The sequence below is a fragment of the Melospiza melodia genome, unplaced genomic scaffold (genome assembly GCF_035770615.1).
Source record: "Melospiza melodia melodia isolate bMelMel2 unplaced genomic scaffold, bMelMel2.pri scaffold_51, whole genome shotgun sequence".
Classification (NCBI taxonomy): domain Eukaryota; kingdom Metazoa; phylum Chordata; class Aves; order Passeriformes; family Passerellidae; genus Melospiza; species Melospiza melodia.
In genome coordinates this window covers 2,670,867-2,742,500 of record NW_026948797.1, presented here as the reverse complement: position 1 = coordinate 2,742,500, position 71,634 = coordinate 2,670,867, and the positions used below count along the sequence as shown (strand labels likewise).

General features: G+C 47.9%; 1 protein-coding gene across 1 annotated transcript; it reads left to right on the top strand.

Moving 5' to 3' along the window:
- Positions 1-64,276: 64,276 nt before the first annotated feature.
- On the top strand, positions 64,277-64,711 carry LOC134413764 (zinc finger protein 3-like). The gene has a single exon (XM_063147799.1). It carries the CDS (start codon positions 64,277-64,279, stop codon positions 64,709-64,711), a length of 435 nt encoding a protein of 144 aa, XP_063003869.1.
- Positions 64,712-71,634: the final 6,923 nt, after the last annotated feature.

Sequence of the window (71,634 nt, the reverse complement as noted above, 5' to 3'; positions counted from 1 at the left end):
AGAAAGGAATGAGGCACTCGCACCCGATAGCAGCCACAGGAAACCTAAATCTTTCAGAGAAAAAGAATTTATTGCTCTCTTATCAGAAGAAACGAACTTCTTCCTGCCTCGAAAGCACTGTTAGGATTAGAAGGAAGAAGTTGATGATGACCACACAGAATCCTGTATTTGAATGGAATTTATGCATCATGTATGAAGTGCATGAATATGCAACGGGCCATTCCTTTTAAGGGTTAATCCTTTGTTAATGTGTGTCCTTTTTCAGGCTCCTGCTGCCCAGAAAAAGGTACCCGGACATCCGTAACTCTTTGTCTCTATTGTCTCATATTGTCCTAATTCAGCTTGTCCAAATTATTCTAATTGCATTACTATTTTTATAACAATTTTATTACTAATGAACTTTTAAAAATTTTAAAAACAAGTAATGGGCATTTTTCACAATGTATACAGGTTAAGAAAAGTTTATAGATTTATAGTTGTGCTGTACCCCTCACATGGTTATCAAGGGACAGCTGGGGTTGGGACATCTGGGAGGGCTGGCGTGTCGCTATGGCCACACCTGACACCCAGTCAGGATTTGAGGAAGAGATCTCCACCAGTGGACAGCGAAGAAGGGGGTTGATGGACAGAACTTCAGGAGGGGTTAAAGGGTTAAAAAGGGAAAACCTCCATTGTGAGGGGCCTGAGAACATGGTGGGGAAAATCTTTTGCTCCTGGTGCTGTAACCTTTTTTCTTCATTCAATCTTCTGTTGTATTTTTGATAAGGTTTAATAAACCTTCCTAAACTATGAAAAGTGAGTAGCTATTTCTCACACTGTGGTCTGCAACTCTCACTCTTTATTACAATAGAATGCTTCTTTTTATTAGGTTTACATCAGTTCCAGATGCTTTTATGAGCTTTTATGCCTTTTTATCTATATATGTTTTTTACCACTATCTGCTTATTGCAACATTCCAGGAATCGCTTTTGACTCTTCTCTCCATATTCCTGCAGAAGGTCGGGTCACTGTGGATTTTACACCAATAAAAATCCAGGTTGTTCAGATCCTAGGTGTGATGGGCAGGCACAATTTCCCTGCTGACACAGGGACTGAAGACAAACCCCTCTGTTGTCACTGAAAACAAAAGAAAGGAGGAAGTTTCTGCCCATTGGAAAGTCCCCGTTTGCCCTGAAGGACTCTGCCTCTTCTTTCTCAGCAGCAGCTCAGCAGCCGGATGCCAAGGACAAGAGAGGGAGGGGTGGATGATTTGTGTGACAATCTAACAGCCCTTGCAAACAAGAGCTGAGTCTGTCAGTAACATCTCTGCAGAGGCAAGTCCTTGCTGAGGATGCAGAGCTGAGTCACTTGTGTTTAGTTTGCATCGAGTTAATGGCACGGTGGGTTTTCATGCTGCAGGTGTGGCCCCTCTGACAGCAGCCTGTTCATCCTTCAGGGGGTTTGCACCCACAGGGGCAGTGCTGCTCCTGCCAGCACACCACAGTTTGTCCTCATGCCAAAAAGTCCAGGCAGAACTTCTTAAAGGAGCATTTTCCTTTTGCTCTCAAACCAAAGATTTAGATGTAATGGTATAATAGAAACAAATCTTTTCCCCTGTTGTCTGTTGGGACAGGAGGAAAATCCTGTCACATCCAGATAGCAAGGCACTGATTTCACTTCCACTCTGGAAATGATTTGCAGGAGCAAGTAAATAAAATTCTCTGCTAGAACAGTGAAGTCCTGCCACTCTAAATCAGTGTGGTACCTGAAGGGTTTTGTAGCAGGTTTGCACCTAAGTTGATGCTCAAGAAGTTTATAAGGTCCAACATAGACCTAAGGTTTGCACAGCAGACTTTAGGCTGACAGCTAAGGGAGCATAAATTAAATGGTCTTTCCAACCCAGAAGGCTGATGAGAATTGTTGGTATTTGTGCTCTCCTTCCTTGTTTAAAGGATAGCAACATATTTGACGAGATTTTGGCATTGCAGCTAAAAATCATGGCCAGATAAAGTCACCTAAGTGGTTGTTGTGCATTTCTACTTGTGGAGGTCATTATCAATGTAGCTGCTTCTGGAAATACAAAAAGCTCTTTCAAGACACTTCTTAAGAGAAAGGTCCTTTTCCTTTTCACTCTTAACTGCAAAGCCCCTCCAGGATGTAGAGCAAACAGGTTATCTAAATTGTCCTTTCACAATAACAGAAAACTTCCCCTTTAATCAGCCTGAATTGCACAATTCTCATCTGTATGAAGGGATTTTATTTAGTCTCTGCTGTAAAGAAGTGATTTCTATGCAAGAAGGTTGATAAAGGGCAGACCCAAATTAACAAGAGGGGTATTTGTAGGAGCTGCCATTACTCATCACACACTTTAAACAACCCACAGCACCCAGCCCAAAGCTAATATGGCTCTGTGTTAAACATTTCTGATGGATTACACATCCTTGTGTGAAGATGGAATTAGGATTTAAAGCCAGTATTTCTGCATATACAAGCATTGTGCAAGAACATTGCATCTTCAAAATGGAAACCAAATATCACCAGGGTACAGGGTAAACGCTGCAATAACATGAATACACTTCTCCCATCAGGTTCACAGGCAGCTTAACCAATTCTGTGCTTGCAGATAATCTGTTCTGGCATCTTTTGGGGCCCTGAACCAGGAAAGTCACACTGAAATACTGTGGGACCATGAAAATTTCTCCAGATCCAAACCAGTCTCCAGGTGACACAAGTGACTGCAGCAACCTCCAATAATGCAGTGGAGGCCAGATTTGCTGTGTTCTCTTTGTCATTGTGGGTTTGTAATTCAGACTCACAGAGGAGCTTGAGTTGGAAGGGGCCTTAAAGACCATCTAGATCCAACCCCCTGCCATGGGCAGGGACACCTTCCGCTAGACCAGGTGGCTCAGAGCCCCTGCGAGGTTTGGCAAATACCCAAAGACACCTTTTCCTCTGTTTTGCAAGGTCAGATTTCCATGCTCACTTTCACAGATGGCTCCAGTCTCACACAGAGCATTGCTGACTGGTCACTCTTATCTCCACAGCCCGGCAGAGATCCTGTTTTGGATGGCTCTCACTGCTCCCAAGGCCCCAGGGACCAGCCACTGCCTCTCCTCCTTCTGCTTTCCCTTCCAGGATCAGAGATTTCCTGCTCCTTCCTCCACGTCTGAGACAACTGGAGGAGATGAGGGGCTGAGGATGTGGCTTCTGACAGAGAGTTGATAACACTCAGCTGAGTATTTTTTTCTCCTGCCACTAAGCTGTCAGGCTGCTGCTGAAATTCCTCCTGCTTGGAAAGGGCTGGTGTGAGCAGCAGGAATTGTTGCTGGCTGGAACTTTTCCAAGAGCTGGACAAAAGAAGCATTTTGTGGAAGGCCACCAGCTGCCCTTGGTCAGCAGCACAAGGTGTGAGGTCCCCTTTGAAGGCCATCCCTGCACAAAGACAGCCTGGCCTTCTCCAGTGCCCAGAGCACCTTCCAGGCTTTTGGGCTGGCCTCGTCCCTCACCCTGGAGAAGCAGGTTGCTGTTGGAACTCTCATATCCACAGTTTATGGCTGGATTGCCGTGTCTTACCACAGACAGCCCTGGAGACACCAGCACAGACTCCATCTGCAATAAAAGGGGACTTTGTTCCAGCTTTTCCCTTGGATCAGCGTGCAGCAAGCCCACCTGGGCCTCATTCAGGTCTGTGTGGGCTGGTAGTCAGCTTCTGCTGGGAATTTAAAGATTTCACCCTACTCTCCTACTCTCCCCAGCAAATAGTGGAGCAAACCCAGCCGCACCAACCCCCGGATTTCACTCTAAAAACCACAATTTTCATTTTCCTCTATTCAAGCCTTGAAGAAAACAAACTTTTCTTGAGTGAGCTGGAGGCACAGTGTTCTCCAAGATCATTCTTGAATAGGACAATATTGCAGGGGAAGACTGGCAAACCCAGAGTTTACTGGTGCTTAGGAAGCTTTGCAAAACCTTCCCACGTGCAGTGCTCTTGCACCCTCCTGAGCTCCTGGAGCCCTCACTCAGCTCAGGCACAGTTTGGACAGAAGGGGATGGTTCCGTCTGTCACATGTGGGGACAGGAGGAGGGAAGACTTTGCAAACACTGCCATGAGGGCAGGGCTGTTTTCATTGATGGTGCCAAGGTAGTACATCATCTTTGATTAAATGTGAGGTGCTGAAGGGCAAAAATTCTCAGTGATAAGGAGAGAGTGTCTCCACTCACACAGCAAGGTAAGTGAAGGGGAAAGAGCAATCTGTATTTAATGGGAGGTGTTCAGTTTTTAATAAAACCTTTTTGCAGAACACGTGCCTAGGCAGGGGTGATTCAGAGCATTTTATCAGCCTCACAGAGTATCCCCACATCTGCTTTGCCACATTTTCTCTCTTTTTTTCATTGTGAATGATTTCTCCTGTCAGGGTGGCTCCTGCTTGGAGTTCTACTCTCAGTGGAGCCCCGGAGTTTTCTCAGCTGCCTCTGCAGCGAGTTCTGAGCCAACGTGGGGCTCTGCTGCCAGCCCAAATCTGCCCTTCCCCTTCCCAGCCCGAGTGCAGGTGGGGCATGTGCTGGGCATGGCAGGAGATTGGCATGGCCAGAATCCTCCAGCATTTACACCTGCTCATGGCTTTGGGTAGCACAAATCAGAGAACACCCATCACAGCTGACAAACGGCATTTCTTGCAGATTGCTACAGCCACGCTGCTGATCCACAAATACATGAGAATCAATTTCAGTTGAAAAATGTCATTTATTACAAAGTGCTACACCCACGCTGACAATACAGAACTATACAAATCTCAATTTAGGTTATAAACAGGAATTTATTAGATTATTACAACCTGTGTATGTAATAATATACAAATACCAACTTCAGTTAATTTCTTGCCAACCTCTACAAAAACTCACTATACACAAAGATCAATTAGGTGTTTAACAACTTAATTTATTACATATTACTACAAGGATTAAGCACATCTAGGAATACAAAAATACGTCCATAGATATGTAAATACAATTACATCCATAAACAGATAAATATACCTATACAAATAGACTTATATACCTATACAAATACCAATATTCTTATTTTAAAAGCCATATAACAAAAATCATATCAAAAGAGATACCTACACCACTGTACCCATAAGAAACAGAAATTACACAGATATAACAATATCCATGTATACATAGATAAATTGATACACATATATGTAATTTCAAACATATATGTATATATACAAATAGCATACATTCATAACAAAAAAATATGCATAAATACAAGAATATACACATGGAAATAAATCCATACAAATAGCAACCCACATACAGAAATACAGATGTAATAATCCCTGTCTATGTTCAAGTCCATGTATCTGTAAAGAACACTCAAAGCAGAGGGATCCCAGCTGCCCCATCTTCAAAGCCTCTCGCTCGGTCTCCTCCTCCCGTGCAGAGCAGCTCTCCTGGACAGGGACAGGGACAGCAGACGGGACATCTGGCAAGCAAAGGGAACACTGAGTGAGTATGGGGACATTTCCCTTGGCAGCAGCTGCACTTCCCTCAGGGCAGAGGAAATGTCAGAGCCTCCCCAGGGGGTCAGAAGGAGAAAGCAGCCGGGCGGGCCGGGCTGTGGTGAGCGCAGCCGCGGCGGGACTGTCCCGCAGCCCCGGCAGAGCCGGCACAGCTCCCGGGCCCTGCGGCACAGCTGCCTTGCCCAAGGACAGCCCCTGTGCCAGCCGGGGCAGCTGCGCTGAGCAGCCCCAGCACGGGCAGGGCCCGCTCCTGCCCCGCCGGGCAGTGCCCACGGCCACAGCCCACGGCAGCCTCAGCCCCACCTGCCTCCCCGGGCCTGTGGCCTCAGTCGGGCTCTCTCCAGGCTGGCAGCAGCAGGTCCCCGTTCACTGCTCTCGCTGCTGGCCTTCAGCTCCTCCCTGCTGGCTTCCCGTCAGTCTCCAGCTGTCCTCACGGTCTTCATGGCAGCTGTGGCAAAAGTGGAGGCTCTGGAATTGCTTCCAAGGCCTGGCAGAGCTGCAGTCCTGGAGCCCTCTGTGCTCCCTGCTGGCCCCCTCCATCCCCTCAGCCCCGCCATGCTCTCGGTGAAGCCCCAGCCGCCTTCAGTTTCTTCAGCCCCTCACAGTCCTCTCACCCCCCTCAGTCCCTTCTGAGCCATCCCGTCCCCTGAGACCCACCACCCTGCCAGCCTGTGCCACTTCTCTGTCACCTCAGTGCCACCAAGGCCCTCGGCTGCCCCACAGCCCTCAGGCCCAGCAGCAGCTCAGGGTCACCGTCCCTTCAGCGCCACGGCCCCCTCAGCCCCCTCTGTCTCACCGTCCTTCAGCAGCTCCTCAGGGACAGTGCCTGTGGCCAGCGGCAGCTCCCACCGCTCCAGGGACAGCCGGGGCTGGAAGTGCTGCTCCGCCCGGCCCGGCCGCCAGCTCGGACCCAGCACAGGGACAGGGGACACAGGGGGCACCGGGGGAAAAGCAAGAGGTGAAAAAGGCAGCTGATGGGGGAAAGAGCTACAAATGCAGCCTAGGCCTACACAAACAGCAATCCTTCCATTAATCTCTCCATCTAAACATTCCTCTTACTATATAACTATACACATTCATAAATGTAACTTCATATATATATATAAATATTTTACTCTACACATAGAAAAATCTAACTCTGAAAATCTACAAATGTAAATATATTATAAAATATAATTATATCATATCTATACCGACATACATATCCACAATTAACTATACAGATCTATCAATATATGTCTATATAAATAGAACACTATCATCTATAAATGGAACTATAACCACTAATAAATAACCATAGGAATCTATAAACATATCTACAAGCAGAGGAGTTCTACCTGCATGATGGTCACAGGCTCTCCCCTGTCTCTTCCAGCCCTCCTGGAGATGTTGGTCAGATGGCATCTGGGAAGCAAAGGGAACGCTCAGTCAATATTGGCCCTTCTGCACCTTTCCCTTGGGCAGCAATTATCCTTCTACCAGGGGCTCTCAAATGTCGACGGAAGGGAACCAGGACATCAGTTTGATCATCACAGGCTCAATTTTATTGACCAGTACGGCGGGATAAATACAGTTAATAATGAGCTTCATACATATTGCAAAAGTTGAGCTCAGGATTGGTCAGCTTGCATATCAGCACCTACGCCTACTTCTACATTCCTATGGTTCTACTTTTGATACTTTCTACATATTCTTAGGATGTATTCAGGACTAATCTCAACTCCCTATCCTCATGTTGCAGCAAGGTCACTGCTGACTCTTCCTTTTAGCTTGCTGACTGCTGACTTTTCTCCTTCAGTTTAACCAGTGGCATTATATCAGTGTGGCCTTTCTCAGCTAACCAATTATTAATAATGCTCTCCACATTTCCCCCGTTTTCTTCTTGTGCAAGGAGATTAGTTTGCCATGTTTTTGCTATTGTACGGCTGACCATGTTTTGGATACAGTTAAAGATACAAGGCAAAATAAGCAAAATCAGTTAAATTACACCCAGCAGTCCTATAGCATAGATCACAAGGTTCCTCAGCCACGGTCCAAGTCCTAAGCCTTTAAGCCATTCGTCAATTCCTAAACCGTCTTCTTCCTTAAGTTTGTGAAGACCCTGTTGCAATTCTTTTATCTTAGTGTGAATGGACACCGAATGATCAGACAGATTCATGCAACACATTCCCTCAAACTCTTCACATCCATGCCCTTGTGCTAAGAGCAAAAAATCTACAGCAGCTCTATTTTGCAAAACAGCATGGTTAACACTTTGCACATCTGCAGTTAACATGTCTAGAATTTGTGATGTCTTGTTCAGCTCATCCCTTGCCCAGCATCCTAATTGTTTTGCTAAATTCATGGCTTTATTGGCAGATCCTCCTGGTAAGATAGTTGAAACCACCACCTGTTTGAATGTGCCCCAAAACCGTGGATCTCCTATCTTGCTGCAGTCTAAGTCATGTATGCTACGTTTTCTCCTGTTTGAATTTTGACTCAGCTGCATTAGCAAGGACACATTAGGATGAAACAATGACAATTTTCCCAAAAAACAGGGTCCACCCTGTGGTTTAGCTGGTATACCATTCCATGCCCTGTCTCCACAAATCAAAAATATTCCTGTGGGTAATTTCATTGGTGCTGTGATATTTGTGCCGTTACATTGACTGTAATGCTGTGGAGAGAATTCACTCACATTCAGGGATGAATCTAGGGTGGCCCATGTTTCTTTAGGTTGGTTTAAATTCTGAGCACCCAAAAGTTTGAAGCTAAACCATCCACCAGCTGTAGTGTTAGATATGCTGTCATTTGTACTTCCAAAAAGATCCAATTCTTCAGGAGGAGAATGCAAAGAGGTGTTAAGTGATTGGATTAGTAAGCATTGACGATAGCCATCACTCTGACCTGCAGTATACCCTTGTTGCACCGGCAATATGATGTTTGACATGTTAGACATACATAAGGTTTGATTGTTTATCAAACTGCAAAATTCTCCCGGAGACCACACCGGAAGTCCCACCAGGCATGTTCGAAATGGGTTAGTGACTCCTCCAAGACTAAGACAAAGTGATGATTGGTTAGTTTGATTAGCAAGCGTTACCCATAAATTTTCCCTTGGTTGACTAAAGTGTGTTACTCCTACTGCTTCACTTGCTACAGCATTGAGCAGTATTACAAAAACAAACCTCATTTTTCTTTCTGCTTACTTTGCTTCTCCTTTTCTTCCTTCTGCTTACGTTGTTTTTTCTTTCTTCGCTGTCTTTTCCCTGGTTTGCTAGATTGTCTATTGTAAGGCTGAGTCAATTCTTGAATATACTGATCTAATTCTAAATCAGCATCCTTGCTCACAAGTATAGCACGAGGTAAGTTTGAAGGCAAATCAGCTTTGCAGCGAGCTGCTATGATGCGTGAGGCTTTAGTAATTTCAAATATTCTAAGGTTTTCCTGTAACTTCCACCTAAGATATGCTATAACCACTTGTTCTGCACTCTCAAAGAGCTGTAATCCTGTCCGTCCTGGCAGGCCAGTACTTTGTTCAAGAGCTCTAACGCAGATATGATTTCGAATCCACTTTCCAAAACAAGATGTACACCATAAATATCCTAATGACTTCTGTGAATACCAATAAACCTGATTACAATCTGCACAATGCAAAGCTACCCATGCATAGCATTTATCTTTATCCTTTTTGCAAACATAACAAGGAAGCGAATGTAAGTAAGGACCAGTATAAAATTGTGTATCTTCAACCCAAAGCAACCAATTCAATGGTGGTGATCGCAAAGCCTCTTCAGCCTTTTTACTATATGAGGCTAACAGCTCAAGGTCTTTCTTTAACACAAGGTGTATCTTATTTCGTAATCGTAGTTCTTGTTCGTTATCCTCCTCAACAACTATATCCTCCCGAGGGTCCCACAACAGTAAAATTGTTCTAATCATAGAAAATTAATTAGCAATCACTGATACCCCTATTCAAATGAGACCGTTCCCTTTTTTGCCTTCTTTTTCTTATCTGTCTTCAATCTTGCTGCTCCTAATTTCACTGGTCCTGCCACTTTCAAACTTAATTTTTGCAACTTATCAATGCAGCAATCTAATGCTCTATCAGGATCCCCTTGGAAGGGTCCTACAACTGAATGCTGTGTTAAAGGCACTAATTTCCTACACCTTATAGAAACTATACGTGATTTACTTTGAACCTTAATTCTATTTACAATACATTGTATTTCCCATCGATAATAAGCAAGAACCTTCTGTTCAGGAGACTCATAAAGATTTAAAGCTACATATGCGTTTTGCCCCGTTTGTCTCCGTAATTCATCTTGCCAGCTTTTTCCCCACGTATGCTCGTGTTCACAAGTATGACACCACAAATCCCGTAATAATGATTGTTCTATCCAAAAAGTTCTTTTACAACCCCCACAACGTAGAGCTATCCAGGCAGCACAATGTGAATTGTGACAGTCAAGGCAATGTAGTTTCGCTGGATCTGTTAAATGAAAAGTTGATAATGAGTCAATGAAACCAATCAACTCCTGGGCCGTCCGGTAGTGACGTGTCAGTGCTCTGTCCACCGCTTCCGAGTACCCCTTCAATTGTAACAGTAGTGGTTGTAGGACTAGAAGCAGTTTCTTCCCCAGCCGCTCCTTGTCCTCCTCTGTAAGGCGATCCACCAGAGGCTGCATCAAAAACAGGTTTAGTCCACTTAGCAGGCACCCACAAATGCCCTGTAGGTGAGGAAACACAAAGATACCCCCGACCCCAATATAATACTTTTGCAGGTTTTTCCCATAATCCTGTACTCGGGTTCTTATACTTAACCCAGACCTCTGTTTCCTTAGTATTTTCCTGACCTGACCTTGGATGATGTTTCATTGCAGGGGGGGTATCATCTTCCCCAAAAATACATAAATGATTAATCACATACAAAACCTTAGCCAAACATGCTTGTGGATCTGTCAAATCTTGATGTTTTTCAATATACTGCTTAAGGGTACCGTTTGCTCTTTCCACTATTGCCTGTCCAGTAGAAGAGTGTGGAATACCTGTCACGTGCTTAACAGACCACTGATTCAAAAATTTCCGGACCCTAGCACTTACATAACCTCGACCATTATCTGTTTTGATACTTTTTGGAACTCCCATAACAGCGAAACAACTTAACAGATGTCTGATAACCTGTATAGCTTTCTGTCCTGCCTGAGCCGTAGCCCATATGTAATGACTATATGTGTCTATGGTGACGTGCACATGCTTGACTTTACCGAATCTAGCTACGTGTGTAACATCCATTTGCCATATCTCATTTATTTTTAAACCTCGAGGATTAACCCCGATGCCTAGACCTATCCCACCATTATGATAACTACATGTTGGACATGCTCTGACAATGGCCTTGGCTTCTGACAAACTCAGCTCAAAGTGTTTTGCTAAACCTCTTGCATTTTGATGATATCTACTATGTGCTTCTCTGGCCAATGTGTGCTTGTCAATAGGACAAGAATTATCAATGGGTAGGGTAACCAATTTATCTGCACGTTCATTCCCTTCTCCTAAACCTTCAGACCACTTATGGCTCCTAATATGAATCACAGAATATGCTGCCTTTCTTTCTCGTAAAGCCTTCCTTAACTGTATCAGTAACTCATACAATCGTTTATTATTCACTTCCTTAATTGCTGCTTCCTCTATTCGTTTGACTACTCCTGCAACATACATAGAGTCTGTGACCACATTTAAAGGCTCTTGTAAGTTGGACACCGCCCATACTACTGCTAACAATTCCAAAGTTTGTAAGCTATCTGCAGGGTCTGCTGTGAGGAGTTGATGCTTCCATTGTCCTTTTTCTTGCCAGGTAACAGCAGCACGCTTTGATTTCTTTCCTGCATCTGTAAAAACTGTAATAGCTCCTTCTATGGGGTTTTCTTCTCTCAAAGGTCGAGTAATCCAGTTCCATTCTGTCATCCATTGCAAAACTCTAGGCACTAATTTACTAGTCTCTACTTTAGCAGGTGACATCAATAATGCTTCTTGTAAATTCTTTGAATTTATCAAGTACCAGTCCAAGGTTTCTTTTTCCATAGGTAATCTAATAGTAGCAGGTTCTCTACCATCCACTTCAAGAATTCTGAGACGCCCCTTTTTGATTAATGCAGCCAATTGTTCAATTTTTGACGATATTGTTTTCTTATGCTGTAGTGGCGGTGATAACCATTCCAACACCCGTATCTCCCCCGTTTTCTTTTGCAACTGAGAGAGAGCACCAAGCAAGTGGCAAGGGCTATTCCAAATAGTAAGGTCAATGGGGTGGTCGAGTTGTCGACGAGACACATACCCTTGCTGTACACAGTTACTAATTTGCTGCAAGGCAAGATGATGCTCCTTTGTCGGGTGTACAGGAGTAGTAGGGTCCACACCTTTTAACAAAGGTCGTAGGGCTTCTAATAAGTGATTTGGTATTCCCACAATAGGCTTCAGCCACTGTAAGTCTCCCAGCAACTTCTGTGCATCATGTAGAGTTTTAATGTCCAATTGTAATTCCAATTTTTGTGGTATCACTATTTGATCCGTCAAAGTCCATCCCAAATATTTCCAGGGCTTTGTAGTCTGAATTTTCTCTGCAGCAATAACAAGTGAATATGCAGCAAGAGTATTTTTAATGGTGTTAATCTGTAAAGAGGAGAATGGCTGTTGCTGTGCAAACAAAATATCGTCCATGTAATGATATATTATAGTTGCTGGCCATTTACGACGTAGTGGCTGTAATGCTGCATCAACATAAAGCTGACATAAAGTGGGGGAGTTGCGCATGCCCTGCGGAAGAGATGTCCATTCAAATCTTTTATCTGGTTCCCCACGATTTATTGCTGGTAAAGTAAAAGCAAATCTCTTCATGTCATCAGGATGCAGGCCAATAGTGAAAAAACAATCCTTTAGGTCAATAATTAAAAGTGGCCAGTGTTCTGGAATCATAGCTGGATTTGGAAGACCAGGCTGCAAGGCCCCCATTGGTTCCATTTGGTCATTTACAGCCCTCAAATCATGTATCAAACGATATTTCCCTGATTTCTTTTTGATTACAAAAATAGGTGTATTCCAAGGGCTTGTGGACAGTCGCAGGTGTCCCTTTGTATATTGTTCCTGTACCAATTCATGGGCATGCATAAGACTCTCCCCTTTTAATGGCCATTGCTTAACCATCACCGGTGTATCCGTTTTCCAGGTGAGTGGAATGGGGAAAGTCCAAGCAATGGCAATTACCCCAAAGGGTGCTGATTAGTTAACACCACTCCCAATTGTGTTAAAATGTCCCTTCCAATTAAGCAGGAAACTGTAGGAGGCAGTTGAACAATTGAAAACACAGCAGATATTTGTTGATTCTCAATGCACACAGACAAAGACGGCGACCTGCTTGCCAATGTAAATCCTCCTACTCCTGTGAGCATGTTTGATGAAGGAAATAGAGGCCAATGTTGTGGCCAGGCTTCTGGAGAAATGATGCTAGTATCTGCTCCTGTATCCAATAATCCATAAAGGGTTATGCTTTGATGCCCATAGGTAATTTCAACCTTTTGTTTTGGTCTATTTTGTAAATCCACAGTTAAAAGTGTAACACCGGTAGAGCCAAAACCTTTTTCATCCCGTGCTTGCCCAGTAAATGATTGTATTCCCGATGTCATTTGTGACAGTGGTACCAATTGTGCAATGCGTTGTCCTTTTGTAATTTTAATCGGAGGATAAAGGGTGTAAGCCATAATTTGTATTTCCCCGGTAAAGTCCGCATCGATAACACCAGGCAAAACAAATAATCCCAACATAGTTATAGAGGAACGTCCCAGCAATAATGCTCCACATGTTTGTCCATTTAGTATAAGAGGACCCTTTATTCCAGTGGGTATCCTCTCAGGCCGGTTCGTCATTAGTGTGACGTCTACTGCTGCTGCTAAGTCCAAGCCGAGGCTCCCGGTTGTTGCGGGTTGCAGACAGGAGGTGGCAGCGATGTCACGGCAGCTGCTGGTGTCTCCAATGTCATGGCGGCAACTTGTGTCTGGGCGCGGCCCCCATGATTCGCACTCTGCAAATGGTTTCCCGACCGGCGCCTACAAGCCGTAGTGTTGTGGGAGCTGGATCGGCAGTGTTGACACCATACGCCAGTTGCTCGGCACGTTCGGCGTGTATGTCCTTCGTTGCCGCATCGGTAACACTTGAGGAATGGCTTTGAGCCCCCTTGAGTGAATGCCAGAGAGCCATTTCGGAGAGGAGCAAGAGCAGCTAGCACCTGATTTTGGGTGGACTCTGCTTGCTTTTGCAACCCCAATCCTAATTCCTTTAAGGCTTCTGCTATAAATTCCTGTGAAGCTGTTGGCATTAATGCCATTCGCTCTAATGCTTCCTCAATAGTCCAATTTGCCCCTAAAGTAGCTAACACTCTCTGGGTTGCTGGATTGCTATTTTGCAAGGCACACTGCTTCAATAGCGCCCCCTTCATGTAATCTGCCACACCAGCCCGATCTATAGCAGTAGCTGCTCTATCTATAAAATTTCCAAATGATTCTTCCCTTCCTTGCTTAATACCCATATAAGCCGGTAACCCTCCTGGCTCTTTAACCATATCTATTGCAGCACGCACCAACCTCATAGACTCTCTAAGTTTATCAGCTCCCGATATCATCTGTGCCTCTGTACGCAAATATGCCCCTAAGCCCATCAGCTCCTCTACTGTCACCCCATGTAATGGGTCTCCCTGGGCTCGTTGTACAGCAACCGATTCATTTACCAACGCGTGCCAATGGGCATTAAACAATAACTGCTGATGCTGAGTGAATATCAACCGAACTATTCCTCTTAAATCATTAGGACATAAAACCTGAGTATTAAAAAGATAATCTAGCATTTGCCTAACAGGTTCACTTTTTACTCCAAACTGACTAACCGTAGAACGTAGCTGAGTTAACAGCTTCCAATCTAAGGGAGTATATTCTGCTATATTATGCGTAAGGTTCCCCTGTGAATCATACTGTGGTGTGTATGTAACTGGACATGCAAGACTAGAAGCTATTTCCACCGCCTCACCATCCCCCATTTGCATTACTTCTTTCGCCAAAGCAGCCCAAGCTTCCCTCCTCTGTTTAGCCATCTCCCCCCATGGATCACGGTGTGCCCCTGGGATGGGATCTGGCCCTTTAAGGGTGCTATGCTGCTGGCGCTTCGGTGCAGACACCGAGGTTTCGCGCGGGGGGGGCAGTGAAGCAGGGGCTGGCTCGCGTGGGGGAAGCGGGGGGCCCCCCCTCCCCCGCTGGAGCTGACAGTGAAACCGGAGCCGACTCAAGTGGAGCCAGCCTGCGAGGGGGAGCCAGCCCCCCCGCTGGAGCCGGCTCGGGCGGGGCAGGTGACCCCCCCACCGAAGCTGTAACCGGAGCCGGCTCACTGAGGGGTAGCGGCGGAGGCAAGGCTGGCGGCGGAGGCGAAGCTGGCTTGCTCCCACCCCCACCATCCGACCCGCCTGAAGCTGGTGGCGGAGGCAAAGCTGGCTTGCTCCTACCCCCACCATCCGACTCGCCCTCCCCCTCTGACAGGAAAGGTGCAGACGGTTCCACTGCGCCTATAGAGAAATCCTCCACACCACTTTGCTGGGGACTCTTAGGCATAAGTACCTTAGTTACAGAGGGTGCCAGGGGATCATCTTCACGACCATACCCTATATTCCTCTTATGAGCTTCTGTTGCCCTTTCTGCTGCCTTTCTCTCAGAGACCTGCTGAAGTAACGTGTTATACACCACCCGCCATAACTTCCCGAATTTCTTTGCTGACTTATCATCGTCTAGTACTGTATCCCACAATATTTCCCCAAACTTTCTCCACTCTGATAACTCATGAACTGTATGAAGATTAGAAAAGATACCCTTAGCATGGCCATAAGCTAATAACCCTGGTAACTCTTTTTTTAAATCTATCCCTTTTATCCCACGCCGCTCTAAATAGGCGGTAAATAAATCATATGCCGCTTGGCTATCCATACCTATTAATCAGCGCGCGCTGTTGCAGCTCTCCAGGCTCCGGCGGACACGTATTGGCTTAAGTCACAGTTGTGAACCTTAAGGGTGCTTCAAATTCCGGCACCGTCCCGGCTGCTGGGACCCAAACCCAACTTCCGGACCGTGGCGTAATCCCTTTTTCTTTTAATCCGAGAAAAAGGGCAGAGATTCGGTTATGCCCGCATTCTCCACCATTTGTCGACGGAAGGGAACCAGGACATCATTTTGATCATCACAGGCTCAATTTTATTGACCAGTACGGCGGGTTAAATACAGTTAATAATGAGCTTCATACATATTGCAAAAGTTGAGCTCAGGATTGGTCAGCTTGCATATCAGCACCTACGCCTACTTCTACATTCCTATGGTTCTACTTTTGATACTTTCTACATATTCTTAGGATGTATTCAGGACTAATCTCAACTCCCTATCCTCATGTTGCAGCAAGGTCGCTGCTGACTCTTCCTTTTAGCTTGCTGACTGCTGACTTTTCTCCTTCAGTTTAACCAGTGGCATTATATCAGTGTGGCCTTTCTCAGCTAACCAATTATTAATAATGCTCTCCACACTCAAAGATGGCCTGAAAGGCAGACTCTCATTTGGCAATTTGGAGCAATCTGTTCTTAAAAGAACAGGGACCATTCCAAGTGTTCAAAAGTGTGCTTCAAAGCATTGAATTATCTTGATAAAGTCCCAGCCCCCGCAGTGCAAAGGGCACCCAGGAGAGCTTGAAACACAGACAGTCCCAGCTGCCACAAGGAAGCCCAGCCTTGTTCTTTCTCTGAGCTGACAGAGACACCTCAGTCCTCACTGAAATGGCTGAAGCTGAAGGTGCTGGGAGCTGAGTCCTGAACCAGCTCCATTACCTGCCATGTACAAACTGCCCTCTGCAGTGAGCAGCAGCTGCTCCAACTTGATCATCAGCTCTGGCAGGAAGGGCTGGGAGGGACAGAGCTCCCTACGAGGCCTGCAGGCTGCACCAGCTTGGCTAAGGGATGGATGCAAAGTGCTCCTTCTCACCTCTTAGGCCTGCCTAATCAGGGGTCATTCAAGCTTTTCCTTCTGATACTGGAGTTACCGTGATTTTTCAATTGGTTGGCCTCTGATGTTGTGCTCCTTGTTTTTCGTGTGGGTCAGGACCAATACCAGCAGACTGGTACTACATTTAGTCAGTGATTTGGACTTCTACCCTGAATTTTTGCTCTTTTTTTCCCCCTGCTCCTTCAAGTGTTGCTCAGCCTGGCCTCCCCCAGCGAGTTGCAGTAAATTTATCCACCAACTTCAGCACAAAACTGGGACACCCAGCTTGGCGACACAACTCCCACAAGGTCAGGTTTATTCCCTGCTCTCTGCCCCAGCAGAGGACTCTGTGTCAGAGCCTCTGGAGAAGCGTGGAGGGCAGGGCTCAGGGAGGTTGTGCCCATGCAGGATTTGAACTAAAGGCACCAGGAAGCACCAACCCTGCTCAGAGCAGCCATCTCACAGCTCTCTAAACCAGTGTGGGCTCTGTCCTTACCAGGCTCCTCAGGCTCCTGGGAACTGTTCCTGCAGCTCTCGGTGCCAGATGAAGCTTCCTCTGCTGCAGCTCTGTCCACAGGCTCCCCTCCTGAAGAATCAGGGGCAACACCAACATTGCCCTGAGCAGAAAAACAGAAAGAAAGGAACCCAAAGATCACTCACTATTTTGCTGGAATCATATCAGGGATACAATAACTGCCCTTCTCCACTCCCAAAGGACATGGAGCACAGAGGAGGGAACACTGCCCACATGGTTCACATGACAAGCCTTTTAAACTCAGGATTCAGGGGGCCAAGGTGAAACTGAAGCTCTCACAAAAAATGACCTTTGAGACAAAACAAGAACACAGAAAACCAGAAGACACCAAGTGAGGGGACATGCCCCCACGCTCTGACCCTGCCTTATCCCAGAGCTGTGAGAAATCAGCCAGCACAAAGCCAGGGGCTCTCCTTGCTGCCAGCACGGCTGCCAGCCCTGCCCAGGGCTGTGTGCTGCAAACCCACAGGCAAAGCACACATTTCTGCCTGGCAGTCTCAGCACCCCCAGCCAAGCGCTCACACAACCCATCACAAGGTGCTGCTTCTCCGAGCCCTCTGCTGCTGCCCCGCGTGTGTCATCCAGGCAAACATTGATGCACCCAGGCTATTTCCAGGATCACATTTGTGATCAGTGGCAAAAATCGGTAAATCATTAGGGTAGGGAAAAAAACCAACCCAAAAGACAGGAAAAGCCAGACAACCAAGTAGTGTTTCTATTCCACTGAAGAAGCAAATGTCCACAATTAAGCAAATTACCTCTGGACACAAAGATATTCTCCCTATGACCAGTTTCAGAATATTCATCTCTTCTGCCATAGCCCGTCCATCAGAACCCTAAAGATTCTAAAGATGGTTCCAAGCCTGCAATGTTTCCTTTTATTATGGAATAAAATGCTTCTCTAAACTGCTATGTGTGACTTTACAGAAGACAAAAGTCATGCCACTTGAGAATAAGGTATTGGTAAATCAAAAAAATCCCACTCCCCCCTTGAGTCATAATCACAAATGTACTGCAGGCAATGGGTCAGCACATCAACAAAAAGAGAGACGTTCTTTGGCCAACATGTGTAAGAATCTGCAAAGGACAGAGAGGTGCAGCTGCAGCCCAGCCCTTGCTTTGCCTTGGCCTTCCCACCCAAAAGAGGCACGTCCACATCTGCTGCAGCTGGGGCAGAGGCACCTCTGGCATTCTGGCATGCCCCTCCCTGCACGGGACACTTGGCCTTCAGTGCCACTTCTCCAAACACCCTTCTGCTCTTTCCCAGCAAGTAAAACCTCTTCTTCATTTCTTCTTCATCTCCTCTTTTAGAAATCTTTATTTACCAAGAATAATTCAATAACTAAATAATAATGAAATAAGTTCAATTCAAGAAGCCTTTGCTTCTCAACCGTGTAACAAGGTTCAAAAGCTCTCAGTCCAGCCCCTTTTATCCCAATCCAATGGAATTACCTGTGCAGAGGGAGATCTTTCAGACAGGGACCTCCTGATCTCCCGAATCATTTTCTCTACGGCAAGGCCCAGATCTGCTGGTGGCCATTCCTCCTCCCCAGGTGCGTTCTGTGCTGAGCTGGAGGCTGTCCATGCTGCACAAGCTGCACTGCCGGGTGGAGCGCTGGGCCCTGAAGTGCCCAGGGTGGCTGCAAGAATCCAAACACATTGGTCAGGCTCCACAACGTGACTGTGGGACACAGAGCTCTAGTGCTGCTGTGGATCAAACATCACAGGAAGCACATAGCAAAACCAGGCAGAGAATTGGCCTCCGAGTGCCCCTTCCTAGTAGGCTTATAACTTCTGGCCGAGAATGGCAGAGCCTTGTGGCAAAATACTTCAAACGGTCACTTTTCACGACCTTTTGGAAAAACAAGGCTACAACTCTTTACCTACCTCGTGCGTCGTCAGCTGGGGACTGCTGCTTCCTGTGGAGCTGCTGGAAGCTGCAGGGCTGGATGGCGAGCACGTCCCGCTCGGCCGGAGGCAGCTGCTCCCCGTAGAGCTCCTGCAGGCGGCTGCGGGGCCCCTCCCGCCCGAGCGGCAGCGGCTCCCGGTGGAGCCCGAGCAAGTGGCAGGGCGGGATGCCGAGCACCTCCCGCTCGGCGGGCGGCGGCCGCTCCCCGTAGAGCTCCTGGAAGCGGCTCGGCCCCTCCCGCCGGGCCGGCAGCGGCCGCTCCCTGTGCAGCAGGTGGAAGCCGCAGGGCGGGCGCCGGGCGAGCAGCGGCCACTCCCTGGGGTGCTGCTGGAGGCGGCCGGGCCGGGGTCTGCGCAGCTCCCGCCCGTCCGGCAGCGCCCGCTCCCTGTGCAGCAGGAGGAAGCCGCTGGGCGGGCGCCCGGCCGGCAGCGGCAGCCGCTCCCTGGGCAGCGGCGTGAAGCGACCGCGCCCGTGCCGCCCGTCCGGCAGCGGCCGCGCCCCGGGGAGCTGCTGGGAGCAGCGGGGCGAGCGCCTGCGGCCATCCCGGCCCGCCGCCGGCCGCTGCCTGTTGGCCGCGCTCCGGCGCTTGATGCGGAGCAGGAGGTCGGGGCGGTCGCGGCGAAAGCAGGGGTTGCTGTAGTGGAGCCAGGCCCCGGCATCGCCCGGCACCTTGCGGAAGCCGTAGCGGTAGAGCTGCCGCACGAAGCTGCGGAACTGCGTGGCCCTGAAGGTGAGCGGCACCGGGGCCGGCCCATGGCCACCGCCCCTGTGGGCGCGGCCCGAGCTGAGCAGCTCCCGCTCCAAGAGGGAGTGGTCGATGAGCAGCCCCTGGGCGCGGCTGTCCCAGCGCACGGAGCGGACGCGGGGGCTGTTCACCAGGCGCCAGAGCTTGGCGGGGAAGGTGCGGGCACTGAGCCCGGCGGGTAGCGGCAGCTCCGCCATGGCGTCCATCGCCGACTGTGGCCACAACGCCCGCAGCGCAACGGCCGCGGCTGCGCCGGCGGCGCGCGGCCTGAGGGGGGCGCTGCGCTCGGGCCCGCGGGGACGCGCGCGGCAGAGCCGGGGCTGCGGGCACAGCGCGGGCGGGGCGGCTCCGGGGCTGGCCGGGCTCGGCTCGGCTCAGCTCGGCTCGGCACAGCAGGTTATCCCTACGCTGCATGCCGTGCCTGGGTCACCATCGGTGACAGAGAGGAAGGACATTGCTCTGTTTTGGCTGGGGAAAGGATGAAAAGGCATGATTAGAAAACATTCATTTGGTCTCCTTTTCAGCAGAATAGCTGGTTTTATCTCACCGTGTCTGCCTGTCTTTGACAGAGTTGGCACATTTCTCGTGATTTGGGGTCAGCTAAAGCAGCAGTAAGGGGCAGCAATTTTGTCAGCATTGATATTAAAGCTAAAGTGCTGCCCCATGGATGGATGTTGCTTTCTTCAAGGGATTTTTGGCCTGGATTTGTAGCAAAGTCACACTGGCGTCTTCCCAAGCAGCGTTGCCTTTTTATTTCCACAGAAATCACCTCTTCTTTTTCTTCCCCCGATCTGAGGAGAGTTCCCATGCAAATGCCTCCTGCAGCCAACTCTTGTCACTTTAGACTGACAAAGGAGATCTTGCAGTGGAGAAAGACTCCCTCGAGCTGTTGTGGAGAGCTGAAGGGGGAAGCACAAGTGGTGTTTATCCAAGGCTTGCAGATTCATTCCTGTAAAGAAAGAAAGTATACAGGTGCCATATAGAGAAACAAGGTATACGGGAGAGAGAGGGGGGGGAAAGGAGAGGGGTAATAGAGAAAGGAGCCCTCCGCAGGCAGACATCAATCTTCATGGAGGTAATGATCGATGCTCAGTTTATTGCAAATCTCAGAGTACATTTATATGGTAATACAGCGTTCAGCACCGGGAGAATACATATAAGTCTTACCAAGTATGTATAGGACAAAGAGCTAACATATATTTGGTCACGTACATTGATTGGCAAAAGTGTCAGCAGAACATTCTGCCCCATATCTTCTCTTCACATCCTTGGAACATCTTGTTTCACATCTCTTTTCCTGGGGTACGTCTTGGCAAACTTCTTTATTTTGTTTGCCCAAGGGCAGCATGCTTCTGCTCTAAGGCACTTATGCAGGGTTGTGCAGCTTGCTTCTCTCCAGTGTCTGCTGAAAATGCTCTCTACATTCCTGAGCTTCCTGACACACCAAAGAGACTTTGGGGTTGTCGTATTGGCAAACAAATTTCAGTCTGGGAACTTTTTGAATTACTTCAATTACTCTTTTTTTTTTTTTTTTTGCTTTCCTCCAGAAATAATGTCCTATCTAATGCTTCCAGAGAATCTTTTCCTACTTTGTGGGGAATTCCTTTTGCTCCCCTCCCAGATCAGGCCAATTCCCAGGGCTCCTTCCCAAAGTGAGGTGCAGCCCATGGCCTACACTCTCCAGCTGGAACAGAAGGAAACACAAAGTTTGCTGTTGTGGGAGAGGAGCTTCTCTTTCCTGCCTGCTTTTTGCTCAGGGACAGGTTGGTGTGTGCTCATTTGGTAAAGGCAGGTTTAAACTCTGAAGCAGTTGTATTTCAAACTGCTCCCTTCTCCAGCTCTTCTGTGGGTATCCTTGGACAAAAGGCCTCTTGGTGGGAGCTCCCTGTGGAAGGTTAAGGAAGGAGATTGATATTTCAGGGTTGTGAATGCTGAAAGCAGCTGGTTTATGGAGGTGTCCAGAGATGGGAGTGGCTCCTTTTCTCACCTGCCTGCAGAAAAGGAAGTTGCAAAGTGGGAATTTCATTTGTGGAGATGGCCACCAGGGGTGTTTGCCAAGAGATGGGCTGGCAGAGAGGCAGGTCTCATGCTAAACTGGCTGTGTGTTTGTTTTGATGGTGGAGAAGGTCAGAGATGCAGACACAGACACCAGCTGAAGGAACAGTGTGATTTCCTGTAATGCAGAAGTGCAAAAAAGAGTCAGGAAAGGATAGGCTAAGCAATGCACCTCAGCATTATTACAAAAGGGTGCCTCTGGTGATTAAGGAAGATCCATCACCAGGTAGCCCAATGGTTTCCCCTTCATGCAGAGCTGCACATCAGCTGGGGGAAGCTGTCCCAGCCCAGCCCTGCAGAGCCACGGCCGGGAACTGGGAAATCCTGCGGTGCCTCCACCTTTGGCGGCCACGAGGCTCCCGAGTGCGCTGTGAGAGTAGCCCAGCTCCGACAGTGCTGGACGAGCAATGTGCCAGAGCTTCTGCTGGGGGCACAGCTGGTGTCATTTTCCTCTTGGTTTTCTCCCCGAGCCTGGCCAGGGCTCAAGGAGGAACCAAGGCCAGGTGTGGCCTTGTCCATTTGCCTCATGCAGAAAGGTGAAGACGTGTTTCACCAGTGAATGGATGCAACAATCCTTTTGATAATATCACTTGGTTAAGGAGCAGATACATCTATGTATTGGGTTGGAAAGGTGATCTAGAGGGCAGCTTTGGCTCAGGTCCTGTTGTTGAGGCTTCAGTCAGGGTCTGTTGTTCAGGCCTTAGTCCTTCAGTATTTTGTGGTGCAAATCACACCTGTGCAGAGCTGCAAACAAACAAGTCTGTCTTTAGCACATTTGAGACAGGAACAGCATTAGCCCTGCAAGGCCAGGCTGGGGCCAAGAGCAGAAGGCCAGCACCCTGCTTTGCCCACAGGCAGCCCTGCAGAGCAAGCAGCCCCTCCTGCCCAGGGCTGAGGTGCCCGAAGCTGCCTCCCCGCTGTGCAGCTCTGCAGAGCCCACGGGGCGCAGGGTCCTGGGCAGCCAGGGCACCCCGGCTGCCTTGGAGCACAAGGAGTGGCCCGGAGAGAAGCTGCTGCCCTTTGCTTTGGAACTGTTCCTCAGAGTCTTGTCAATAATCCACAGTGTCTGATGTGTTTTCCTTTCCTCTCCCAAATTTAACACAGCTTTTTGAAAAAACTGACTGATGTAGCTGGTGGTGGTGGTGGTGGTGCTTTTGTCTGCAGGTGAGGGCAGGTGATTTGGATCAAGGACAGAGTCCATTGTTTACACCCCAGCTTTGCCAAGTCAAGAAAACCATTCACAACTTGGCTACCACTGCTGAGCTGTTTTCCTAGGCTTTGGAAAGCTACCACCATAAGAAACCCAAGAGATATTCCTCCAGAAGGATACCAGCAGTAGCACGATGCCAATGTTTTCCACCCCTTTTCTGTGTCTTTTAAGAGTTCCTCAGTGCCCAGCAGGAATGAAATGACCTGTGATAATGTGATTTGAGATCTCTGTGTTGTTCATTTCCACATGAGTGTTCACGACAAGCTGGACACCCCACTCGTGGCTCTGTCGAGTTAAATTCATCCCAATTCTGTGCAAACAGCAGCCCTGAGATGCTGAGAAGAGCAAGCACGGTGGGTGGGTGTGCATGCACACACCTGTTGGCTGACTGCTGAGTGGGCAGAAGGTTTTGCACTGTGGTAAATCATCACACTCCGAAGCTGGAGGAAGAAAACAAATCTATATGAAATGAAAAGATATAAATCTATATGAAATGAAAAGATATCAAAATGAATGAAATAATACCTATTAATTTATCATAGATGGAATTTAACACCTATATACTCTTGCCAGCTGGGGGTCTGTCTACAAATCACGAATGGGACGGGGCTGCTGAGGAACGCGCCTCGAGCTGCTTGTTTTCCAGCATCAGTCTCATTACATGGCTATGACCACGGGAAGATGCCAGCAGCTCACATCGCTGGCAGCAGGCAGTGAACTTAATGGTACAACTTACTTTAAAAGTTTTTTGACCAATCACGCAAAGCAAAAACATATTGACAGTAGTTCTATCCAATCGCTATAAGCACACGTACCTTTTGTTAAAACACTTCTTGCTTATTTTGAATACAATACCTGCTTGTAAGCCTTAAAACACAATGGACAGAGCTCCATTATTAAGCTTAGAAGTTCCTAATATCTTGCTAGAGATACTTTTTTGAAGCTTAGGGAGTCATTCTAGCCAAGCATTAATACACAGACCATTGTTCTATTTGTCCTTATTTTTCTACTACTTATATAACTTTTCTGCTGACAAGTCTTATGGCTGCTGCTTAGCTCTAATTGCAGTTCTGCTGTCTCTGAGGCCTGCCTTTTGCAGCTTTCCCAAAACCGTCTGATTTGAAGGATTCCCACAATTCCCTCTCTCAGTACAACTAAAAAGAAACCTTTGTAACCGTGTTGTTTGTTAACTACCTTGCATTTCATACTTTTACTATAGCATACCTGCTTATTACTTGCTTAAACCATCCTTTTTGCTAGCATTAAGCCTTGCTATATTCCAAGACAGCAATTTTAATGCTGTGAAAGTCCAGTCAGTTCAACGGGCATAAGTCATGTCTGACAGCAATTACAAGTCATTGTCCAAAAAAGTTTAGCCTGTTCCAAGGTCTTAATTCAAAACCTTCCTCCATGTCTATACCTTCACCCACCATCTCTGTGAGATTTCAAGAACTCTCTGTGAGTTCTTGAATCCATTTCCTCCCTCTCTCTCTTGTATGATAAAAACTTTTTGATAGTTTTGTCCATCATTTATTACACACACCAAAGTATGCAAGGTATTACTACTACTATCACTACCAAAGCCCCCAATACATATAGAGACCTATTCTACAAAGTTGGCCAAGGTGCAAAGCTCCATCCTTGGAACAAATCATCTAACCATGACCCACCATCTTCTTTAACTGGAGCTGTCAAATCTTTCAGCTTTTGTATGCTTTTGTGGATGGATTCAGTGAGTGATCAGACAGGTTCATGCAACACAATCCTTCAAATTCCTCACAGCAATGCCCATGTGCCTGTAAAAGAAAATCAATTGCTGCTCTGTTCTGTAAGGTTGCATGTCTGACAGAACTAACATCAGTCATCATGTCACTAATTGCAATGGAAGTGGCACTGTCTTCTTTCTTCAGCCAACACCCCAATCGGTGTAATGGTTTCAATGCCTCGCCCGAGGCGAGTTGATGGAGAAATAAATTCGATGTACCTCATTTTGCAGGGCCCTAGGGTCTGAAATTGCTATTACAGTTTTCTTTATAATGATGGGCACATCTTTTTGCTCTGTTTTCTCTTGATGGCTTATTTAACGCTAGGTGCTATCACAGTGAATTGTCTGATGCTACATGGGCCACATTTAAATTTTGAGGGAATATCCTGCCAGGCTCTATCTCCACAAATGAGCCAATATTCTGTTGCTAATTGGCTTGAGGACTCATCTAGGTCATCTACTCGTCAGCAGTTTCACCCTTAGGGGGCACTGGGGTAGTACAATTGCACCACAAACTTGAGTATCTGTCCTCAGGATGATGGGGAGTAATATTTAACTGTTGATCTCCCTGGTACTGAAACTCAGCACAAAATTCCATCACCAATGAACCAAGAATTCCAATTCTTGAGGTTCAGAAGGTGCTTTAAGATGATCAGGGGCCCAGTGATGCCAGCTGTTCTGGGATTGGTCTCGTTGGCAGCCTCACACCAGTATTTGTCACGATTGGGTATTGGCTGCTCCTTGGCTGGCACAGGCACACCGACCAAATGGGTTGCAAAGGATTTATCTGGGCTCAAATTGGTCAAACGCATGGTGACTGAGCCTGCTGACTTGGCTAAAGCAAGGCAAGCATTCATTTTTGGTTGATCCACAGGCACGTATGCATGCAAAAGCAAGCAAGCAAAACCAACAAGTGCCAGTATATCCTTTGATCAAACAACGTGTTCCTGTTCAGCTGTTTTTTGGCAAAAGTTTCCTCATCTATTTCAGTTTTCAAGCAAATCGTTTAGCATTTGTTCAGGGACTGGCCAACTATAGGGCACTAAACTGTCCCTCTAACCTTCATTTTTTACAAATCTGGATATCTTAGAATTCTTTTGAACACAATGGGCACCATGCTTTTGCTGAAAGAGCTCTATGATACAAACCATGTTCACAGTCCAAAAATCAACACTCAATCTCAAGATTTGTAGCTTTCACAGGCTGAACAGGGAACGTCTGGCATGCACCGTAGCTTCTCCGTGCGGCTCAGGTCTGCGTGCTCATTTCCCTGCTGGTGGAATTGTCGGTGTGCTCTTGTGTATGAGACAGTTTCACATCCTTCACCGGGACCCACTTAGGTCCGGCACCTGTGCAAATGCAAGCATACCCTTTGCCCCAAGTGATTAGTGGAAATGGTCCTTCAATTTGTCCTAACTCAAGGTTTCTGATCAAAACTGCAGGATTTTCTTTCAATTTTTCCTGTGTGCTGTTTGAAAAGTGCCTAAAAATTGGAGGATTAGGTCCTGCAAATGCGCTATTCAAAACATAAAGACATATAAAGCTTTGCTCAGCCTCATCTGAGGTGTTGCTTGGGCCACTCCCCCTTTTGCTGATCTAAAATGGGATTTAGAGTGTGGTGCATCCTTTCAACAATTGCCTGCCCTGTGTGGGAATAGGGAATTCCAAAAATGTGGTGAACACCCCAGTCCATCAAAAATGTCGCCAATTTTTGAGCTGTGTATGTGGGGCCATTTGTTGGTTTTCATCTCGTGGGGGATCAGTTTGGCGAGCTGTGGACCCAGGTACACTGACAAGGACAAAAGCAAAAGACGAGAGGCGCTGTCTCTTCCCAGGACCAAAGTCCCACAGCTTTAATGGAGAACAGCTCCAGGAGAGAAAGGGAGTGTCCAGGAGAGGAAAGAAGATGTCCAGGGAAAGAAAGAGAGTGTCCTCCTCATGGCAGGAGACTTTAAATGCTCGGAGAGGGGGGCAGTAGAAAGGAACTACCATAGTTTAACATAAGAAATGACCACACTGTAGTTTTCTGCATAAATTGCTGCACTTGTTGAAAACAAAATCCCGAAATCTTCCCAAACACAACCGTGCAGTCCCAAATGACCACAACGTGGGAGAAAAACGAAAAACCACTCAACCCCCCTGTATTTCCAAGGACCAGGTGTCACAGGGAGTACCAATCCCTGCAACTAGAAAGTCCACACACACAGGCTCACCGGGAAGGGAATATCTCTTTATGAGGGGACAGAGAGCTCACTTTTCTCAAGACAACACACACCATCCACCACATCAGCATCCACCCACATCATCTTCCTCAAACATTCACACACTGAAAACACAAGCACAATTACAACGCACAGGAAAAATAGCAGCAATAAAACAGGATTTGCTCAATTCACCCCCAGAATTGCTAGCAGGCCCTTATTGACACAGCAAATCCTTTCTGCCAGCAGCCAGACCCACACCCAAACTGTACAGGCGTACATTGTGCACAGGACATCTCTGTGTGACTTGTGAACAGCCCTTCTCCTGCATACGCCTTATGGGTTACTTCATACAGAGTTAAACGTTCCTTTCTCCACAGTCCCAGCAGTCTTGTCTGTCCCCCACGAGGAGCAGCCGAGAGTGGAGGTTCCTCCAGGAAAGGAATGTCCTGGCAGCGCCCAGAGACATCCAGAGCCCGGTTGTTCTCGCTGGAGCAGGGAAGCGTTCCTGCCATGGTCACCAAATGAGGTGTGGAATAGAACTCACCACAGTTAAAGGTAGAAGGTGGTGTGTTTATTACAGCACCAGGCACATGAGGAGTTGTCTCCTGAAGACATGTGTGAAGAAGCACTGTCTCTCTACTGATCTAAAAAAATCTTACATATTCATACAATTCCCAAAACAACTAATACATATTCATTAGGTAACCCCACCTACCCCCTTTGTATTCAAATGTATTATAACTGAGTCCAAAGTTCCTTCACATTTGCGGATTCTTTCACATCACATGGGTGAGTGGGTTTTAAAGTGGGGAATGGTCTCCTTCTGATGAAGGCCAAGACGTCTTGCTCAGTTTGACCTCTTTCCTTATGATCTGTTGGCAGGCTTTCACACCCCTTGGCTATAGCTGAAGTTTTGGGGCCCAGGTGCAGGCTACGGTCCTCTTCTTTGTCCCAAAGAAATCCGCATCCCATCCTCCTTCTTTAAACATAGTAAAGACAGGCAAGTGATATATTACCCTAGCCTTAACTACCTTATCTCCTAAAAATTAACTATCCCCTATTATTTCTACTCTTCTTGCTATACTCTTTCCCCCTAACTAAATCTTGCTAAAATTTTAACTCTTCCAGTTCTTTTAAATCCTGGATTCATTGGCCTCATCTCACACGCCAGGCATGTGTTAGCCAATGCTGTAACTGGGAAATTCCACTCCTGAGCAGGAGATCCCAGGCCTGGTTCTGAGCTGGAAGGGTAAGAAGGATGAGATGCACAGCGTTTCGATCCAGGGGATGTCCTGAAAGTGCATTGCCTACCTGCCCCTGCTGCTGAGCACCACACTCCACCTCCTTCTCCTGCTCAGCAAATTTTTAGGAATCCAGGGCTTGGTATGTATTATTTGCTAGTGCAACAAATAGAATGAATTTGCTTTGCAAGCCCAGTTTTGTCCGGGGTTATTTTGTGCATGAGTCTGTCTCCTCCTGAACCTGTGTCAAAGACTGGCAGGGACCTACAGGACACTCCTATTCTCTGGTCAGTAAATTTGGAGAAGTGATTTAAGTGTCAATTAGTATCAATCAGTAAATCAAATAATTTGGGGGAATGTGATGATGGTCACAAGGGTTGCAGGGTGAAGAGAGAGGCGAGAATGTTGACCTCATGTTCAGGAGGCTTGATTTATTATTTTATGATATATATTACACTATAACTATACTAAAAGAAATAGAAGGAACAGTTGTCAGAAGGCTAGCTAAGCTAAGAATATAAAAGGAATGAATACCAAAGGTCTGTCTCCTGGCAGAGAGCGAGACCCAGCTCTGCCATGAGTGGTCAGTAAATCCAAACATCCACAGGAGACCAATCATGCATCCACCTGTTACATTCCACAGCAGTAGATAACCATTGTTTACACTTTGTTGCTGAAACTTCTCAGCTTCAGCAGGAAAAATCCTAACGAAAGGATTTTAATGAAAAGATGTCTGTGATAGGGGAATATTTAGCCTGTGAGTTTCAGCAAAGTATTGAATATGTCTTAGATAGATGGACACAAACTAGTAAGTGAGATTGCTGGGTGTGCACGTGTTAGGGAAGTGATTCCCCACACACCCAGTGCTGAGATCAAGGATTGCCTCTCTTCTAACCCTGAGCTGGCAGCAGGGATCAGGCCCTGCTTGGTAACGTTCATTTTGAAGACTTCTGTTGAGCAGGTAAGAATGGTCAAAATGAAATATTTTCCAGCTGTTTCCCTTTGGTTTACCTGTCTGAGGGTTAAAATTGTGTGCTGCAGGTGTCCTGGGTGTGTGCAGAGCAGTGCAGCCCCAGAAACCCCTTGGCTTGCCCACAGGTTGTCATGCCTTGTTGCCAGGTGTGCCCAGCTGTGGCAGGAGAAGGAGCCCGCAGCGCAGTGGGCACCGTGCCCTGCCCAGCCGGGGCTCTCTGGCACGGAGCAGCAGCAGCACCAGCACCGTTCAACCCGCTCCTGCCTTGGCTTCCCCTGGCACACAGAAGCCTCTGGAAATCAGCATGGCCAGTGGCATTCCCAGCTTGGAGCAGCTGCTGCTGGCGGGCAGATGCTGCCAGTTCAACTGCTGCCAAAGGGGAAGAGAGGCAGAGATGTACACACACCGGAGCCCTGGGCATGTCCAATAAAGGTGCAAATATGTGGGGAGATTTGTTAGGAAGGATTTCAGCTGTGATGCCAACAGTAGCTTCTCTCCTGGCTCTGTGTGTTCTTGATGAGTAATGAAATGGTTGGCTCTGACAATTAAGAAGTAGATGTTATGTGGATGTTCAAATGTGCAGTGCTGGTATTGTAATATATCCTCCCATAGTCCTCTTTCCCATCCCCCTTGTAGTCTTGGTAGTCAGGGCATTTGGGGAGGGCTGGCTTGTGACCAGCAGGCAGGGTGTAACAACACCTGACCTCCAGTCAGGATGCAAGAAAGTAATCTCCACCAATGGACAGCAGAGAAAAAGCTGACTGACAAAACTTTTGGAGGGGCTAAGGGTATAAAAGGCAGAGCATCGTTTTTGTAGATGATCACATGGCTTCTAGTCACAGAGACTCCCAATGCTGCAATTTTTCCTTATTCAGTCCTTTGTTAAGGTTTACTAAACCTTTAAAATTTTAAAAGTGAGAGTCATTTCTCACATGTGCAATGCTGTGGGCCATTATCTTGGTCTGGTTTCCTTTGCTTGGGTCCCATCTGAGTGCTCAGCTGGGGTACAGGCTGTAGGTGCTTGGGGCACTCCTGGGGTTCCTCTTGGATCCCTGAACAGGGTTTTGCCCATGAGGGGGTTTTGCGCTGCTTTGTGACACAGAAAAACTTCCCAGGCTCTTTTGTGCTTGCTGTAGGGAAGGTTGGTTATTGCTTTGCATAAACTCACAGACCAACATGGAGCGCTTGCTTTGTGATGTCAGGGCATGGTTGCCACCTTGTCATAGTGACATCAGAAGGTTGCCTTGGTGCACGGAAGGCCTGAGTGTCAGAGCAGCCCTAGGCCTTGCTCAGTTGAGGAGAACTTTTCTGGTTGGGGTATTTGTCAGTGGGTAGCTGCCCACTGACAAGAGCCTTGTTTCTTCTATTTACCTAACTTTCAAAAATGACAATGTTTCACCATCTGGCCACAGCAGCTTTTGCTGCTTATGGCATTTCTTTTTCCGTGTATTACGTTACACACTTTGCACGTAAGTAGAGTTTTCCATTCTACTTAGATTAGGGTGTATCCTTACCTGGCTTTTGTATGCCTTCCTGCTCTTTCTTGGGGGCTGAGTTTCTGATTTTGAAAGAGAAAGAGCATTAGGATGCCAGTGGTTTGGTAAAGCTCCTATCAAGAGGTTCAGCTAAAAAGGGGGTGTCTTTAGCCACAGGGGCAGCATTTGCAAGGGAACCTGCAGGGCTTCCATTCCCTCCACGGGAGAGTCTGTGGCAGCAGAGTCTGTCATTTCCTCAGTTTGCTGGGACAAGCAGGACAACTTCCAAAATGAAGACTGAGAGGCCTTCTCAGAAGGCCTTCTAAGGACTTTGTCGTTCTCCCCAGAACTCAGGGAAAGCTTCTTTTGTTCCAAATTTTGTAATGAAAGGATTTGACTGTCTATTTTGACCCTTGACAGAGTGCTAAAAGAGTGATTCCCTTTGCAGTGAAGTGCAAACGCCAAAGCAGTGAGTGTCTGCTCCTGCGGCCTGGAGCTGCTGCTGTGCTCTTTCACAGCAGAACTGCCACAGCTCAGGGGGATTTGGGGCAAGCTTTTCTGGGTGACTGTTTTCAGCAACTTAATGGGAATTAGTGCATGCAACTTCTTTTTAAAAAAGTACCTGAAAGACAAGAGAACAAAAGCTGCTTTATCTGCTGGACAGAACAGAAGCATTGAGTGTTGAAGAACAATTTGCAATTTTCTTGATCATGTTTGTATTCATTTAGTGGTTAACAGGCCAAAGTGTAGGCACAACCAAGATTATTGTCCTGATCTCTTGCTGGCTGTGTGAAGGAACTATGTCATGTGGAGGGATGTTGACAAAGAAAAATACTCTGTTTGGGTTGACTTCTTCTCTTCTGTGGGATTCAGCAGCCCAGGCAGTTTTCTCACAGCACTTGTTCATTTTCCCTTGACCACTTCAGGTCACCTGAAGCGTGTATTCAGAGGTGCTGATCCTGAGGTCAGTGAGAAAGGAACATTTCATGTTCCTGGTGCTTAAGAATTGTAGAACAAGCTGTGAGCTTGGCCTGTGGCAGTAGAGTGTAGAGGGCCATCTAGGCAGGCTGAAAGAAAATCCATTTCCATGTCTGCAGCAGCAATAACAAAAGCATAGCTGGTTATTTCCCAATTTTCCATTTCAGAACTTTCAAGAAATGAAAAGCTCATGTTGCAGAGAGAATGTTGCTTCTTGATAGTAGCCAGGGCGAAATGTCTAATTCAGAACTATTAGCAATTCTGTTGAATTAGCCCATTTAAATTTAGTGTCAGTGACTTAGAATCCCATTGTTATCAAAGTTTCTGATTTGTCCTTAGCAGAGCTGGTTGTAGAAATAGAGCTGAATAGATTAAAGTGCTGAATAGAAATAAGGTTATAAATTATAGGTAACTTTGTGTCCCTCACACTGCTGTCTGTCCACAGATCACAGAACCAACAGCAGTCTCTCCCCTGGCTCCCTCTGCTCATGGAGAGGAGGCCGAAGAGGAGGCAAATATGGTGGATGAGCGCCAGCCTCCAGCTGTGCTCACACCACAGCCTGAACATTCTGAGCCAGTAAGTGCCAGCTGTGTGTGCTGCTGTCTTTAGTGCAGGGCAGAGCTGCAAGTTTCTGACCAGCCAGCACTTTACTGTTGCTGGCTTAGGATGCTGAGTGCTGGAGTCCTGCCAGGACCTGGTGATTGCCCCCAGCCTGTGACAGCTGGACAATGGGCTTTGGTCTGTCATGTTTAGCACCAGCTTCCTGGCATTTTGATAGGGGCCAGCCTGAAGCACGAAGGGTCCCTGATCCCAGAGCATGGAGCATGTCAAAGACACTGTGCTCAGCCTTGTTGGATACACAGGGGACACTGTGGCGTGGAGAGACCTGTCCCCCTGCACACACTGGCCAAGTAGCTGCAGGCACAAAAAAATGTTGATCTGACCACACAAGTTATTTCTGGTGCTTTGTCTCCACAAACTTCTTGGGTGTGTTTACTTGGGAGTATTTCAGAGACACACTGGGGATGTAGAGTTGCTGCTTGAAGTCAGGGATTTTGGTGCCTTTGTGGCCAGGTTGCTCTTTTGCCTCTTCAGGCAGAGCAGCCAGTAGCAGAGCAGATAGTTGCTCTGAGTCTGCCTGGTTCTTGGTCTTTGATAAGCTGCGAGGAGATGACTGTGTTGTCCATGAAGCTGTGGCGGGGCATTCTTGTCAGGCGTGGCAAAAGATACAAAGGGAGTAGTTCTGAACCCTTCTTCTGAGGCAAAAACCAGACACTGCATGTGTCTGTCGATACCTTCTATTGTGTAGTCTGCTTTGAAAACCGCATTTGAAAACCGCATTGGAGCCTAGAGTGGGAGCAAAGCTGAAAGTCCTTGACTGCTGTCTTGTAATGCTAAACCCAGGGTGTACACCTTGCAATGGTGCCTGCTGTATCTGAAGTGCAATGGGCACCTTTGTGGCTGGGGAGCTGCGTGGGCCCAAAGGACGCAGGACTGGCGGCTGTGAGCAGCTGAAGATGAGGCAGCGTGGGGCCAGGGGGCCCAGAAGGCCAAGGGCACAGTGGCTGTGCCAGCAGCAGTGGGGCAGCAGGAGCAGGGCAGGGAGTGTGGCCTGTGCTGGGCAGCGCTGCGGCCACAGCTGGAGTGCTGTGTGCAGCTGTGGGCCCTGGGAAGCAGAAAGTCATGGAGGGGCTGCAGCGTGGGCACAGAGGGACAGGGGAGCTGGGCAAGGGGTGCAGCACAAGGCCAGTGAGGAGGTGCTGAGGGAGCTTTAGCCTGGACAATGGGGGCTCATGAGGGACCTTCAGGCAGACTGCCATAGATCCCTGCCTTGGATCCATAGAGCCAATGCTCAGCACGAAGGCTGTTTCCCTGCCAAACATCCCTTCACTGCATCCAAGTGCTTTAGACACTGGAGTAGGTAACACTTTCATATTTTGTTGATTTGTTTGTTTGCTAGAAGGAGAAGCCTTGTGCAATTTCTCCTTCTCCAGGGAGCAAGGGAGCTTTTTTCTCAATCTTTCCTGCCCTTTTACAGCACTGGCAGAAATTCTGCTAGAATTTTAGTGTTCAAGGAGGCAGTTCTGGATAATGCAGTATTTTTCCATAAGAACACATAGTTTGGGGCAGGGATGTTGGTGCAGAACGAGCTGTTCTGGTGCCAGGCCAGCCAGTAGGGCTTGCCCATCATTTTCAAGTTAACGGCTCCCTTGTCTTTTGGCAGCCCAGGCAATCAGTGTGTGTTGTGTTTGGGAACTGAGTAGGAAATCAATGCCCTTGCATTCCAGCTGGTGCTCAGAGATCACAGGAGCTGGGAGGGGCTGGGCTGCATTTCTGACTCCAGCCACTTTAGCACCATCAGTGTTGTCCAGTCCAAGCGAAGAACTTGCCCGAACACAGATGCACAAAGAGAGCCGTTCCCAGTGCAATGCTCTGGGTCTGATTGCATTCCTTAAGGACCTACATGCTCCAGATTCCCCAAGAGTGTGGGTTACTGAAACAACAGGAGAGCAAATTCAGGATGGCTGCTGATCGGGGCACTGCTGCCGAGTGCTGATGTGTGTAGCGACAGAAAGGACAGGATTGATTCCGGGTGACCCCCACGTGGGGAATAATGTGCTTTGGCTCTATGATTAAGAAGGTTAAACAAATGCTTTCTTAAGCTATGTTATATTACACTAGTACTATATTAAAACTATACTAAAGAGATACTTCACTAAAAAGCTACTAAAGAAAAACTCGTGACTGTCTCCAGGCAGTCTTTTATCTAATTAGCTAATCAATATAAACAACTATCACTAAAATCCAACTAACAAATCACTTTCAGAAAACAATCACCATAACACATTCTTCATGTACTAAAAAACAAGAACAGCCAGTAGAGATTAGAATTGTTTTCTCTTCTCTAAGTTTCTCACTACCTTCCCTTAAAAAAAACCTAGGAGAGAGAATTATATCTCTCTCCATTCAAAGAATGTAAATATCACAGTACAGTAAAGAGAGATTATAAAAGTGAGATCTGTCTGTCTATCTATCTATCTATTTAAATCTTCCTGACTCTGCTCCAAAGCAGTGGAAGATGCAAAGCTCACCTAAAGGCATCCCTTCAGGAGAGACAAACAGAACATGGCAGAAGCAGAGGGAGGCCCTCACCAGACCCTTGAGAAATGCCACCCCTTCCCTGTCAGCTGCCTGAGAGGCTGCTGGAGCTTCAGTCCCAGATGGCCCCTGATTGTAGGGCCAGGGTCACTTTGGAATCTGTGCCTCCCCTCGGGCAGAGAACGACCCAGGAGAGCAGCAGCACAGTACTTTGGGAACGTGTGAGCTCAGCAGCCTTTGAGTCTTGGCCCACAAAGGGCGTATGGGAAGTTGAAACCCATCTTCTCTTGCTTTCTGTGCAGGTGCTTCTAGAGAAAGAGCAGGAGCACACTGCCTCATCTGAGATGCCATACCAGACTCAGGGAGAGCTGTTCCCAGCCCGAGAGCAGGAAGAGCAGCTCAGGCAGCAGGTGGAAGAGCCACAGGAGAATGGCCAGGTGAGCCTGACTGGCCAGGGCACAGAGGGAAGGGCAGGAAGAGGGGCATAAACCAGAGCTCTTGAGACTGAGGAGGCCAGGAGTCCCACAGGCACTGGAAGGACAGAGCCTTGGAATCTGCAGAGATCAGCACCAGCACAGGAGGGTTACAGTGGAAGCAGAGCTGGGTAGGGAAGCAGAAAGAAGGGGCTGAATAAATGTGATTTTGAGGCTAAAAGAGGGAAAAGCTGAGCTTGATGGCAGCTCTCAGTCCCTTGCTCTGCTTTTGTGTGTACAGAACATCAAGGCAGAGCCACAAGCAGAGCTGCCTGAATCTCTGAGTGCCATCATGGCAGTGAAGAGGAGGAATGAAGACATCCAAGAGGAGAAGAATCTCCCTATGCAGAGGGGCAATCAACAAAAACAGGTGAATGAAGGAATGGCAGCCACTCCACTCATGAAAGAGAGTCCTTTCTGTTGTTGTTCACAGAAAGTTGACGAACACATGCAGGCACACCTGCAGGAAACTGAGGCTAGAATCAAGGTAAGGAAGAAGAGGCTAGACGAAAAAATTAAAATCATCAAAGAGAAAATGAATCGCCTCCTTCAGGAACAAAAGGCTCTGGAAAAGCAGGTGACTGAAATAGCAATCAGCACTGCAGTCACCCAAGGGGTGGTTTCTGCCCTCCTTGCCTTTCCAGTGCAGAGCAGCAGGGGTGGGTGATGCCTCTGAGTGCCATCCTGATGAGGCCTCTGTCAGAGCTGCTCTCAAGGACACTTCCTGCTCTGCTGGATCTCAGCTGATGCTCTGGACAGTGGCATTACTCCTCTGGCCATTTAGCCAGCAGTCATCCGAATGAACTCCTGCTGGCTTCTTCCAGGTGACCTTGTTTCTTGAGGTGTTTTTGCAGGTGAACATGGTCACTCACATAGATTTGTAATACCAGCTACAAGCTGTCTGTATCCCTTGCAGATCTGCTCCTGTCCTTTACTTTCTTCCCAGTCGATGACTCCTGGCTGACGGGGACAAGCTGTAGTCTCTGACTGCTTTGTTCTGTTTGACTTGAGGTGGAAGTGTCGCCATCCTACCTGGCAGCCTTCAGAGAGTTCCAGCAAATGACGGGCAGCCAAGAGCCCCCAGGCTGGCATGAGGCCCAGGAACTGAACCATCCAGAGATGCTGCAGGATAAGCTCGTCCCGAGGAAGGTGCAGAAAAAGAGAATTTCATGGCAGGAGGTAGAACATTAGAATGAGGAGCTGCAAATGTATCTGCAGACCTAGGAGGGGGAAAGGAGTCTTTGGGAGGAAGTGGAGCAGTCGTCGCTGCAGTCATCCTTTAGAACAAGAAACTGGCTATGAACTCGAGTAAAACCAGCCTTTGGTTTTGACCATTTGGTTTCACAAGGGGACATCCAAAGCAATCCAGTTGAAGAGCTCTGCATGTGGCTGACAGCAGCTTCCTAAGGGTTTGCATTTCAAATGGCAATCTCTCTTGCATTTCAGGGCAATCTCTGCCACACCTTCCTGACATCAACTCATTTCTTGTCTCAGATCTACACCGACTCTGATCCTGAAGCTGCTGCAGAAGCAGTAGAGCTTTCCCAAGGAGCCTTTGCTCTCCAGCTGAAGAAGTGGAGCCTGAGCCCTTGGTTCACCTGCCGTGCTGACCCAGCTGCTGCTCAGCAACAGGAGACGGTGGGTGACTCCCTGGAGCAGCAGAGTACGTCTGGTATCTTTCTTATCTTAGGGACAGTGTGTTGTGTGCACATGTCAGCATAGCTGTACCAAAGGGTTCTGATCAGTTTAGTGTCACAGAAGTGCTGGCAGCACTCCGAGGCAGCAAGAGAGAGCTCTGGGTGTTCCTGCTGCCTCTGAGGGCAGCTTAGACTGGCTGGAGTTTGCCTGAGCTTCCCTCTCTGCCGAAGGCAGAAGCAGGGATTGTTCCTGGATCAGCAGAAGGCTGTGACTGCTTGAGTCCTAGCCACTGGCAGAAGCCCTGCTGAGATCAGTCTCTAGGAGAACACATCAAGCCCTTTGTGATTCTGCAGCACAACCCAATGAATCTGCTTCTTGCCCTTAACAGCTGGCAGTGCTGTGCTCTCAGATAAGATCTGGTAGGGTTGAGAAGAGAGCACAGGGGATTCTGTGTCTACCATCACGTGTTGGGACAAAAAGGGCACTGATCTGCGCCTCGGTGTGGCTGATCTCAAAGCCCATCCTGTTGTGTCCTGAATGGGGGAAACAGCTTGTCCGGGGCTCAGACTCACTCTGGCTTCTTCCCATCAGTGCCTGTCAGTGCTCATGCTTGGGCTTTGCCAGCCTTGTTGTGGTCGTTGCCCTGCCCCTGAGGGCTGGTGGGAATGCAGAGGCTGGAGCCTTCCTTAGCTGGGAGGGTCCTGCTGCTGCCCGGCTGCTGCAGCGCGGAGCTGCCTGAGGCCGCAGCCCCTGCTCTGGGCCGGCATCTGCCTCACACGGCCTGGACTCACAAGAGGGTCAGCATCTCCTCTGGGCAGCTCTCTGTGTCACAGGGGCGCCTGAGGAGCACTGCTGTCCTCTGTGCCCGCCGTGCCAAGTTGGGAAGATGGGGACGTGTGCGGTGCCGAGAGGGCGAGTGCAATGGGAGCGACTGAGCCGCGCTGTCAGGGTGAAGAGAAGCGGCGCGGTTCTTCACGCGGGGCACGGGCAAGGGCGTCTGTGAGCTCAACCTGCTCATAAAGGGTGAGGGTCCTGATGCTGGAAGCCCCGTGGGGATTGGTTCTAGCATGAGCTGCTCTGGTTTGCAAACGCAGAGGCATTCTTCTGGCAAACTGCTGCAAGGTGGAAAAGATGGGAACACTTGGCAATATTCCTCCTGTTCTGAACTTGGCATCTGTTCAGAGGAATTGATTCTAGATGTCCTGGTGCACTTAATCTTAGCAAGTAGGAAACCTTTTCTAAATCTCACAATGTTTATTCCCAAGAAAACAAAGGCACTGTTAGTTCCAGCTCTCCTAAATGTTTCTAGATGACAAGCTTACTTGCCTTGGTAGGTATTCTCTTCTGGTCTCAGTCTCCTCTGAATGTATCTCCCTGTGCTTCCCTGTGTGCCTGCTGTCAAGAGGTCTCTCAATTCAAAGGATGCTGGAAATCAGTCTCTGTGCCAGCCACTTGTGCTGGGGGCCTGCTGTTCTTTTCTTGTTGTTCCAGTTCCTGTTCCTGTTGTTGTTAGCCAGCTGTCCACAAAGGGAGGGCTCAGAGCTCCAGACAGTGGGGCTGCCTTTTGTATCTCCTAGAAGGTGGGATCTCTGCTTTAAAGTGAACATCTTGCATTTTGTTTCCCTCAGGGAGAATGGTGAAGATGGAAAATCCTATTCTAAAATACATTGAACTGGAAAATGTTGGCAGTGGGTGAGTCCAAGCAATGTTAATTTTACAAAACTATGCATCAGATGTTTTGCTGGCGGAATAGGTATCAAGTGTGAAGTCAGACAAGCTGCAAATGTGTTCAGGCACTGGGCTTAGATTTTCAGTGCTGATCAGAATTTCTAAGTGTGCTCAGAAGGCATTGTCAAACACATCTCAATGTGTCCTGCAGGTCTGCGGTATTTACAGCACAGATCACCTGTGTGGGCTGGCTTTCACTGCAAGATCTAAATGGCTTCTCCTCTCTCTGCTTCTGTTTTGTTTCTAGGACTTTTGGAGATGTTTGTAAAGCACTTGACACTGCCACAGGAGGAGAGGTAAATGTCAACAGCCCCTGCAGGCTCTGCTGCACTCGAGAGCTTTCCCCTCTGGTGTGAGCTGTGGCTGGAGCTTTGGGCAGAGCTATGCTGAAAAGGCACAAGAAGCACAGACTGGTGCCAGCCCACAGAACACATTTGGGACTTTGTCCTCCTCAGCTACCAGAAGGAAGGCATGGAGGGCAGCAGTTCCTTTCAGGGAAGGACACGCTCACTCGCTCTCCATTGCTAAAACAAAGGCTCTACCTTCGAGCACCTCACTGTTCTTTGGGGCTACAGCTTCAGAGTCATGAATTCTCATTTCTGGCTGCCAGCAAATCCATCTGAAAGTTAGTGGTAGTTCCTTAGCCACCTGCAGTGCTGAACTTGGGAACTGCACGTAGGGAGAGATCTGCAAGGCGTCCCTGAAAGCCCTAAGCCCTGCCCATAGCCCAGGATGTATCCACAGATTATTAAGGCATGGATTACTTCTTCTGAGTCCCAAACAAAGCAGCAGAGAGTGTGGTCAGAGGTTTGTGGGTGATAACTGAGACACTGCTGTTACCAAGTGGTCAAGGCAAAATGTCAGTGGCCCCACGTGTCCTGTAACTGGCTCCCAAGGGAGCAGAGAAATGGGCTGTTGGAATGTCAGTTCCTGATTACTGCAGTGCCTAATCACAAGGCAGTTTGGCACAGCTCAGCTGTGTCATTGCAAAATCACTCGCTCCACGTGTCCTGTGGTCTCGTGCCACCAACGTCTCAAGTTACTGATTTTCAATGTCGTTTTAGGTGGCCATCAAGAAAATACAGCTTCAAGGACTGAAGAAGAAGGAACTAAAAGTCAACGAACTCATGGTCATGAAGGTGAATAGAAATCCCAACCTGGTCAACTGTTTTGACAGGTGAGTTGTGCTTTTGTCCCATGAATGTTTGTTTGCATGTTGCAAACATGCAAGGTAAAATCCCACTTTGGTCACTGGCAGAAAATAGAGCTGTAATTATTGGCTAATTATTATTGCTCTTTTCATCTCCAGTGGATGGGAAGAGATTGCATTTTGTCTGCATTAGTCTTCGCTGGCACATGGTATTTGAAAATTGTTCAAAAACTCGGATGAGTTGTGTCTTACTAAACCAATGATCTCTATATTCACAGCCACCACTTTGTTTTGGAGCTTGATTTTTTTCAAGTGTCTTCTTACGTCCAGGTAAACTAACAAGGATTTCCCTTGGATTGTTTGCACTGTTTTCCATTGCTATGCATGCCAGGAAGACTAGGGGCTTTTTTTCCAGAAACACCATGCATGACAGGTTTTTTTATCTGGGCTGTTACTAAACTGCACATTTTGCTTGCTGCCCATCTAAGACATCTCCTTTTTTGCAGCTGTGCCTTTCTCCTTGAGACTGCACAGATGGCAAACAATGCACAGCCAAGAGGGAATATCTATTCCTTTATTTTGTCTTTGTCTCAAAGAGACCTGAAAAGAAGAACCAACCTGTCTTTTCCAAATAGCAACCTAGCCATGTACATTCATCTCCATGCCCTTGTTTCCTTCTTTCAGCTACCTTGTGGGTGAGGAACTGTCCCTGGTTATGGAGTACATGGATGGAGGCACTCTGAGCAATGTCATCAGCCAGACCTACCTGTCTGAAGATGAGATGGCAGCCATCAGTCGGGAGGTCAGCAATCCCAGCTGTGTTTCCAAGGGCTTGGGCAGGATTGTCTGGGAAACAGGGGCTCAGAGCTGGAGTGATTTCCTGTGCCAAGCTTTGTTTCTGTGTTGCTGGTATGCTATGGGCAAGTAAAAGCATCTCAAGGGAAAGGCCTGCCAGTGCCCCTGTACTGACTGTACTCAGTGCCAGTACTCTTATCTCCTGCTATTGTATTCTTGCTCTGTCTCTTGTATTTGTATTTGCTGTTCTCCACCTTGCCTCTCTAAATGTTTGCCTGGAGTCTGTCTTCACTGCATTCCTTGCCTGTAAAAGGAAAGGTGCTGGTGGCAGGATATGAAATGACCAGAAAAGAAAAAATACTCATTTCTCAGAGTCCTCAGCTGAAAAGGATAGAAGTGCAGCCAAAATGCTCTTTGCTTCCGCAAAGTGACTGGTGTGATACTTCCAAGCCTGTGCTGAGGCCAGCAAGAAAATCTTTTCCATGCAGCCTCCCACCCAAAAGTGATCCACTTTTGTAGGCTGTGCACCTGCTTTTGTAGGCTGTCCCATGTTCTGTGTGCCATTGGACAAAATCCCATTGCCATCTGCTGGCACCACTTCCACCAAGGTCCCCTTCTAAAAATGCCCCTGCAACACATCAGCATCTGCTGTAGCTTTGGTTGTATCAGAAACGGAAGTGGCAGTTCAGAAACCTAACCAGTTCAGAAACCTGCCATTTTGGCCTCCAGCCGTGCCTGACATTTCCCACTTGTTTTTTGAACAATGTCGGAACTCTGTTTCTGAAGGACAAGAATTTTTCAGTGGACAGGGTGGACATGTGATAAATATCCTGAGAAATAGAGGTTAGACCTTCCTAGTTTCAATTTTATAGAAAACATAGGAAAAAAGGAAAAAGAAAAGTAAACAAAAAAGGAAAAGATAAAAAAACCTACTACCAAAGCAATGCCCAAGCTGCTCTGCTTGCTTTTTCATTTTATAAATGCAGCTCTTCTCTTCCATTCTGTAGCATCTTTTCCAAATCCTGTGGTTGTTGAAACTTTCAGGCTTTCAAGTCATCTGTACATTGTTCAGTCACGTGTGTTTGTGGCCTGGATAAGTTGAGGATGTGTTTTTCTCTGACTGCAGTTAGAATTGTTTGCCAAACCCTTGGCTGTTTCTTGGTACTTTAACAAGTTGATGAGCTTGCAGGCAGGTGCCTGGGCTGGGATCCAGCGTGGGCAGTTGACACCGGTGCTGTGTTTCTTTACCACAGGAGCAGGGCCATCCCTGGCCTGCACAGTTCTAATGACAGGGAGGGCTCCAGCTCCCCACCATGGCCAGTGGCTGAGCTCAGCTGAGAGTCAGGATAAAACCCTCTTTGTCACCTCTGGTGATGTGGGAAAAGGACAGAAAGCCTCATAAATTATTTGTACACAAGGGGAGTGCATTGCCATTTCTGGCTTTGAAATTCTCCTTTGGGTTAAAGAGGATAATAGCAAAGTCTCTTTGGTCACCATCTATTTCAGTGCCATGAGCACAGAGTTATCATGACAGTGGTGGGCATTTTTATGGAGACTCCAAGGCCTCTTGCCATTGTTCTTTTTGTCTATTTGAGATGGATTCTGCAAGTTGAGGTTTGAATAGTTCCAAGTTGGTGTCTTATGTTTCTAAATACCATCTTGCAAAAGCAGAATGAGCTCTCTCCCCCTGACTTGTCAGCGTGTTAGAGCTTGGTTCCACATGAACCACGCTGGATAAGGATCAGCTGATGTCTTGCAATCTACACTGTAATTCCTTGGCCTGAGGAGTATCAGAAAGACCTGCTGAGCTCCATGGACACTGTCAGCTGCATGGAAGTGAGCATCCTTGGCCTTGCTGAAGAAACTGGAGCTCAGCTTAGGTTAGATGCTCTTGAGCAGGAGAAAGGCTGGAATTGTCAGGTGTTTCCAGAGGTCTGCGTGCCCAGAGGGACTTAGTTCTGGGGAGCAGCTGGATGTTTCTGCACATCATGGAAAGGGATTGCCAGACAGCTCAAGCCTCACCACAGGCAAACACTCCCCAGCTCTTCTCAGGCAACATTTGCTTTGGGTTTCAAGTTGTTCCCACTTGTCTGTCTGTGAAGATGCCCCTAAAACCACAATGCAAGCCTCTCAGAACTGGTGTTACATTTCCAGAAATGAAGAAAAGAAGGCCAAACACATGAAAGTTGCTAAGGCACTGGTTTTTAGAGAGGAACTTAACCCCCTGTGCAGTTTCTTCTCACTGGGAAACGTGCCTGAAACCTGGGCATGAGGATGTGAAGGCCACAGAGTCTCTTCTGCTTCTTGTGCAGTGCTGCTGAAACACTCAGTGACCGTGTTTCTCTCCCAGCCCAAGTCACATTCTGCACATCACCAAGCCAGAGCCTGGTGATGTGGAGAGCCTGCCAGAACCTCCCATTTGTTTCCTGGCACTTTCTGGCATGGGCCTACCATTCATGCATTGACTTGAGTAGCCAAATGAGTAGAGGGTGACCGTAGGGATGGAACCTCTCCTTCTGATTTGACCATGAAAGGTTTTTCTTTTCCATGTAAGGAAAGCAGAAATTTTCAGACTGCTGAGAAACAGAGCTGCAGGTGGCTCCTGTGTGTCCAAGCAGGCGTTTTCATCCCAGTACATTTGTGCATGGATCATAATGTGTCTGTGTTGAAGATGAGATTCCAAAGATTTGTTTCCTTACCTGAGGAATACCTGGTGGATTTCCTTTCCTTCCCTCCAATTCCCATTCTTTTCAAGAACAAAGCAAAAAGCTTGATTAGTTTTGTTTTGTGGCAGCGGTGCTTAAGGGACCAAGAAGCTCTGCAGAAATACTTTCCATGTACTAACCCTTGGATACAGTAGAGTTAGTATAGCAAAGTCCTTCTTCCAAAAAGCCTCTCAAGCTGGTATGAATCGTCAGGGAAGGAAATGTGCTTGTGCTGATGTAGTTCCCACTAATTAGGTCAGTATATGAAATCAGCTGCCAAGGCAAGATCTGTGGGATGTTGGAGAGGCTGTGGCTGCATCGGGGTTTGGGTTTTTTGGTTGGTAAAGGAAAGTCATCTCTGGGTCTCTGCCAGGGCAGAAACTGCCACTGCAGAGTGGAGCTTAATCAGTGGGATCTGGGAGAGCAGTGACAGATGGGAAAGAAGCAGGTGGAGCTTGGTGTTTCCTTTTTCCCCAGCCCCAACTCCTGATAGCCACAGGAGGAAGACAAAAGCTGCAGCAGCCCAACCTATTTTCATCCTGCCTGCGTGACTTCCTGAGCTGCTGCCTGCAGACAGACGAGGCGCTGCGCTGGTCTGCCAAGGAGCTCCTGCAGGTAAAATGTGAAGGGGCTGCAGGTGAAATAGGCTCTGAGGGATGGGCTCTCCCTCCATTCAAGCCCAAGGCAGCAGATGAGCCCCCTTCCTCCTCACCTCCACTCTTGCTGCTCTTCAAATGAAAACAGTGAGGAATCCTAGACTGGGCTGGGCTGGCAGGGTCCTGTAAATGTCCTCTGGTGCAAGTGTCCTGCAATGAGAAGGGACATCTTTAAAGACATCAAGTTTCTCAGAGCCCTTTCCCACTGGAGCCGGAATGGTTGCAGGGATGGGGCACCTACAAGCTCTTGGGGCAAGCTGTGCCAGGGTCACACCATGCTCCGAGTAAACAAGTTCTGATTAGATCCTATTTGTGTTAAAAAATATTCACCCACATCCTATTGTAACTGGCCCTGTTAAAAAAGATGTCCTCCACTTTCCTCAAAGCCACTCTGAAGTTTTGGAAAGTGGCAATAAAGTCTCCCTGGGGCCTGTTCTTGACAAAACGGAGCAACCCCACCTCTCTCTGCATTTCCTGAGTCAGAGAGGTCCTCTGGCTGTTTCTGTCACCTTCTTTTGTAATTTGGTGGGGCGTTCAATTTTATGTAATGGCAAAAGAATTGAAGTAGAGCAATGCAGGGTACAGAGACATGAAATGGTGGTGGAGGAACCCAAGGAAGCCAGTCCCAGCCTAGGGGTCAGAGATTTGGCTGTGGGCAGGAAGGGCTGTGGGGGGCTCACTGTGAGCCTCTGAGGGGCCCTGGTTTGTGCCCCCCAGTCCACCCTCAGAGGTTTCTGCCACACAAACAGGGACAGCTGGGAGGGACTTGTCCCAGCCCCATCTGCTGCCTGGCATGCTCAAGCAGACGGGAACTGTGCCAGGGTTACTGCCAGGTTGTGTGGCAGAGAGGGAACTGCAGGGCCCTGTGCCACTGGGCTGGCCCTGCTGGGAAGGAAGGTGCCATCCAGCACACGAGGGGCAGGGCATGGAAAGGTAGACACTGCTTTCTGTCCCTGTGGCAATCAGCACAGTGCCTGTCTTTCAAAGAGAGGGACCAATGAGAGGCTTTGGAGTTTCCTGAAAAGAAGAAACTCCAAGGACAAAAAGAACCATTTCTAGAGCACTGGCAGGGCTAAAATCTCAGCAAGATGAAGACACCTGTATAAATGGATGAGTGGGATTCTGGGCCAGGTTTGCCTGTGATGGCAAAGTCTGCACATAAAGATGGAGGTGTAGACAGTCCCATTGTTCCTCTTCCTGCATCCTTCTAGGAGCAGGAGGAATCCTGTGAAGCACTGAGCTTGGAAAGTCATGGTTCATTGTTTTTTGTTGATCTGGTTTTTTTCCCTTTGGGCAGCATCCATTTGTAAGATTTGCTGAGCCTGCGTCCAGCCTGGTGCCACTGATTGTTTCAGTGAAGAAGAGGAAGGAGACAAGAATGTGACAATCACATCAGGACCATTTATCCTCAATCAGTTTAGAGTAGGATTGTAGGTTAGGATTAGGATTAGGATTAGGATTAGGATTAGGATTAGGATTAGGATTAGGATTAGGATTAGGATTAGGATTAGGATTAGGATAAGGATTAGGATTAGATTAAGGATAAGGATAAAGATAAGGATAAGGATAAGGATAAGGATAAGGATAAGGATAAGGATAAGGATAAGGATAAGGATAAGGATAAGGATAAGGATAAGGATTAGGGTTAAGGTAAGGGTTAGGGTTAGAGTAGGATTATCTAATAGGACTGCAGAGTAGGATTGAAAATCAATAAAGTTTCTGAAACCACAACTCACCTTGAAGATTCCCTTCCTTCTCACTCTGCGAATAAGCTCGAGAATTCCTTCTGAATTGTCTGTTGTTTCTTAAAGGTGGAAAGTGAAACAGTGTCTTTGGCATGGTGTGAAAGTGGGGAAGGATGTTCTTCATTCATCCTCTCCAGACCACACTGCCTTTGGAATATGGCCCACTGGTCTGTTTTTGGCCATCTTTGGTACTTCTATTTTAGGCAGAAAGGGCAATGGCATTTAAAGGCAGAAGCACAGGAAGAATGGGGCAGCCCAAACATCTTATACAGATGCAGGCCTTCAGCTGTGACTGGAGAGCATTGGGGCTCCCTAAATGCAATAATCTCTTTGGCTGGAGGAGAGCCTTGCTCAAGTGAGAAAGCAGAAAGATCAGAGAGGGTGCTCGGGAAGGTCTCCTGTGGTGCAGAGCTGTCAGCACCTGTGAGATGAGAGCGGGCCCGGCCTTGCCCGGGCTGGAGCCCCAGCAGAGCCCCGGCAGAGGCCGGAGCAGCCTGAGCCCAGGCAGAGGCAGGCTGGAAGGAGGCCCTTGGAGCTGTAAGAGACAGCAGCTGAGACCAGGGTGCCTCTTCCTGGGAGCGGGTGAATCCTTCGCTCTCAGAGCCCAGGTGGCAGCTGGCTGCTGCCGAGGGGAAGCGCAGCTGTGCTGGGCACAGCCCAGCCTGGAGGCATTGGCCATCTTGAGTGTGCCCTGGAGCAGAGAAAGGCCAAGGGCAGCTGCGGGCTGGCTGGGCTGGCTCCTCTTCTGCCAGCTGCTCTGCAACTCCTGCAAAGGCCAGCAGTGTGTGCAGCACTCTGAGCACCGGGGGAGGGAGCCGGGCTGCTCGGCAAGCTGGAGCACAGGGCAGCTCCTTCAGGCCCGGCACTTGTGCCAGGGAAGCGAGGCCAGCGTGAGGCAGGGACAGCTTGGCAGGGCCCATCTGCAGGAGCCAGCGCCTCACACAGCTCTGGGAGGAAGCGCCTGCAATCCTGCAGTTCTGCACTGAGCCAGAGCAAAGGTGTGAGATGCAGAGTGTTTGGCAGAAATATTCAGGCCCACCAGGCCAGCCTGCTTTGTGCTCTGTGGCGCACAGCAAGCGCCGTGCAATGCAGCTCTGAGCTGCTGGGAGAGAGGCAGTCAGGGATGTGCCTGAGGTGAGTCAAGGGGTAACCTGAAAATGTATTTAGGATAATTGAAAAGTGCAGATAAGTCGACGGGCCAGCTGGGAATAGAATTGGAATATTGGAATTGGAATAGAATTGGAAGATTGCATGTTTTAGTTAAGATTTTAAAATTACGTAAGAAGCTTAGTTAGTAATACAGCTAGCAGAAATCATGTACCTTAGTTAAAGAGTACAAAATATATTAGGAACATAAAGCTAGGAGTGACAGGGATAGAGGAAGCAATTGTGAAGAAGCTGAGACCATAGAAATGCCTTGCCTTAAGAATAATTGAACAGTTAGGAGAGGCTTGGACCATGAGCAGCAGGTCAAAAGGTCTTGCCAACTGGCCATGGGAGAAGAGGCCATGGGAGTCTTGCCAACTGGCCATGGGAGAAGAGGCCATGGGGTCTTGCCAACTGGCCATGGGAGAAGAAAGCCGTCTTCCATGAGGAAGACGGCTTTCTTCCTCCCATACAACCACCTCCTCATTCCAAAATCCCACCAACCCAGTTGAGGGAGTACAATTGTGCAGCTGTAACAGATATTCAGCTGATAAAAATATGAAGCAGGCAGATAATAATTATGTATTAGACGTCCTTAGGAACCTAATGTAAAACCTTTTCTGTAGAAATAGAGAGCAGGAGTCTGCAACTCCTTGAACATGCCTTTGGAAACTAGTTCACATGTTTCCAGCAGTGCAATAAATACCCTTCTTTTCTACTATAATTAGTTGAAGAGTCATCTGTCCATGCTTCAAGGGTTATGCTGGAGTAGTGAACTGATTTGCAAGGGAGCAGAAGAGTTTCAGCAGGCAATTTTTGGAAGAGATGGAAGGCTCTTGTGACTGAAGGGAAGGCTATTTGGAATGGAGTAATGATCCCAAAGTCCATACAATTGTATCTTTGTGTCTGAATTTAAATGAGAATCACTATAGATAGCTTCATGCAATTTGTCTAAAAATTTATCGAAGTCTTCATTCTTTCTTTGACAAATCTGTGTAAAAGACATAGTGTGTAACTTATCTGGAAGTGCAAGCATAGCATTATATGCTAGTTGTTGACTCATCTGTAAGACTTGATCAATGCTCCCAGCCTGGGCAGTGGCAGTAGCCCCGGGCCCTTTGCCAAGTATAACTGTTGTGCTGTTAAACCATACCCTGCACTCTAGCACAGATCTTGCTGCTTCTTGAGCACACTTTTTCCTCCCAGCTTTTATGAAACATCACCTGCTGATGGAGTGGCATTCTAAGTCTTATTAAGGTATGCACATCAGCTGGAATTATTCTGTTAGATGGAAAAATATACTGCAGAAGTGACTGTGAAAGTTGGGATTTTCAACCAAATTGTGAAATTGCAGCTCTCAATTTTTCTAAAATCTTCCAATCGAAAGGTTCTCAAACTCTACTTGCAGCATTAGTTACTACAAGAAAAGCTTCTACATCATTGGAGAGAAAAGTCCCTTCCACAATAGCTTCTGCAATAACTTTTTTCTACTTTAGTTGCTGAGCTGCTTCTATTTCAGGGTCACATTCCAACTCTAATTCCACATTCTTTGCAGAGTGAGAGGGAGGATTTTGTTTAACCAGCTCAAATGATGGCTCAGAGACAGAATGGAGGAGTTTTTGCAAGACAATGGCCATATTCAGCTGATGCACAATCCAGCCTGCTTGTACTAATGGACAATGAACACCTTCACAAAGAATGAATTATGGACATATTCAGAAATAAGCTTGGTATATCCTCGAAAAAGATATAAGAAGAAGAGTCATCAGGACTCAGCAAGTTTGTCAGCAGGCTTGAGAAAGTGAGCCATGGGTGGGCCAGACAACCACAGCAAGATGCATAAAAAATTAGATGATCCAATCAGCATTCTATTTTAGACATGTGAACAGCTAGCATTAACCAATCATGTATTAGCTAGAGACACATGGACAGTAGAGATTTATTATAAATAGAGTCTTATTAGGAATAAAAAAATTAGCTTCACTGGATCATTTTGGTCATTGTGTGATGTCCATGAACCTCCGCACCATGCACTTAAGGGTGTGTTGGTGTTGCCCAGGAAATGTACACATTTGGGGAAGTGTCCTTGGAAGAGAGGGGCTTGATTCCCAAGGAAAATGCTTCCCCAGGAGCCCCCAGTGAGACAGGTGCAAGTGTCTCCATTTGACTCCCTGTGTTTCCTTCAGTCCTTGAGGCCTCTTGCACTTTGCAGAGGGGCATGCAAAGGGAGAAGGCTGTGAAAAAGTACGAATTATGTTCTCTTGATGCAGAGAGTGATTTTATACACTCTCTCCTATGGTGCAGATGCTCTTCATTTCTACTGTTGATTATTGATTCTACTATTCATTATTCTTTTCAATACATATTTTATTTGCTCTGGCATTCTTCCCATAGAAAAGCTTTCCTTGTGTATTTGATTTAGGCCTGCAAATGTTGATACATATCTTTAGGTACCTGAATTTAGCCCATTTCTCCTCTCGCTTTAATTTCAGGAAATGTCAGAATTACAGATGTATGCACTAAAGTATCCAAGATTTCTGTGCAACAGAAAGATGAGTAAACAGTAGTACAGCCCAATCTACATTACCTTTAGCAGTTACCAAATCCAGTAGGTATTTAGAAAAGTTTGCCTTCTTTCAGCAATATTACAAATAGATTGTTATATACAAATTATAATATTATAATATTGGCTTTACACAAATATTAAAATTGATTCTACATGTGTGATGTTAAAGTTGTGATCTTTATAACTTTGTTATAAAGATATAGTTTTTATTTCTGTTGTTAATTAAGCTTAGAGAGCTCCCAAGGCCTTGAACATACTTGAGACTAATTTTGCAATAAACTATCTTTTAAAACTGTTTGGAAAGCAGAAGGTAGGTACATGAGTCATCTGTTGTGTTTGACTTGATTGTTATTTGAGATTGTAGTAAATACTGAGCATGAGCTGGGATGCAGATTGTAATTGCTCATCTTTCCAAAGATAGATATGAATACTATTAACATGTGCCCTGTTTATTGTTCCTAACTGACTAATTTACTGCAGTAGTTTTATAGTGCATTTTTATTGTTGTAATGTCTAAATGTAGTGGGAGAATATATATTTGACTTGGGGTAGTTTGGCTTTTGTTTTTCGAATAATAAAACCACTCTCTTCAGCCTGGTGAAGAAGAAATCTGCTTCTGTCCTTGTGTACAGCTATGGGTTTGTTTACATAGCTTCTTCTTCCCTTTTCTGCCTAGGCTTTCTCACCTGCAGTTTTCCGTAGAAAAGCAACAAACCTTTGAAAGGCTAAACCTCAACATAACTGTGACCCTCAATCAATACTTCCTTCTTCCAATTTCTTAAGATCTCTTTGTCCTGGGCACTCAGTATGGCCTTTTTCCTAGAAGTTCTTTGGCTGTCTTGAATGCTTACAGCGTAAAAGGTAATCCCTGATCTATTTTCAACTCCCTGCTCAGATGCAGACTGCTGGAAGGGAGCTAGGACTGGTACTGGAGACCTGGCAGCTTGTCCAGGAAGCAAATTTTTTGAAATAATGGTAATGTGGAGAAGCATGCAAGTCCAGGTGGTGAACTCATATATGCAAGTACTTGCAGTTTCCTGACAGGACTTTACAGTTCAAGGGTATGGTCTCTTCTTATTTCTATCCCCCCATGTTCAATCCTTGCCACATTTCTTCAACTTCTTTTGCATTGTCATCTTCTGTGTTTTCTTCCTCTCTTCTTCTCTCTGTGACTTTCTATGCGGGATGGATAACCTGTCATACACTGTCAGCTTGCTCAGTGACCGAGTAGTGATATGATGGTGTAGAAATTGTAGGCGCACAGTAGGCAAACGTGTCAAGCTTCTGTGTGCCCTCTGCAGGCAGACCTGCTTCCCAAACCTTCAGTCAGACTTGGAAAAAAGGCTTGTCACCACTACTTTGTTGTGGTTTATGCATTGATGAAGAAACACTTCCATCTCAGCCCGCTTAAGCCACTGCAGAGCAGGAATTGTTGCTTTGGCAGCAGATGTGCTGTCAGGGTCCTTACAGCTCCACAAGATGTGCCTCTCCTAGAACAGATTTTTGCATTTTTGTACAATAAAAACTATGCTTTAAATTGCACCAGTGTAAGTCATGCCCTCATGTAGATGTGTTTTAAGACAGAGATATTTATATATATGCCTAGTGAATGGCCTCCTGGGCAGCAGGAACAAATGAGGAAGGAAACTGGGCTGATAAAACATGCTTCTGCTTCAACAAAACCCCCCAAGTCTTCCCTTTCCAGAGAAGGCTATAAACTTTTTCTTGATTGACCTAAAGGGGATAAACAAGTCCCTCCATGTCCTGATTTTTACTAGTCTCAAATTATTTAGAAAAGTTTTAATTTATTATTTTTGGTGGGGGGGTGGTGGTGTTGGGGTCTGCACTTCAGACCTGTTCTCCCAGCCGCCAGGGACCTACAGCTGCTGTGGGTGGGGCAGGTGCTCAGGTAATTACCAACAGGTGCTTGGTAATTGCTAACAGCAGTTGAGGTGAGAAGTTGGCTTGTGCCTGGCTGAGGGCTTGAGGACTGTGGTGAGAGAAGTGATAGGGAGTGGAGTGGAAAATATTAGTTACACAAGCAAATCTGAGGTGTAGGTGGGATTTATCTGGATTAGGTACTGCATTTCATGGTCTTAATCACAATTTATGAAGAACTGAACATTTAACTGAGATAGGACTATTTAGTTGTTATTCCAAATGCTGCATTTACTAATATGTAATGTAGTTTCTTTCTATTTTGCTTAGAAGCTGTCTCAAAAACATTGAAGTCCAACTAAAGTCTTCATAAACACAAGTTAATAGCTTACTTTTTGTTAAAAACAGAAGCTGAAAGGGCCAATGGCTGTTGCATTCAGTAATTCACACATTTTAAAAGAAGTAGCTCTCTCCTCTTCCTGTGGCTAGCTTGTCTCTTCAGGCTAGAAAACATTTCTGGGAGCATTTCCTTGCTGCTCCTATATCTCTATGCCCTTAGAATCTGATGCTAATACTATATTTTTCTAAAATTAGAAAATTTTATATTTCTGTAGGCCCTTTCATTTTGTAATTTGCACCTGTCACTCAAGGGGGGGAAAAGAGTCTGATAAGTTTTTTTTCTTGTAAGCCTCTCAAATTGCAGCCCATTGCATTTAGCTGCAAAATCCTAGGTCATGCTAACAGGATGCCTGAAATGGACACTGGTAGAGGGTAAAAGAAATTGCCTGATACAGATGCTATCAACTATTTTTAGTTCCTGACAGTCCAGTATTTCCCTTACCTAAGGGATACCTGTTCATATTTCTTTCTCTTTTCCTTGCAGCTCTCAGTTCTGTGATGACTGAGAAACAAAAATACAAAGTAAGGGTGTGCAGAGTAGATGGACTTTATGAGAATTAGGGGGCAATTTGACTATACACTGATCTGTATGATTGCCTTCTTCTGTGAGATTGTAGTGATGTTGTAATATATGTTGGGAAATAATTCATGCTATAAAAGCATGTATTTCATAAAGATTGCAAAATCCAAACAAGTCTCTGACCACAAGCAGCCTGAGAGGCAGGTGTCTATTCAAATTCCGAAATTCCTGAAGGTGGCCAGATAACAATCGGCACTTTAGCCCAAGAATAGACACATCCAGTGCGATGATCACCATTATCCGGAGACATCGTCATGTAATCGGAAGACGCCTAAGAGTGATCATTGCCCTGTTGATAACATCGATCAAGATAGCTAAAGTTGCCAGAAAGATCATGTGAATATGTGACTTCCCTGAATCCGATCAGTGCTGGCTATCAACAGGGAAATGGCGATTGTCCAGCTCTGCACAGTCAAAGGACCAACTATGAATATGCGGAGTTACAAAAGAAACTGGGACTTCTTCGCTCAGACATAATAAACTGTGTAAAGCATCCCTGCAAGAAGCAGCTCTCGTGAATGGTGGAGGGTCCGATGCAATAGAGGAGGGATCCAGGTTCACCCAGCACCAACCCGGGCTGGACACTGTCTCTTTGACTGTGGTGGTTTTGAAGACCATATTTTAGTAGCGGAAAAAGATAAAGAAATCTTTTCACATTTTTTATAATTTGGCTTTCGATTGATCATTCATAACAGTTCCATATAGATAATTCCACATTTGGTGTCTTGGTGAGTAAATCAAGAGCACAATCAGTTCATGATAAGCACCAACACAAGCTAGACTTCCCAGAGCAGCCAACTGAAAGAATCTGAAAAGAAGAAATGCAGGAAATGACTTGGTAAACCTTGCCAGGAAGATAGGTGACTTTTTTTCAGTAATCTATAATCCATTCCCTTGGCCTTTGGCTTTCTTAACATGACCATTTGCATCCCAGATTCCCCATGAAGTGTGAAGCCTGAGCTTGTGGAAGTGCCTGAAAGATGCCCTGTTCCTCTGCAGGGACACTGAGGCTGGAACAGGAGCCAGAGTGCTGTCTGGGGAAGCCTCCTCCGAGCTGGAATTTGTGCTGTGCTGGGAGAGGAGGAGGAGGAGAGGGAGAAGGCTGGCACTGTGTGGCAGGAGCAGGAGGTTTGGGCCGCAGGACATTCTGTCTGCGCCACTGCCCCGCAATGGGTGGCCGTGCCCAGGGCTCTGGGCCTGGCCCCGCGTGCGCTGAGCTGCCTGGGCTGGGCTCAGGTTCCCGCTGGGACTGGGCAGAGCCTGGGCTCAAACTGGGGGCAGCAGCAGTGCAAAACACCTCTGGGCATCTGCGTTTCCTGCTGCTGGGAAGGAGTAAGTGAGTCGAGAAGTTCTGGTTTCTGTTTATCCTGGTGGATTTTTTAATTTAATTCGACACTACAGAGACAATTTCTGTGATGGCCTCTGTCAGTTTATTCTATTTCAACAGTGCCAGCAACAGGGCTCTGTTTGAGCACTGCAAATGTGGCCTGTGTGGCTTTAATTTCCCTTACTTTAGTGCTCAGGGGCTGGTGGGCATTCCAGTATCTGCTGATCTTTATGTCCAAGACAAAAACACTGACTTCACTGTCATGAAAGCACCGTGGGTAGCACCAACTGAAAGAGGCACTTGTAGTTTTATGGATAAAATTCAGGTGGCAAGCAGAAGAGGGCCAAGAGCAGCCATGATCTCGAATTCCCAAGGCAAAGGCACCAGCAGCCTCCTGCTGCCACCTCAGAGTGAGTAAAACAGTGCTGAAAACAGCGCTGGAACTCGATCCTTTCTTCCTCTGAGGGCTGGCTCAGGGCAGCACAGGCGGGCCCTGAGCAGTCAGGGCTGTGTGTGGGTGCTGATTGCTTTGCTCCAGAACTGAGCTGGAAAAAGCCCTTGGGAGCTGAGGCAGGAGCAGGTGGGAAGGGGCCGGCGCTGCTGCTGCTCCTGGCCGGGAGCCCTGGCTGGGCCGGGCCGGCGCCCCCTGCGCTGCAGCTGCTGCTGCTGCCAGAGCCGGGCGGGACTCGGGGACAGGGAACGGACATGGGGGGACAGCAAAGGCCTGGCGGCTGCAGGGATGGTGGTGCTCGGGCCAGCGCCAGCACAGAGCTTCAGCCCGCAGTTAACCCCGAGGGAAACGCTGGGGAAAGGCTCCATTTCAGCCTTTCTGCACTCGTGGCTGTGAAGGGACTGAAATGAAAGGAGAACAAGCAGGGCCCGACCCCTCCTGCTTTGGGATGAGCCCCGGGCCTGAGGCTGTGAGGGGCTTGAGGGGATGTGAGGGATCGTGAGGGACCATCCATCATGAGGGCCATGAAGGGCCTTTAGAGGCCATGAGGGGCAATGGAGAACTCGGAGAGGCCTTAGGGCCCTGTGAGGGGTTGTGGGAGCAAAGGCCCGTCATGGAACCAAGGGTCCATCATGTCCCAACAGGGCCTTGTGGAACCAAAGGGATCATGGTGCCACTATGGAGCCTCATGGTATCACAGGTCCATTGTTATACAGCAGCCAGAGCTTGGCTACAGAACCAAGGAGATCATTGTGACCCTACAAAACTGGAAACCTGTGAGCCTACCAGGGAAAAGCCAGCAGAAATGCCCTGGAGAGACACACTGTAGGTTCTGGACATTTCTCACAGCTCAGGGTGAGGAAAGAGGCTTCCCCATGGTGCTCTGCAGCACTATGTTAATTTTTCCCAGTTTTGTACTGTCCCTTGGCCTTCTCTACCCCTTTAAGTCTTATATGTTCATGTTCTGGTGAGTTCTCCCTTCCCTGTTTACCCATCCACCCTGGCATTTACTATTGGTCGCTTCCATGTGTACCGCCCCTGAGCTCTCAGACCATTGGATCCCCAGTGCTCTACTCTGCACCCTCTTTCCCTGTATTTGTACCCTGGACTCTGCTTTGTTTTTGGCCCCTGGACGCTTTCAGCATTTCTGTGTGTGTGTGTGTGTGTGTCTGTGTGTCTGTGTGTCTGTGTGTCTGTGTGTCTGTGTGTGTGTTTCTCTGTGTGTCTATGTGCTGGTGCTCTCGTGGTTCCTACCCATTGAGACAAGAAACTCTTGGGAACGGTTGTGTGCAGACCACCTCAGACTGCAACAACAACTCCTTTTTTTCATTTACTTTGTGGTGGGAATGAACCATTCTGTCTAATCATTATTAGAATAAATCAGAGCTGTATTTATATAAATTTATCTGGTATTCAATCTTTAATGCTGGGGGGAAAATTGCATTAAAGTTCAATTCCATGTGTCCAATCTTTAACACCTTTGACAACGTCTGGGGCTGGGATTGGATGCAACCACTACCAGTCACCTCTCTTAGAAGGAATTTTAGAAGTCTAGGGGCCCTGCAGGGGTTTGAGGATCCATGGTGGCTGTTGAGTGTCATTTCTCCACCTCATGTCTCAGCAGGAGTTTCTCCAATAAAGGAATAAAGCTTTTGCCTGAAGATCCCACTGTGCCCATGACAGGAACCCCTGTGAGTGTCTGGGACATCCCGGCTCTTTGGCAGCCTGGGGACTCCTGGGATGTCACCGTGGAGCCCCTGTGAGTGCCTGTGACAGATTGGTGCCTTGGCAGCCCAAGGTGCCCTGGGATGTCACCATGGCTGTGACTGCCTCTGACCACAGGGCTCTTTACTGTCCCAGAAAGCCGTGGGAGGTCTCCATGGAGCCCCTGTCTGTGCCTGTGACATTCCAGCTCTGGAACAGCCTGGAGATTCTTGGAAAGTCCCCATGGAAAACCTCTGAGGGCCTGTGACAAATGTGATCCTTAGCAGGCAATGATTACCAGGCCCTTGTTGCTGTTGTCAGTTTCCATGGCAACCATCCCCAGCCTCCTGTTGCTATGGTCAGTTTCCATGGCAACCATCACCAGCCTTCTGTTGCTATGGTCAGTCCCTTGGCAGCTCCATGGAGACCCCACGCCAGGGGTGGTTGCCATGGACACCAGCTCAGGCCTGCAGGCAGAGACCATTGCCATGGCAACCATTTGCAGCCCCATCCCCACGCTCATGGGATCCCAGAACCACAGAATTGGCTGAGCTGGGAGGGACCCATCAGGATCCTCCAGTCCAACTGCTGGCCCTGCACAGGACACCCCAACAATGCCAGCCTGGGCCTGGCAGTGCTGTCCAAACGCTGCTGCAGCTCAGAGAGCCCTGGAGCTGGGACCCTTCTCTGGGGAGCCTTGGCAGGGCCCCAGCAGCCTCTGGGCAAAAACCTTTTCCTGACATCCAACCTGAGCCTGCCCCGACTCAGCTGCAGCCGTTCCCTCCACTCCTGTCCCTGGGCACCAGAGGGAAGAGGTTCCCACAGCCCCAGCCAGAGACCCGCTCCCAAGGCTGTTGCCATGGCCACCAGGGCTGGGACCAGCTGGGATGCTTGGTTTCCACGGGCTGGGATTCAGGAATGGGATTCCCCAATTTCTTGCCCCCGCTAAAACCGCACTGCCCTCGCTGCCCTCCCGCCTCTCATGGAAAGCACAAAAGGCAAAGGTCCCAGGCTGGGATAAGAACAATTTATTGGGAACAGCAATGAGATAAGGAACAAATTGAGCAGAAATAATATTGATAACAGCAGGGATAAATAATACTTTGACAGGGAAAACTGCAACACAACTCACTGGGTCTGCCTGGCCACAATTTCCCCTGCCTGGAAAGGACACCCTTCTCCTCAGGGAAGAGAGAGAGAGAGTCCCATTCCTGCCCGTGGCAGTGACCTGAGGTGGGAATGAATGTAATGAAAGGGCCATGGCCAGACCTTCATGTTTTTCCATCCCACATCATGTCATTGGGAGGGGCAGAAAAAGGGACAACTCTCTTCCCAGCATGGGTTGCAGGGAAAATGGATCACCAGGGCTCTTCCCAACATGAGACTTCAAATGGGGAAAGAAGCTGGAGCTGGGCATGAAGCTCGTCCTGCAGATTGGGCACTCACAGAACTTCCCTTACTGGTGACTCCATTTATGTCTGGTAAAGTCTGAGCTCATGGAGAAGCTCTTCCCATGATGTGGGGCTCTCGCAGGACTTCTCCCCAGTATGGATGTGCCGGTGGATGATAAGGGTGCATTTTTTCTTGAAGCCCTTACCACAGTCGGGGCAGAAGAAGGGCGTCTCCCCAGTGTAACTCTGCTCATGCAGGCAGAGATTTGGGCTGGTCTGGAACCTCTTCCCACAGGTGGCACACTCGTAGGGCCTCTCCCCAGTATGGATGCGCCGGTTGGTGATAAGGGTGGATTTTTTTCCTGAAGCCAAACCCCGCGCTCAGGGCAGCGGAAGGGCCTCTCCTCTGTGTGATTTCGCTGGTGGCAGAGGAGATGGGAGGTGGTCCGAAACCTCTTCTGATGCTCGGGAAACTCGTATGGCCTCTTGCCAGTGTGGATGCGTTGATGGTTGATGAGGTGGGAGCTGCCGCTGAAGCCCCTCCCACACTCCTCACACTCGTAGGCCCATTCCCCGGTGTGGATCATCTGGTGGCTAATCAGGGTGCTGCTCTGCCTGAAACTCTTCCCACACGCCAAGCACTTGTGGGGCTTCTCCCCATTATGAAGCTGCTCATGGACCACCAGCTCCGAGCTCTGGCTGAATCTCTGTCCACCTTCTTGGCACAGGGTGGGTCTTTCCTCTCAGAGCACCCTGGGCTGGGTTTGCAGCCCCTCCTCGTGCTGGATCTCTGGGGATTTTCCTCCTTGTTCACTTCCTGTCCTGGGGAGTCTCTTCCATCAGGTAAAGGTATGGGAATCGGAAATCCTGTTTTCGGCAGAAAACAACAAGGGATGAGCACATTGTTTTTTGTACTGGTTTGAAGGCAAACCTGGGGAAGGGTCTAAGCCAGAATCACAATTTAATAAGAAAATGAACATCAAGGCAATGATAGAGAAAAACTGCCTTAAACTGACAGAGTCCGGATATAACCTGACACACTCTTGGTCAGCGTGGTGGGTGCAGTCCTATTAAATGGTAACTGCAGTCCTGTTGGAGAGATGAATGAGATTCTGTTGAAGCAGTGATCCTGTAGAAGAGTCTGGTCTTCCTCTCGATGTCCAGTGGTGGTTCTGGAGCTCTTGTCCTCTGGGAATCCAGTGGGCAAGCTGCTCCTGGCATTGTCAGCCTCAGCTTATATCCAGGCAGGAATGCTTGGTTCCTCCCCCTGGGCGGAGCATCCCACAATGGGATGATGGAGTTTTATTAGTCCTGCAGTGATACACAATGGCCCATTCACAGAAGACATCTCCCCTGGGGGGCGTTATCAGAGGTGAGTCATGGAAGAGATAAAGAACACTGCCCAACCTGTTTATAGCAGTTGATGAGGATGGGGATTGGAAACGTGCATTTGGTTACATCTTGCATTGCAACCTGAAACACCCTGCTCAGGGGGTGAACACCACCCCCCTTACCCAAACTGGCTCAGGTGTAAAACCCCCACCCTGGGAAGGCCACCCACACAGGGGACAATGTCACACTTGCCCTGCTCCAGGGGAGGTCTTTGTCCCTGTCACTCAGTTTTTCTCCCCCCCATTTCTCTTTCTTTCCATCTTTCTCTCTACCTCACATTTACTGTTCAGTAACTCCACCTTGGATTTTGTCTCGTTCGCACTTTACCTGGGGCAGAGGCATCTCTCCAACAATTTTCTTAACCAGACTATGACATTATTTTGGCACAGTGAGTTTAGGCACTGTTGTTGGACTCCAAGTGCCTTTGACAGCAGCACGGTTCCCTCCTCTGAGGAGATTGTGTTTCTCTCTGGAGGAACTCTTGGATACGTGGATGCAGCTTCCTCTGAGCAACTTATGGGAGAATTGATGAGGAAAATTGCTGTTGTGAGCCCAGAATGTAAAGAAAATATTTTGTTGTCCTTCCTTGGAAAGTTTGTCAAAATCACTGGAGGAAAGGGAGCAAATGTTACCAGCAAGACTGACAAGGTTCATTCACCCCATGGTGAGGAACACAAGGCTGCTGAAAGTCCCACAGGAAGCCCAGCTCAAGTAGCTAAATTCCCAAAAAAATCCTGAATTTAAAGTCTCAGGGGCTTTGCCAAATGTGAGAATCATTTTTCTATTCATACCTGTCACCTTTGTGACAGGTCCAGAGAGCTTTCCCTTCCTTTTAATAATCTGCATTGGGCTGAATTTCTACCTCTCTTTTTTTGGAACCTGCCAGCAGCTGAACTGGATGTGTGTAGGAACTGATGAAACCGGGAACTGCCACAGAATTGCTTCTATTTTCAGTTTATTCATGTTTGGGATTTGTTTGTGTTTTCATCACATGTGACTTGTGAGAAAATGAAATATTCATCAAAGTATTTTATGAAGGGTTCAGTTTGATTTCTACCACGTTTATTTTGTCCAGTGCCCTGGGGATGCTCAAGGGGTCTCTGTGCCTCTCATACTGGTCGACGCTCAGGAGGAGTTTGTTGGGATTGTCTCTGTCCCTGTCACCCCAGGCCATATCCCAGAGGCTGTCCCTGTCCCTCTCAACCCAGTTCATTCTCCAGGGGGTGTCCCTGTCCCTGTCACCCCAGGCCATTCCCCAGTGGTGTCCCTGTCCCTCTCACCCCAGGCCATTCCCCAGGGTGTGTCCCCTTCCCTGTCACCCCTGGCCATTCCCCAGGGGGTCTCCGTTGTTCTTACCCAGGGAATGCCTGGGGGGTCTCCCTCCCTCTCATCCCTGTTCCAGGGGGTGCTCGGGGCAGTCCCTGTCCTTCTCAGCACAGGGGATGCTCGGGGATCTCTGTCCCCACACCCTGGGGGATGCTCGTGGGGTCTCCATCCCTCTGGCCTCAGGCAATGCCTGTGCAGGGATGGGGACCAGGGGCTCTGTGTCCCTCTCACTGCTGAGGGTGCTCGGGGCTGGGGAGGCTCTCTGACCTTCTGACCCCTGAGGAGGCCAGGGAGGGGTCCCTGTACCTCTCAGCCCTGCTGTGATCCCACCCAAACATCATCAGGGTCAGAGGGACAGAGACACCCCCAAAGCCCCAGAAGGGCTGAACCTGGGATTTGGTTTGGGGCTGAGGATTTAGGAAGGGGCTGCAATGGTTGCTGGGCTTGGAGTTGGGGCTGAGATTTGGATTAGAGCTGGGATTGGGGTTAAGGCTAGACATGGGATTGGCTTTAGGGCTGGGGTTGGGATTGGGTCTGGGGCTAGATGAGTCTGGGACTGGGATGAGATTAAATATAGAACTGTGAGTGTGTCTAAACATGGAGTGAGATTGAGACCAGAATCAGGATCAGGTTTGGGACGGAGCTTACCCAGAGTGAGACAGGGGGGATGTCACAGTGGGATGATTTAGGGAAAATCCTGATTTGGGGAAAAACAAGTTGTGAATGCCTTGGGTTGGGGATTCCTCCCACCTACGTCAATCTCCAGAAGTCATGTGATATGCATAAAAACCTCCAAAAATCAAGAGTGAATAAAAAAAAGCCACCAGGCATGTCCCATGTCCAGTCTCATCCCTCTGGGGTTCTGGTGGTCCCCCATCTCAGGGCTGGTGGGGATTCCATGGGTCCTGGGGATCCCTCCTCTTCAGCGTTCTGCTTAGGGATTCTGGGAGGTTTTGGAATCCCTGGGTCCCCCTCCCCTGCCTCCCCTCAATCCAGCCACTTGGGGTTCCCCCTTCTTTACACCACCCTGTCCTGGTTTAGTGCAAATTTGGTTGAAAACTTCCAAAAGGAGTTTCGTCTAGAATGTAGATTCAGCATCCCCACACTCAGCAAGTTCGGGAAAATATTTTCTTGGAGAAAAGTGGAAAAAAACTGTTTATTTTACAGGCAAAGCATTCACCAGCACAAAAAATTGAACAATATTCAGCATTAAAATTTTGCTGCTCCAAAAGAGATGAGAAACTCCGAAAGTCCCTCTGTGGGCTGTAGCTCAGGTCTCTCAGTGCTTTATCATTCTCTTATTAGTCTCTTATCAGTGCCTTATCTGTTTATTATCAGTCCCTCCAGCACTGGAAATGCCCTGGCCCAGGCTCGGCCTGGTGGGCCACAGGTGTGAGGTGCCTGTGGTGTTCTGGGTGTTCAGTTTAGAGAAGGTTTAAACAGCTCCAAAGAAAAAGAAAAATCACAGTCCAGGGAACTTCTCTGCCTCAGCGAGCTAAAAACTAACTAAAAGCAAAGGAGAGCTCCATCCCGCCCTCTGGCCATCCATGAGCAGGAATGTGGAGGAGTGAGTGCAGTTTCAGAAAACAAACTGCTGCTTCTTCCTCCTCCCCTTCCCTCTCAGAACCAGCCTTAATGGTGCAGAACTCATTTCTGGGCTAAACAGACCGATGGGGTACGAGCATCATGAAGTCACCCCAGGACACGTCCCTGTCAGGGCCAGGGGTCCTGTCCCCACCTCATCTCCAGGCTGCCGGGGGTCCCCCAGCTCCGGTATCACCCCTTCCCCTCTCCCCGCCTCGGGAGTCCCCCGTTCCACAGCCCTGGCTCTCATAAGGATCCCCAAAATCAATGTCCCGCCCTGTCGGTACCGAGCCATCCCCACGTGGCCCCCTGGGACCCTCCCGAGGGGCGATCGCAGCTCCTCTCCCCTCGAAAAAGCTCCTCTTAGGGAGCCCGGAGATATCCGGGACTTGAGTCCGGAATCTGCCAGCTCTGAACACTCTCTAAAAGAATCCTCCTGGAGACCCCTGGCTGGAGATATTTGGGAATTTAGCTACTCTTGTGGGACTTTTGATGCTGAATTTTGCCCCAAAAGGCGAGAATAACTGCTTAAGAGACTCAGCCTAAGTCAAATAAGCAGGAGGTATTTTATTACGACGCGTCGGAGAAATCACAAAATGGATTTCTAAGTTTCCCGTAACAGAGGCAGGCCTTTTATACAGTTTTTGGATATAAGATTACATCAGATCATATACATAATCATATCTTTGCATGAATATTCATATGGGGCGTGGTGTAGGCGGAGCGTGGGCGGGGACACCTCTTTTGAGGATCATCTTGGTGGTCGTTCCGGTTGCCTTCATCATGGGCTGGGGTCTCCTGATGAGTCTTCCTCCTTAAACTTTTGAACTCCTTTCCTAATTTGGTCAATTCCCGGTGTACTTGGCTTGGTCCCTATGGCTTGGCAAAGCTCTTAGGGCCAGTTTGACATTGTTGGCTCTGAACATGCTTAGCCCATCAGTTCCCCTATACCTATCTCTCTTTCCTGTCATTGTGTTTCATACTTTAGCTGATTTATTGCTTTATGTGTTTCCTAATGCTATGCTTTCTTCAAATGCCTCACATTCTATGTTTTAACTCATTATTTCTTGAAGGCTATCTGTTTTGGGGCTTCACTTTCAGCAGCCTTGTGTTCCTCACCATGGGGTGAATGAACCTTGTCAGTCTTCCTGGTATTATTTGCTCCCTTTCCTCTTGTTATTTTAACAAACATTTCAAGGAAGGACAATGAAATATTCCCTTTTTCCCTGGTTAACACAACAGCCATTTTTTTCATCAGTTCTCCCATAAGTTTGACAGGAGGAACGAGGAACTGTGTCCAAGTTTCCAAGAGTTCTTCCAGAAAGAACCACAACCTGCTCCTCCAAGGGAACCATGCTGTTGCCAAAGGCACTTGGAGTCAGAGAACCGTGCCCCCAATTCACTGTGCCAAAATAATGTCACAATCTGGATAAGACAATTTTCGGAGAGATGCCTCTGCCCCAGGTAAAGTGCGAACGAGACCAAATCCAAGGTGGATTTTACTGAACAGTAAATGTGAGGTAGAGAGAAAGATGGAAAGAAAGAGAAAAGGGGGGGAGAAAAACTGAGTGACAGGGACAAAGACCTCCCCTGGAGCAGGGCAAGTGTGACATTGTCCCCTGTGTGGGTGGCCTTCCCAGGGTGGGGGTTTTACACCTGAGCCAGTTTGGGTAAGGGGGGTGGTGTTTACCCCCTGAGCAGGGATTACCTCACTGTTTCAGGTTGCAATGCAAGATGTAACCAAATGCACGTTTCCAATCCCCATCCTCATCAACTGCTATAAACAGGTTGGGCAGTGTTCTTTATCTCTTCCATGACTCACCTCTGATAACGCCCCCCAGGGGAGATGTCTTCTGTGAATGGGCCATTGTGTATCACTGCAGGACTAATAAAACTCCATCATCCCATTGTGGGGTGCTCCACCCAGGGGGAGGAACCAAGCATTCCTACCTGGATATAAGCTGATCCTTGCAACACCAGGTGCAGCTTGCCTACTGGATTCCCAGAGGACAAGAGCTCCAGAACCACCACTGGACATCGAGAGGAAGACCAGACCCTTCTACAGGATCACTGCTTTGACAGAATCACATTCATCTCCCCAACAAGACTGCAGCCACCTTCTAATAGGACTGCAGCCTCCACCCTTGCCAATATAGTGTCAGGTTATATCCTGACTCTGTCAGCTTAAGGCAGTGTTTCTGTATCATTGCTTTGATCTTCATTTTCCTCTTAAATTGCTTTTCTGGATTAGACCTTTCCCCAGGTTTGCCTTCAAACCAGTACAAAACCCAATGTGCTCATCTGTTTTTTTCCGCCAAAAACAGGATTTCCCATTCCCAAATCTTGATTGGATGGAAGAGGAGGCTGCAAGGAAAAGGAACATTCTCCGGGACACCCAGGCAGGTGAGGAGGAAGTCAGTGCCCCTTTTCCCCTCTGTTCTGCTCCATCTCCCAGCCCAGCACAGCCCCTGGTTGCAGGACAAACCCGGGGTCAACGCCGTCCTGCTGGGGATGCACTGGGGGGATCTCTTTCTCCTTCCCTCTGGCATGGAGGCAAATCCCATCCTCTCCTTGTCCTTCCTCCCCCAGAGAAGGAGCTGAGAATAGAGACCAGGGGTGAAAAATCCCCGCGGCAGAACCTCGTGGAAGAGGCTCTTTTGAGCAGCTCCACAGCACAGGAATCCAACAGGGAGGAAAAGTCCCAGAGATCCCACAGGAGGAGGGGCTCCAAACCCAGCCCAGGGTGCTCTGCGGAGGAAAGACCCAGCCTGAGCCAGGAAGGTGGGCAGAGCTTCAGCCAGAGCTCGGAGCTGGTGGCCCATGAGCAGTTTAATGATGGGGAGAAGCCCCACAAATGCTTGGAGTGTGGGAAGATTTTCAGGCAGGGCAATACCCTGATTAGCCACCAGATGATCCACACTGGGAAATGGGTTTGTGAGTGTGGGGAGTGTGGGAAGGGCTTCAGATGCAGCTCTGCCCTTGTAAACCACCAGCGAATTCCTACCAAGAAGAAGCCCTTCCACTGCCCTGACTGTGGGAAGGGCTTCAACTGCAACTCCAAGCTCATCATCCACCAGCGCATCCACACTGGAGAGAGGCCCTACCAGTGTCCTACGTGTCAGAAGAGGTTTCACACCAGCTCCAATCTCCTCCTGCATGAGCGGATTCACACAGATGAGAGGCCCTTCCGCTGCCCTGATTGCGGGAAGGGCTTCAACCGCAAATCCACCCTCATCACCCACCAGCGCATCCACACTGGGGAGAGGCCCTACGAGTGTCCCTGGTGTGGGAAGAGCTTCTCAGACCGCTCATTCTTTAACCGACACCAACGGAGGCACCGGTAAGGGAAGCCTTACGAGAGCCCTGACTGCAGGTGGAGCTTCATGAACTGCTCCATTTCCATCCCCATTGGAGGACCCACAATGGTCAGAGCCCTGGTGACCCACATTCCTTGTGATACACAGTGGGAAGTCATTTGTGTTGGTTTTTCTTTGCCTCCTATTATCTTTTGATTTATCTCCTTTCCTTCAAAACACCAATAATCAGGGTAAAAATCAACCTGATTCATCAAAGGCACCTAAAGCCTCACGTTTTACTTGTGTTTTGAGGGAAACTTGGATTCTGAGAGATATCTGGGAGGATATGGGGGGTTTTGGGGGTATTTTGTTTGGTTTTCTTTATTTCTTGGCACTCCAAAAGATGAGAGGCATTGATCTGACAGCTCAAAACCACTCAATTCTACTGAAAACTACTCAATCCCAGCCTAGACTTCCTGGATTCCACATCCCCTTGGGGTGAAATGGGGTTGAAAGTAGATTGGGTGAAGTGGGATGCAGATCAGGAGGGATGAGATGGGCATTGGGTGGGGCAGGATGGGTGGGATGTGGTTTGGGACGTGTGAAATGGGGGAAATACAGCTTGGGAAGTGGGTCTTGATGTCCAGGATTGGTGGGAACGGTTGGGGTTGGGACAGGGGAGGTGGGTTGGAGTCTTGAATGAGACGGCCAAAGTTTGGGGATCATGAAGGGAAGGGAGGCCCATTACTGAGTGAGTTTTTGGATATTCCATGTTCATGAAGAGATGCTGGGGTATCTCACGTTTCTGAGGTGGTTTTGGGGCACTCCTCAGCTCTTGGGGGTTTCCTGAGAGCAGCTCCATGGAGCCCCATTGCCAGAGGTGGTTGCTATGGTCACGAGCTCAGGGATGTAGCCAGAGTCTGTAGCCTCGGTGCTGAAGAGCAGAGAAATGATGAATGGCCCCAGACATCTCCAGTGTGTGTTTGGAGACCTGTGAGCTTACTGGGGAAGGGTCAACAGCAATCCCCTGGAGAGATGCACCTTAGACTCCGGGTGTTCCTCACAGCTCAGAGTGAAGAAAGAAGCTTCCCCCATGGTGCCTTGCAGCACTATATTAATTTATCCCAATTCTTTCCTCCCTATTGGCCCATTGGCCTTTCCCACCCCTTTTACCCTTATATGTTAATGTTCTGGTGAGTTCTCTCTTCCCTGTAATCCCATTGGTTTATGTCTCTTGCTATCCACTCTAGCATTTCCTATTGGTCCCTTCCCTGTGTACCACCCATGAACCCTCAGACCATTGGATCCCTGATGCTCTTCTCCGCCCTCTCTTTTCCTCATTTATAACCTAGACCCTCCTTTGGCATTGTCTTTGGCCCTGGACCTCTTCAGCTTTGCCTGCAATAAAGCACATTGGAACTCCATGCATGGAACCTCCCGTGTCTTCACTGCTGACCTGGTCTATATGTGTGTCTGTGCATGTGTGTGTGTGTGTCTGTGTGTGTGTGTGTGTGTGAATGTGTGCTGGGGCTCTCGTGTCTCCTGCCTTTTGGTGCAACATGCTCTCAGGGAAGTTGCATCTACCACCACCGCAGACCACAAAAGTGGCGCCCGAACAGGGACCTTCGTCTGGTACCCCTGGAGAGTGTCTCCAGCATGGCTGGAATCTAAGTCGCCTTTGGGTCAGCCACTAGCCTAAGACAACCTCTGAGTTTTATCTGGGCATGCCGAGGGGAGAGATCTGGAACCCTCCCAGAGTCGTGGGCTGGAGGATCGCTCTCCTTGACACACCCCCATGAGATCCTTTGTTGACGCACTGCTGGTGAGTATGTTTCAGTCAGAGTCACCCTTTTCTTTTGTTTTCTCATTTTAACTTGTGGGTGGAAAGACTGCAGAATGGACACAAAACTCGTTCCACAATGGGAGATTTATATCCAAGTTACATTAGCCCTAGTTGCTTGGGAAATTCATTTTTCAAAGGGGAATTTGAAAGCTTTTGTTCATTTTCCTTTCAAATATTTTATGTTACAAAGGAATCAGTTTTATCGCTTGAGGTTTGGGATATGGTTGGGATCAAGTTATTGATTTTGTAAATGGAGGGAAATTTTAAAGTGGAGAAGTTTTATTGTCTTTTTCATTCCAATTATGGCAAAAAGTTTTATCTTCTTTCTTGTTCTATTTATGATTCAGTTTAAAAATCAGGGGAAATTTAGGATAAGTTTTGGGTCCCCACTTCAAAACCCCTTCCCCTTCGTCTCCCCTCAAGCTCCTAAACCCTTTTCCCTGCCTGAGGAGCAATCAGCAGGTGGATGTTGCTATTAAGCACAGGGTTGCTGCCGTCTCCCTCACGCCTCCCAATCTCCTCTCACCCCTTACCCGGACAGCACTGGCCATGCTCCTCTGGACCTTCCCCTCAACTTTTCTCCTATTCCTGCATATGCTCTTTCGTCTCCCTCAGTGGCCATTACCCCACAAAATGGTGCCGGTACGTTGCCAGCCCTGCCATTTTGTCCCCTCCTGATCCAAGTTTTCCCACCCTTGCACCCCAAAATGGCCACTTTCCCACCTTTCCTCTGCCCTTTCCTGCTCCTCCATAATCAGGCTCCTTCCTTTTGACACGCTCCCCTCCACCCATGGCATAGATGTCCGCTCCCGTATCAGGATCACCCCTTTCCATCAGTGCCACCCTTCCCGATGCAGGCCCTACCTCTCCCCTCGTGGTCTCCACCTTCTTCACCCTGGGCTCCACCCCTAGTGGCCATGACACTTCTAGCTCCCACATCACTGGAACTGGACATGATGGTGACTGGAAGGCAGCCACCCAGGCTCCCAGCAGCCCACGACCCGGGGCCGCACCAGTTATCCAGGAGCACCGCTCCTCTACCAGCAGGCCCTCCTCCTTAGCAGAAGACAGTGATTCCCCAGACTCTAACACCAAGCCTGTGGAGAGATTTATTAATAATTGGTTAGCTGAAAAAGGCCATGCTGACATATAACCGCTGGTCAAGCTGAGAGAGGGAAGTCAGCAGTCAGTAAGCTGAAAGGAGAAGTCAGCAGTCGGTGACCAATGACAGGCAAGGACAGAATGCCCTTGCCGCAACATGAGGATAAGGAAGAGAGATTCTCCCTGAGAATATGTAGAAAGTATCAAAAGTAGAACCATAAGAATGCAGAAGTAGGCGTAGTTGCTGATATGTAACTAACCAATCCTGAGCTCAACTTTTGCAATATGTACGAAGCTCATTATGAACTGTATTTAACCTGCTGTACTGATCAATAAAATTGGCCCTGTGATGATCTAATTGATGTGTCCTGGTCTCCTTCCGTCGACAAATGGTGGAGAATGCGGGCAACGGCGAATCTCTGTCCTTTTTTCTCGGATTAAACGAAAAAGGGGATTACGCCACGGTCCAGAAGTTGGGTTTGGGTCCCAGCAGCCAGGATGGTGCCGGAATTTGAAGCACCCTTGAGGATCACAACGGTGAATCAAGCCAATACGTGTTGCGGGAGCCTGGAGAGCTGCAACAGCGCGCGCTGATTAATAGGTATGGATAGGCAAGCGGCATACGATTTATTTGCCGCCTATTTAGAACGGCGAGGAATAAAAGGGAGAGAATTAAAAAAGGAATTACCAGGGTTATTAGCTTATGGCCATGCTAAAGGTATCTTTTCTAACCCGCGTACAGTTCATGAGCTAGCAGAGTGGAAGAAGTTTGGGGAAATACTGTGGGATACAGTGTTAGATGATGATAAGTCAGCAAAGAAATTAGGGAAGTTATGGCGGGTGGTGTAAAACACATTACTTCAGCAGGTCTCTGAGAGAAAGGCAGCAGAAAGGGCTACAGAAGCTCATAAGAGGAATATAGGGTATGGTCATGAGGATGATCCCCTGGCACCTTCTGTAACTAAGATACTTATGCCTAAGAGTCCCCAGCAAAGTGGTGTGGAGGATTTTCCTACAGGCACAGTGGAACCGTCTGCACCTTTCCTGTCAGAGGGGGAGGGCGAGTCGGATGGTGCGGGTAAGAGAAAACCAGCTTTGCCTCCGCCACCAGCTTCAGGCGGGTCGGATGGTGGGGTTGGGAGCAAGCCAGCTTCGCCTCTGCCACCAGCTTTGCCTCCGCCGCTTCCCCCGAGTGAGCCGGCTCTGGTTACGGCTTCAGCAGGGGGGCCGCTTCCCCTGCGCGAGCCAGCCTCTGCTCCACTGCCTTCCCTGTGCAAAAACTTGGTGTCTGTACCAAAGTGCCAGCAGCATAGCACCCTTAAAGAGTCAGATCCCATCCCAAGGGCACACCGTGATCCATGGGGGGTGATGGCTAAACAGAGGAGGGAAGCTTGGGCTGCTTTGGCGAAAGAAGTAATGCAAATGGGGGATGGCGAGGCGGTGGAAATAGCTTCTAGTCTTGCATGTCCAGTTACATACACACCACAGTATGATGCACAGGGGAACCTTGCACATAATATAGCGGAATATACTCCCTTAGATTGGAAGCTGTTAACTCAGCTACGTTCTACGGTTAGTCAGTTTGGAGTAAAAAGTGAACCTGTTAGGCAAATGCTAGATTATCTTTTTAATACTCAGGTTTTATGTCCTAATGACTTAAGAGGAATGGTTTGGTTGATATTCACTCAGCATCAGCAGTTATTGTTTAATGCACATTGGCAGGCTTTGGTTAATGAGTTGGTTGCTGTACAACGAGCCCAGGGAGACCCATTACATGGAGTGACAGTAGAGGAGCTGATGGGCTTAGGGGCATATTTGCGTACAGAGGCACAGATGATATCGGGAGCAGATAAACTTAGAGAGTCTATGCGGCTAGTGCGTGCTGCAATAGATATGGCTAAAGAGCCAGGAGGGTTGCCGGCTTATATGGGTATTAAACAAGGTAGAGAAGAATCATTTGGAAATTTTATCGATAGAACAGCTACTGCTATAGATCGGGCAGGTATTGCAGACTACATGAAGGGAGCGCTATTGAAGCAGTGTGCCTTGCAAAATAGCAATCCAGCAACCCAAAGAGTGTTAGCTACTTTAGGGGCAAATTGGACTATTGAGGAAGCATTAGAGCGAATGGCATTAATGCCAACAGCTTCACAGGCATTTATAGCAGAAGCCTTAAAGGAATTAGGATTAGGGTTACAAAAGCAAGCAGAGTCCACTCAGAATCAGGTGTTAGCTGCTCTTGCTCCTCTCCGAAGCGGCTCACTGGCATTCACACAAGGAGGTTCAAAACCATTCATCAAGTGTTACTGATGCGACAACGAAGGACACACACGCCGAACGTGCCGAGTGACTGGCATACGGTGTCAACACTGCTGATCCAGCTCCCACAATTCTACTGCTTGTAGGCGCCGGTCAGGATACCATCAGCGGAGCGCGCATCACGGGGGCCGCGCCCAGACACAAGTTTCCGCCGTGACATCGGAGACACCAGCAGCTGCCGTAATATCGCTGCCACCTCCTGTCTGTAACCCGCAACAACAGGGAGCCTCGGCTTGGATTTATCAGCAGCAGTAGATGTTACACTAATGACGAACCGGCCTGAGAGGATACCCACTGGAATAAAGGGCCCTCTTATATTAAATGGACAAACACGTGGAGCATTATTGCTGGGACGTTCTTCTACAGCTCTGTTGGGATTATTTGTTTTGACTGGTGTTATCGATGCGGATTATACAGGGGAAATACAAATCATGGTTTACACCCTTTATCCTCCGATTAAAATTACAAAAGGACAACGCATCGCACAATTGGTACCACTATCACAAATGACATCGGGAATACAATCATTTACTGGGCAAACACAGGATGAAAAATGTTTTGGCTCTACTGGTGTTACACTTTTGACTGTGGATTTACAAAATAGACCAAAGCAAAAGGTTGAAATTACTTATGGGCATCAAAGCATACCCTTTATGGATTATTGGATACAGGAGCAGATACCAGCATCATTTCTCCAGAAGCGTGGCCACAACATTGGCCCCTATTCTCATCATCAAACATGCTCACAGGAGTGGGAGGATTTACATGGGCGAGCAGATCGCCGTCTTTGTCTGTGTGCATTGAGAATCAACAAGTATCTGCTGTATTTTCAATTGTTCAACTGCCTCCTACAGTGTCCTGCTTAATTGGAAGGGACATTTTAACACAATTAGGAGTGGTGTTAACTAATCAGCACCCTTTGGGGTAATTGCCATTGCTTGGACTTTCCCCATTCCACTCACCTGGAAAATGGATACACCGGTGATGGTTAAGCAATGGCCATTAAAAGGGGAGAGTCTTATGCATGTCCATGAATTGGTACAGGAACAATATACAAAGGGACACCTACGACTATCCACAAGCCCTTGGAATACACGTATTTTTGTAATCAAAAAGAAATCAGGGAAATATCGTTTAATACATGATTTGAGGGCTGTAAATGACCAAATGGAACCAATGGGGGCCTTGCAGCCTGGTCTTCCAAATCCAGCTATGATTCCAGAACACTGGCCACTTTTAATTATTGACCTAAAGGATTGTTTTTTCACTATTGGACTGCATCCTGATGATATGAAGAGATTTGCTTTTACTTTACCAGCAATAAATCGTGGAGAACCGGATAAAAGATTTGAATGGACGCCTCTTCCACAAGGCATGCGCAATTCCCCTACTTTATGTCAGCTTTATGTTGATGCTGCATTACAGCCACTACGTCGCAAATGGCCAGCAACTATAATATATCATTACATGGACGATATTTTGTTTGCGCAGCAACAGCCATTCTCCTCTTTACAGATTAACACCATTATAAATACTCTTGCTGCATATTCACTTGTTATTGCTACAGAGAAAATTCAGACTACAAGGTCCTGGAAATATTTGGGATGGACTTTGACGGATCAAATAGTAATACCACAAAAATTGGAATTACAATTGGACATTAAAACTCTACATGATGCACAGAAGTTGCTGGGAGATTTACAGTGGC

Bases quoted from the DNA above. Each gene is read 5' to 3' on its own strand.
- LOC134413764 (XM_063147799.1), top strand. From the start codon at position 64,277: ATGATCCACACTGGGAAATGGGTTTGTGAGTGTGGGGAGTGTGGGAAG.